This window comes from Onychomys torridus, chromosome 9, assembly GCF_903995425.1.
Source record: "Onychomys torridus chromosome 9, mOncTor1.1, whole genome shotgun sequence".
Classification (NCBI taxonomy): Eukaryota; Metazoa; Chordata; class Mammalia; order Rodentia; family Cricetidae; genus Onychomys; species Onychomys torridus.
Genome location: NC_050451.1, coordinates 97,851,638 through 97,923,726, shown reverse-complemented (window position 1 = coordinate 97,923,726; position 72,089 = coordinate 97,851,638). Strand labels below are relative to the sequence as shown.

The window sequence follows — 72,089 nt, the reverse complement described above, 5'->3', positions numbered from 1 at the left end:
TTCTTTAATGTGGAAAACTAAATAATGGTTTTCTGAATTAAATCACGAGCATTCTGGTAGCACACATAGGACTGAGACTAACGATAGTAAATTAAGTACTAATTAAGTAATTAATTAATTAAGTAATATTTCAAATAATTAGAGGTCATGAGCTCTGTAACGAATCTGAGCTTTTTACAAAATTGGGAGAACTAGACTTGCTAAATAAAAACCAGGTCAAAAGCATGGAATCGGCATCTATGTCTTTTTCCTTCTCTTTTCTCTCTGTTACTGCCCTTCTGTGTCTCTCTCCCTCTCCCTCTCTCTCGCTCTGTCTTGCTCTCTCTCTCTCTCTCTCTGACATGCTATTACTTTGAAGATGGCTTTTCAATCTAGACAATCCTTCTCACTCAGTCTCCCAAGTATTTAGATTTACCTGGAGCATGAATTTTTTGGTCAAGCTAATATTTCTGGAAAAACAGGAAAGCATGTAAAAGTTCATTGGCTGTCACTTTCAGCCATGAGTTTGATAATTATATGTTGGGAGATTATTACTAAGGAAATATGTACAGAAATTTAAAAAGAATGAACTATGGCCTCAAGAAAACTTTCTAGGAGATTTGCCAAAATAAAAGGAAACTTTTAATAACAAAGAAAAGCTTGGGTACCTTGTCATAGAAACGGTATTGTCCCTCTGTCTCCTGTTACTCTGGGATGGTAGCTACTTTCATTAACTTAATGATCCCTTTTTAACTTCATACTTTTTGGGAGATTCAATGTATCATTAAACCAATTATACTAATAAATTGAACAAATATGTCACTATTGTAATCAAATGTCTAGATTTATTTACATATTCCTCTATATTGAGTATATTTCACTAAATTTTTGTGATTAGTTTGCTTCATAATTATAGCAAAGTAAAAAAAAAAAATTCTGCAGTGTTTAAGAGGACGTTAGGTCAGTGGTAAGCCTTGTACTCGATATGTGGGTGGCCTCGAGTGATGGAACCTGAGTTCAGTTCATACCACTGTTGAAAAAGAAAATGGAGTAGGAAAGAGGATGAAAGAAAAGTTACTTACAATATAGAACGTCTAATTGCTTAGCACCATACTAAAAATTGATTTTGGTTAATAACTACTTGGGGCATATAAAATCTTTACTGAAATTTGAAGAGTGATTCAATTTTACAAGCATGTAAATGTTCATTTTTACACAGGTCAAATAGTGTTGTGCTTTTCACTTAACACATTTTCCAGTTGATGATTATAAATTAAGTTTCTCAGCTGGTGTGAACACTGGGATCTCTCTTCTCTGAAAGTGTGTTTTTCCTGTGCATTAGCAAGTAACATCTTGGTGGTGGACCCAATGCCATATGAATAACTTATCATCTACACTTTGATACAGTTGAATGTGTTCATAGCTATTCTTATTTAAATTGATTATATTATATGCTAATGAAATGACAATTAAAATGTTTATATTGTTTGTGGGGTAAGTATAGAGGGGATAAGCATACATTTCTACATGTGGTTGCTTGTAGTTTTCTCCAATAATTTCTTTTATTTGTCTTATGTTTCTTCTTAATAGTCATTATGTTACTAATATCTTAATTCAGTGTAGAACATGTCAACATTCATAATTATCATAATTTTTAAACATACAAATAGAGTCAACATTGTTCATAGTTAACTTTTTCTACCACCGTCTTGTCACTTCTGACTGGAGCTACTTCCTGTGTTTTTGAATTAAGGTATTTCCAATGAACAATTCATCTCAATTCACATGAGGAATTTTTGAGACTTTATCTAAGATTATCTATGTTTCTCTTAATACAAACAAAACATTTCAAATCAGCACTACTTAGTAACTAAATAACATATGTAGACTTCCTTAGCAAACTTCAATTTTAACATTATAGCTGGCATTAATCATTAATGATAGATTACGAAGTCAGAACTCTGTCTTAAAACTGAATTTAGACAAATATGAAGATATTCAAAGATATTCCCCATTCCAGGTTCAAACAGAACTTCCATAATTGTTGTGGCTTTGTGTTGTAGTTGTTGTTGTTGGCTTTTTTGTTTTCATGGCTTCCTACAAATCTGAAACATTCCCTCCTCTTTGATAAACAATATAGTGACAGACAAGCACAGAAGCAAACCCACTGACATAGAAACACATGCATTCTTTAAAATTTACTGTAAAATACAAATAATTAAGTGAATGCCATTGACAATGTGTATGATTCATTAACTTTATGCAAGATGTTATACTGTATATCGGTCTCTCATTCTGCCTCTAAGTGTTTGCATAAAAAGACTTAAACATTGAATTAAAAGGAATGTTCATAAACAAAAATATCAATATAGGAAAACTGAATGGCAATTGTGTTTCTGCAAAGTTACAGAAACTCATTTGCCAAATATGTTCTGTTTATTTTCCACGAGACATCTGGAAAATGTTTTCATAGCTCACCTTATAAATGCTTTTGAAAAACAAATGACTTTCTATTGCTTTGCATAAAATTTGAACGAATTGGCATGAAAATCAGGTTTCAAGGTCTCAGCACTTAAATTATATTTTCATTAATGTTTTCTCATTTTCTTAGGGCATTTGTTTATTTTCCAGTAAGAGGGTATACTTTGTTTTGATCTGTTTCAGGACTTACTATATTTACCTAATACCTACTTTAACTTGAGTGACTTTGATTTCAACATGCATCAATTTGTCAAATATTTATATCACATAATATTATGGGTGCTTACATTAAATTTTATAAATAATTGCATATGTTGTACTTCCTCTAGTTATAAATTTATAGATATTAATGAAATGTTGCTGATTTAATATTAGTTGCTAAGAATACATATGGGCCATCTCATATTTTAAAGTTACATCCTCAATAATATTATACATAAGCCTCTCTTTTTAAGAATGTAGCTGTAACAGAAATGTACCATTTGTCCTAATATTCTCATTTTAACTTGGTTTCTAACATTGAACTTGTCTATCCTGAGACCTCTCCAGGCCATAACTTCCTCCCTCACTTTCCTAAGATAATTAGACCGATGGTGCTATGTAATTTTTCAAATACTTCTATGATTTTTTATTTTATATTTAGAATAAAATTATCTAATAGTAAAAATGTAAGGGAATAATTTGTTAAAATCAGAAAATACAAAGATTCCTCATATTTTCATTCACTACCCAAAGGTTAAATAGAAGCAGAATCATTTTTTAAGATTAGGTTGTATGAAAATGGGGCCCAGCAAAATCACTCATATTTAAATGTTTAATGTTTCAAGAAAGGTACAAGCATAGCGAAAAGCACACTAAAGAACATTTTGAAAACATGAGGAATGCTGGAGGCAGGTGAGTTTCACCTACTATGTAGCACTAAAATGTAGCTGACACAGCCTGTGTTTAAAAACCAAAATGAGCCAGGCAGTGGTGGCACACACCTCTCTTTGTGTTTGAGGCCACAAAGCAAGTTCCAGGACAGCCTCCAAAGCTACAGAGAAATCCTGTTTCAAAAAACAAAACAAAAAAAACCAAAACAACAACAACAAAAAAAAACCTGAATTCCAAGGAGAAATGTGTATTGCACACAAATAGTGTCGAGTGGCAAATGAGATCAAACTTCAGTGCAGTATAAGGAAGTTAAACTTGGCATAATTAGAAGTTATTTTGCAATCACAGGTACTAGGAAATGCAGGTAAAATGTAGTTTAAACTCACATGAAAACTTCGAGAATTATACTCAGGAGGATTCTAATGGAACCCTCTCATTTATAAGCGATAGGTTTTATTTTTTTTTCTGACTCACATGAATTTAAATCTAGAACTGTTAAATTTGGGGAACTATACATAAAGGTACATTACTTAGATCAGCTTCACTTAGGAGTATTAAAAATTAAAAAAATAAAAAATCACTTGCAAGAAGGTTGCAGCATTTGCAGTTCAGAATGCAACGTGTCTACAGCTGCAGGGTGGGATTGGACCCTGTGAGTCCCAGTCCCTCCTAAGTAAAAGGAGAGGAGGTTGGGTTTGCCGTTTCTGTTTTGCTGTTCCGGAAAGCTCTGGTTTGGGGCTTTTGTTCACACAAAGTCCAATCTGTTGGGATATTGAGATGGGGACCTAGCTGGTTCCAGAGCAGAAGTCAACTCCGGAAATGTCTGAATGAAGTACTCAATAAAAAATATTTTTCATAAAACAAACAAAGAATAACAACAAAACCCCCTTGTGTATTTGACTCAGGATGGGAATAAACTGTATAGACTGTGCTCATTTCCTTATAAATCATGACTATTTTTAACGGGGTACACAACTACAGTTATTAATCATCAATTCAAGCAGCTTGATTCTAATTTCCTTGTATTTTGGCTTGTTTGTTTTTTTTGCTTTGGATGATTAATCATTTTATTTTAATTAAAATTTCAGGAATATCATTGCTATTTGTGTTCACTGTATTGTTGTGAACTATCATGGTGTTTCAATCAAGCATTATCTTTTATCAAAGGCTAACTGATTGCTTCTCATTCGTTTTTTTCAGTGTTGGAGCTTGAACCCAGGGCATTGCACATACTAAGAAAGCACTCTGTCATTGAAATATATCTGAAACCCAGAGAACAATTGTTGACCCAATTTACATGTGACTTTCTTTCTTTCAGAAAATATCGTATTTTTTAAATTATTTTTTAATTTAATTTACATCTCTCTCTTCCTCTGTCTCTGTTCAGAAAAGAGCAGGCCTCCCATGGGCAGAAGGCCTGGCATATCATGTTGAGGTAGGATGGAGCTCCTCCCCCTGCATCAAGGCTGGCCAAGGCAACCCAGCATGGGGAATATGCTCTGAAAAGCCAGATAAAGCACCATGGACAGGTCCTACTCTCCCTGATAGGACCCCCACGAACAGACCAAGCTACACAGCTGTCACACACAGAGGGCCTAGGTCGGTCCCATGCAGACTCACTGACTGTTGGTTCAGAGTCCATGAGCTTCCATAAGTTCAGGTCAGCTGTCTCTGTGGGTTCCCCCAACATGACCTCATCCCCCTGGCTCATATAATCCCGTCTCCCTTTTTTTAGGAGGACATCCCAGTGCTTGACTATGGATCACTGTATCTGCTTTCATCTGTTGCTGGATGAAGGCTCTCTGACAGCAATTAGGGTAGTAACCAATCTGATCACAAGAGAAGGCCAATTCAGGCATCCTCTCCACTATTGCTGGGAGTCTTAGCAGGGGTCATCCTTGTGGATTACAGGGAGTTTCTCTGGAACCAGTTTTATCCCTAACCCTGAAATGTCTGCCCTCCACTAGACATCACTTTATTTACTCTCCTCCTTACTGGCCCCAACCCACCCAACCCATCGCTCATGTTCCCATCCCCTAATTCCAGCCCCCACCTGCCCCAGTTTACCCAGGAGATTTCTTCTATATCCCTTTCCCAGGGAAATCCATGCATCTCTCTTTGAGCCCTTCTTGTTAACTAGCTCTCTGTGGTTGTGAATTGTAGTGTGGTTATCCTTTACTCTCCACCTAATATCCACTTATGAGTGAGTAGATATTGTGTTTTTCTTTCTGGATCTGAGTCACCTCACTCAGGATGATGTTTTTCTATTTCTATTGGTTTACATGGAAATTTCATGATGTCATTTTGTGTGTGTGTGTGTGTGTGTGTGTGTGTGTGTGTGTGTGTGTGCTCAGGATTGAACCTAGGGCATTGTGCTTGCTAGGCAAGCTCTCTACCACTGACCTAAATCCCCAACCCAATGTCATTGTTTTATATAGCTGAGTAATACTCCATTGTATAAATGTACTGTAAGCCATCTTATATCTATCAGATCAAAGACACTAGTAATAGCTTATGTTGGTGAGGATGTGGAATAAGGGGAACACTTCTTCACTGCTGGTGGGAGTGAAAACTTGTACAGCCACTTTTGAAAATCAATATGATGGTTTCTCAGAAAATTGTCAGTCGATATACCTCAAAATCCAGCTATACCAATCTTAGACATAAATTCAAAAGATACTCAATCTTACCACAATGACACTTGATCAACTATGTTCATAACAGTGTCATTCATAATAGCCAGGAAATACGGTATATTTTTATTGTTAATGGTATTTCAAGAGTGAGTTAATTTTTTTAGACATATTCCATTCTTTACAATATAATAGCCATTGCTTCAGGAAATGATAATGGCTTACTAAAAAAAAATCTAAAAGGCATTTCTAAGCCCTGAAATCTGACAATCTATTTTCTGTTAGTGATTAGCACTTGAATTAGTTATTTTATTGTGAGAACAAGCTTTAAGTTCTCATGATACACAAATTTAAGTTGGATGCAGTGGTAATGGGTGATATTATGATGGCAGTGTATGTTTGAGTCCTCTAAAAATAAAATAAAATTAATATTGAACTTATACTTATTGCACTTAGAAGACATAATACCGGACCAATGATACCCTGGCTTTGTGGGCTATGTAATTGAAATACAGAAAGCAGAGCAGATATAAAACTGGAGACATAAAATAGTAAGAAGACCAGGAATCCACCTCTTATGGGAGTTTGATTGCAATAGGCATGATAAGTGATTTTGATAACATGAAGTATGACTGTTTTGCTATTGACATTCTCTCATATCTAACTAGAATGTATACCAGAATCATATGTTAGAAGAGATTTTTAAAGATGCTTAGGTTTGTCTTAAAGGATTTCCTAAAGAAGTATGATAATATGAGAAATCCACAGAGTCTATTTAATGAGCAAAAAATTTATTAGGTGGTGAACTCATAACAGCTCAGAAGATTTAGCGTAGGGTCCATGAAAGCCAAGCTATGTCCTATGCTGATAGTCTTCCAAGATGAACCTGGTTCATCCCAGCATCCAAACCACGAGGGAGCAAATGGAGCACAGTGTGCATGCATCCCAGGTTTTAAGGGTCCTGAGTAGCCACACTCAAGCAGCATGTATTTCCAGGTCATAAGCAGATATAACAGTTACCTACTGCCTCTCTAGGGGCAGTGCTTCAAGGTCATAGCTAGAACAGCTACCCACTACATTATATTTTTAAGCCCGACAGGTAAAGGCCATTTAATCTTACTTTTACATATTCAGTTGTACATAACACAAAAGTTTGGCCCATCTAATGGAAAAATCAGGCAATCTTGGTGCACTAAATTTCCCCTCCTATAACTCTTAAGATCCCGAATGAGGTAACAGTAAAGAGCTTGAATAGATGGCAAGGTCATGTTTGGAGAAGTTAGACGTTTGATGTCCAGCACAGAACATTGCCAGAACTGTGATTGCCACCACTTTTCTCTGTTTATGACATCTGCTTCCTGTGGCATCGAAAGTGGAGACAGGCAGCAAGAAAGCGCAGGACAAATATTAATCATGACAATCAGTGTTCCTGACGGCCTGAGACAACACACTTTTAAGAACTCTGTGTTCTGGTCTGTAACTGAGCAGGTTACAGCTTAGCTGATATGTAAAAACTACCAGCACACACAGAATTGCAAATGAATGCTAATGAATCATGAAAATGTAATGAGAATATTCTATTTTTTTCCTTTTCATTTCTTGTAAATTTTTACATGCACACATACTCCATGATCATATTTAGCCCTGCCCACCCTCTTGTACCCTATGCCACTTGAGTGGACTAACTTTCACTCCCCAGACAGTTTCCTTCTGCTATCATGGTGTGTGTGTGTGTGTGTGTGTGTGTGTGTGTGTGTGTGTGTGTGTGTGTGAAGGTAACCAGAGCTACTATATTTTCATCTATACTGCGTGCAGCAGATAGTGTTACACAGGACTCCTTCCATCCTCTGTATTTAACAAGTTTTCCACCCCTACTTTTCTGGGCCTTGGTGAGATTTAGCTATAATTCATGAAATACTTTGTTTTTAAATGATCAAATGGCAAAATAGAATATATTGAGAGTCTTTTGAAAAGACTCTTTGTTTCAGGAATCTAATAATTATCAAATGACAAAGATTTACCTTAATTTTGCCTGATTTTTTTTAACATAGTCTCCCAAGGCATTACTTGATTTCCCATTACACATATTGATATCATTATCAATATTGTCATTTTATCAATGATTGGGAAGTGGATAAGAAAATCACAAAATGTTTAACTAATAGAGTTCTTTAACCTAGGATCCTTTATTTTAGATACATATCATATTACCAAAACCAAATACTTTAAAATATAAATCCTTTTTCTCAAACTCCCTTTCCCTACTATCACACTGATTGCAAGCCACCATAATGTGGATTATTACTAGTTAATCCTGTGTCTACTGTTCTAAATTGCTCCCTTCTTTCCAGCTATCATTCAGACATGCTCATGTTACTTCTTTGTGTAAATCCTTTTGGGATTCCCCATTGTGTGACAGTGAAGCAAAGGCTACTTTGCATGATTCACTAATCCCTCTTTGAGTTACCTGCCCCACTCTGCTTCTCTCATGGAGTTCCTCCCTCTGGAACCTGATGCTGCATCCTCACAAACCCATTTGCAGTTTTCTATCTAATTATGCACCATCATATCTCTCAGTATTTGTTCCTCAGGATGGATTTCTCAGGCTTGTATGCCAAGGTTCCAGGAAAGAATTGCCTCCCCTGAGCAATGTACCAGATGCAGTCCTTTCTGGTTTGTTGCTAACACAGGAACACAGGAACATATTGATAATAATATAACACACTTTAAATGTCCTGAAAAAATATTTTTTATAGTACAGGACACATTTCTTATATAATATAATTAATCAAAATCCTGTGTCCCAAGTATGTAGTATCTTCATCAAGAGTTTTATGACCTCAAGTTCTAGGAAATGATGAAACTAAATGGTAAGGGTCTATATGGTGTTGGGATTTTTGGACTTTACACAAATCACAACTTAAGGAGAGATTTCCCTTTCCAGGCACGAGGGTAAGGGATATTTATTATTTACTATTTCTTCAATTAATACCTCAGAACCAGACAAATCATTTTTTAAACAGCACATAGACATGATCTTAGGTGATTTTATAGTTAATTTTTACAGGACTTTAAATAAAAAGACAAATTATTTTATGATACATCAATAGCTTTCCATTTAGGACAGCATAAGTGCTGGGACTGGATGATAACTAAACTGGCAGAATCAAAGATAACTTTTGAAAGCTCATTGAAGTATTATGCAGGCCAAACATTTGCCTCCTGAGTGACTGGGGGTGGGGTAAAGCAAGTGACAGAAACAGAGCTTCCAATTTAACAGCTTGAGGTCAAACATCCAGTGATAGTATCACACGGGGTTTTTCAAAAGCTGTGCTTCAGAGAACAGACAGAAGGAAAGATGATGTGTTTTAGGAAGCTCTGTTAGATGACTCATGAAGAGGCTGCTGTGATGGCTAGACAGCGATGTCTGGGGTTCACATAAAAGATTTAAGAAAGTCTTTTCATAAAATGTGAGCAGGAAATGGCCACCACTTTAAATTTACATGTTGTTTTTATATAACAATCTTTTAAATGGGCTTCGTGCAACAAGTGGATTAATTCTGTATTAAAATAAACTTTATTTACTATTTTATTGAGTGCAAGTAACATAGTCTTGTTTCTTTTTCTTATCTAAAGTAATGAATTACCTTACAAATAGCTTATTTTTCTAGATGAATAGTCCACTTTTAGTGTTTCATTTTAACTATGAATTTGCTTTTATCTTGTTTATATTAATATTTGCCAAGTCCTTAATAAAGAGAGCATGAAAGCAAAACAACTCATCAACACTGTCATGAGTGGTCTGAGCTCAGTGCCCATATATAATTCTAGAAGGAACCACTAACTCGTTCTTTCTGTCCATTACTTAGTGTTTTATTTTTAATTTAATAGACGTTTTTTCTCTTCAAGTAGAATTCACTTTCCTGCTGGAGAATGAATTTCCCACAGTGGCTACACAAAGAAAACTATAGACAAGCGCATGTGTTTTCTACTCACTACTCAGCATTTCCACCGCTTCTGAGGAAAACTGAAAATAGGTAGGGCATTTCATCTTTGAACAGCAGAGGTCACTTCATGTGGAAACTATGTTTAAGTAGAATCTTTCACAATACCTTTAAGTAGCCTATTTGCATAAAAATTTTACTTACAAACATTAGGTCATTAATTCTTGATAGAGAGTTCACTCCTACCAGAAAATACTACTCTTCAGGTGGAATTGATATTAAAAGCTTGAGGCTGAGTTATTTCTATTTCTTCTCCCAGGCACTGAACTCACTAGAAAGGCTTTAGCTCCTAGATAGCCAGAATAAAAGGTCTTTATGTAAAGACTTCATCAAAGCATCCATTTTCTTCAACTACTCTTTCTATAGCCTCACCAGCCAGACAAGTAAATTGCTGACACCAAAAACACTGACCCAGCCCTCTTCTATCCCTTTGGAAATAGGATGCCCTGATTAGAGTCACGTATCCAGTGTCAACTCTATTAAGGCTTGCAGTGGTCTGTATCCAGTCTATTTGATTCTGAGAACTAAATAACCCAAACTAAACCTTTTGTATAGTACAGACAGTGAAAAGAAAGGACTTTGCTGAATCATTATATTAAACCTTGAATGCCATTGAGGAAAATCTAATCATTGTTTCTTATGAGAGCTTTATACTCATAATGCTCTACTTTTTTATAATGTGTCCATAGATCCACAGATTTTGTTTCACTGTGGCTTCTTTGAAGTTGAAAACTATAAAGATGTCTCCTTCCTTTGGATTCGTAACACCAAGCCTCCATGCCTCTTTATATAATAATATAATACCAAACTATTTATCTTTCATTGTTTTACAGTTAACTTCACATTATTTCTAATTACAAGATGGAATAAGGATTACACTCATTTAATTACTTTCCCTTTGACTGAAGGTTGGTTTAAGTAATTCCTCATTTAAATCAATAGATTTTGTCATGTTTTCTAAAATATTTCATTTGGCTGGAAGCTTGGCATAATACTTGAATACACATTCAGTTTATGTACTTATTTTTACTCTGACTCTATTAGAGAGACTGGGTGTGTTTTTGTTCCTACCATATGCTATCTCTTGAGGTTTGCTGAATATTACCAAAATGCCTATGCCTAGGATGGCTCCCATTCACTTTGGCTTACTTGGAATGATGAAAATCTTGTTCCAGATTTTCTGGTTCTTCAGAAACATCTGTTAATAAATACATGGGTTTCCAGGAATTATGGTTTAAATTTCTTTATGCATCTGCAGAAAACTTTATTATATAAATTATACAATTAGTAAATAAATGTTAGTTTTCTTTATTTTATTTTCTACAATTATTTTTTTTCTTTAACATTCTTTACAAATATAGACACATACCCTCTTCTCTTAGAGACAAGGAGATTCCTGCTGACTTCATTCAAGTCTAGGCTCTATGGTTACATAAAGTCTGTTCTAGAGTTTCCTGGTGTATATAAAACTATTGACAAATATAAGTTTGCACATGGTTACAGAACAAGAGATTAACATTGCCATTGTTCTCAAAGAATATATGGAAGGCCTAGAATTATGTTCTGAAGCAATTAGAAACTCCTAAGAACAGGAGAAAATCCTTCATGACCTAAGGTCTCAACTCACTATCCAGACTACTTTTAATTGTCTATGTGGACATATTGGTTGTATTCATATGTAAGACTTCATTTCAGATCCTCTGAATATCATCTTCAATTGCTTTTAGAAACATATGGCTTTTAAACTTCATATTTGATACAAGGAATAGAGACATGCCTAAAATCTCAGAATCAGAAGGCCAAGGCAGGAGGATTGGGAATGTAAGTCACTCTGTCTTAGAAAAAGAGGAAAAGAAAAGGATGCATGCCATTTTTGAGAAGTTTTTGTCTCCTTTATAAATGGTATGGAAGTTACTGTTTCTGAACTTGGAAATTATCTGTGGTACTATGCCTGTATCTGTAATTATAGTTGTTGATATCTTGGTCACATTTAGATTCTGCTGTATACATAGCTAAGACTATGTAATAAATAACATTGGACTGTGAACTAATGTGCTAAAATCAATTAAAGCTTACACACTTGATAATTTTACATGCAAGGATATACTCTCTCTTTATTTTTCTCCAATATTAGGGATTGAAGCCATGCCTTTCAAACAACATCTTATGCAAGAATTGTAGTGAAGAGTTACTTCTGCACTCTTTTATGTTTTCCTTGTTTTTTTTCTGCCTTCTGTAGGTTATGAGTCTAGTTCATATGAGTATAGGTGTATATGTGTATATAGGTATGGTGAAGCCAAAGTTTAACATCACTTGTCTTCCTTCACTGATCCTGGCTTTATTGACTAAGCAGATTTTCTGGCTGAATCCAAAGCTCACAATTCAGCTACTCTAGATATCCAGGCTTTGCTCTCACTTGCTGGAGAATTCCTCTTTGTTTTTGCCTCTTGACTTCTGAAATACAAGTCTGACACCCATTCCTCATACCCTCATTTTCCCAGCATGTGGGTGCTGGGGACCTTTTATCCAATCTGTGCAAAATACTTCATCTGCTAAGATACATCCCCAATCTTCTTTTCACTCTTTTAAATACTGAGACAAGTTCTCAGTAAGTTTCATAGGATAGCATGGGATGTGTGGACTCCCTTTTCAACTTTCAACACAGCTGGAATTTTAAAGGAAAATCATTACACCATCCATGTTCATTTTTTATGGCTTTGTGAAGAGAATAATAATGTTAATATCCTATTTTCAGACATAAAATAATATCACTAATAGTTTGAAATATTTTTTAGCCCATTAGGGGAGAAACAAAATTCATAGGATTCTGATATTATAGTTAACCTAATATTTTGATATAGCTGCACAAATATCAAAGTCATTAAGTAAAGCTAACTTGTACAACAACCACAGGAGACAAATGGTTGTCTTTCACAAATGTAATCAAATAAATTCATGTTCCATAATAAACATTACATTAAGACACCTTAAATAACAATAAACATTTGCCATGGTTTTGAAAATATAAAGTGTCTTTGCATGGCTCTATAAAAGATTTCAGGGGAAAACTATTACAATCACAATGCATTTATATATAAAAATATGAGGGTTTTACTAAGTGGTTACTTAGGGGTAGACTATGAGTAATGGAGATAAAAATTTCTCCTGAATATTTATTTCACAGGAAAGCCTGTCAAACTAATACCATTAACAGGTTTACTGGGTCAGCTTGACTCAAGAGCTCTTTGCACTGTGTGAGGACTCAAAATAAGCCACAGTTATATTTGAACTTCGACCCACATTATCTTAACGCAGAAAATTAAGAAGTGCTGAATTAGAAATTCGTAAGAATGTTGATTCAGACAATTTAAAGATATGTGGGCATGAACAAAATTAATTTTCTGAATAACTGTCTTCAACTGTATGTGTGAGATAAATGGGCCTGTTAGTGTAGCATGTAGGAATATTTGCTGGGCAAAACAGATGATCTCTGTCTGTTACCCAGAACCCACAGTAGAAAGAGATAATAAAACATCTAATTTTGCCCTATAACATCCACATACATGCTGTCTCATATATGCATCCTCAAAGACACGTTGTACATAACAACAATGGTTAAATAAATTTAGATACTGTAGTCAGAAGATATCCTGTGTCCTGCCTGAACCACAGTAGGGACAAATTTCTCACCTACTGTCCTGCAGCCCTTATAAAATAATCACTCAGAAGCTTATATTAATTATAACTGCTTGGCCATTAGTTCAGACTTATTACTGATTAATTCTTACACTTAAATTAACTCATGATTCTTATCTATGTTTAGCCACATGAATTGGTTCCTTTTCTCAGTTCTGCCTTGACCTCTTGCTTCCTCTGTGTCTAGCTGGTGACTCCTGACCTAGCCCTTCCTCTTCCCAGAATTCTATTCATCTGTTACAGAGTTTTAAGATTTATCTAGTTTAATGATTTATTGATTTTGTTATATGTGTATGTTTTCTCTGGGCACATCTATATTTTTCCACATGCATGTATTATACTAATACACATACACACACAAATATACATATATACACACAAACACATACACACAGATACATACACACATAAATACATGCACACACAAACACACACATACACACATACACACACACACACATGAATGCTGTGGGATGTTCTGTATGTCATATGTGTTGCTCTGATTGGTTAAGAAATAAAACACTGATTGGCCAGTAGCCAGGCAGGAAGTATAGGCAGGACAAGCAGAGAGGAGAATTCAGGGAAGTGGAAGGCTGAAGCAGAGAGACTCTGCCCATCACTGCCATGACAAGCAACATGTGAAAATGCTGGTGAGCCCCAAGCCACATGGCAAGGTATAGATTAATAGAAATGGATTGATTTAAGATATAAGAACTAGATAGCTAAAAGCCTGAGCCATTAGGCCAAACAGTTTAAATAATATAAGCGTCTGTGTGTTAGTAGGCTGTCGGACTGCCAGGGTTTGGCAGGAACCAGAGAGAAAACATGAACATATACACATATACACACAAAGGTACACACATACACACACACACAAAGCACACATACATACACACGTTCATGCATACACACATAGATATGCATCCAGAAGAAGTCATCAGATTCCCTAGAACTAGAGGCAAAAGTGGATGGGAGCCACCAAAAGTGGACTCTGGAAACGAAATGTGGATTCCTTTCAAGAGCTTTATGAGATGTTACCAACTGAGCTGTCACTCCAGGCTCACAAACATTTCAATCTTCAATAAATTAAAGTTTGGGGATACATAATTTATTTTTTAGTAAAATTATTTTTTCTTTCTTCATTTTTAATTAAACTTTGGACCTCTAATTATACTATTAATTTAATATAGCTTTGAAAAGTAAAATAATGTCCATAGAAATATTCATTACTTTGGACAGAACAGCTTCAAACATTATAAAACTTAGAGCATATTTGGTATCAATTTCCACTGTCAAGTTCCCTGACTCTTACTCTAGGACCTGTCTTGCTATCCTTCATTTCAACATGATTTGAGATAAATCACAAAGCACTAGAAATATAATAATATGCATTTGTGTAAAATTGAGATGATTTATTATTTTGAAGGAGTAACTTCAACCTTAGGCATTCCAATATGTGAGAACCACTTAAGTGGAAATATTAATGGAAGAGAATTTAAATTGATTTTATTATTATAGTTTATATACTTGGTGTGTGTGTGTGTGTGTGTGTGTGTGTGTGTGTGTGTGTCTGTATGCATGTGGACCTGTGAGCCTTTGTGTGTGTGTATATGTGCCTCTGTGTATTTCTGTGTTTGTCTGTGTGGATGTGCATGAGGGCCTCGGCTTGCATGTACCTGTGTTGGTTATAGGTACACACATGCCAAAATGTTCCTTAGACATCAGAGGACAATCTGCATGAATTACTTTCTCCATTTATCATGGGGGGCCTGTGGAGGACACTTGGGTAAGTATTTCTACCCACTGAGTTTTGAATTATCTTGACTTCCCAGTTTTGTTTATCTTTTTAAATAATAAAAATATTCTAATATACAAGATTCTGAAAAATATAAAGCATTAAGACCAGTTCAAATGTTCAAACTGTCTCAAGTACCAATATCAAGAGAATAATGAGAAAAAGTTTGGGGAAAATAGTGGGTTTTTTCAGAGGAGTAACTAGTTCAAAGGTTTATATAAAACTATTTAAATAAAAATCTCAAATGTTCATGCTATGTGGTATTCACTGACAAGAGATAATGATATAATATCTTATTTTCTAACATGCTTTTACTATACTTAACGGGTCATACATTTACAAATATAAATAAACTTCTAAGTAGTAAATAAGTTTTATTTTGATTTTATTTTCACATGATTTTAGCAGGAAATAATAGCTTTTGCACTCTAATTAGGAATAATTTAAATGATAGGAGCAAAAACTATTAATAAAATTGAGAGCATAAAAATAAAGAAAATTGAATTCAAAATATCTTAGACTATTTTGCTATTAAAAAATACCATTGACTTTTTTTAACCAGATGAAATTTATTTCTCATGGTTCTGAAGGAAGGGTAATCCCAAAACAAAGATCCAGCCATCATCATCTGGTGAGGATACCTTACCTAGTTCATAGACCAAAGATCCTTCCTGGGCCTTTTAGATGGTAGAAGGGACTTCCTCTGTTGGATAACCTGTCTCATCCTGTAAACTATTGACCCCTCACAAGCCCTATGTAAAATATCAAAACATAGGTTTTGGTGATGTATTGTGTCCCTCAATATACTGTGTACCCCAATAAAATTTACCTGAGAAATCAGGGAAATAGGAAAATCCACAGAATAACCTTACCTCACTGATACCTCAGTCTCCAAAGAGAACTACTTCCTATATATCCATACCTATATGCCTTTCTGTTCTGCTATCTCATTTGCTCTCTGTCTACCTACATCACTTCCTCTTCTTGCCTAGCTCTGTCACTTCCTGTCTGTCTGTACAGACCTGCAGACCTCTATGGTTAGTGCTGGGATTAAAGGCATGTGTCACCATGCCTGGCTCTGTTCCCAGTGTGGCCTTGAACACGCAGAGATCCAGAGAGATCTCTGCCTCCCAAGTGATAGGATTAAAGGTGTGTGCTACTATTGTCTGACTTCTATGTTTATTATAGTGGCTGGCTTTTTCCTCTGATCCTCAGATAAATTTTATTGGGGGGACACAGTGTATTGGGGGACACAATACATCACCTAAGTATGTGTCTCCTCCAAACATAATAACTGGGAAACACATTACTCATCCCAAAAGAAATAAATTTTAAATTGTGTAAGGAATGCTGCTAGTTGGGCTGGACTTCTTCCTTCAAGATCTTTGTATATATCAGTGTTGAAAACAGAAAATGTGATTTTCATGTTGAAGATAATATCTTAAATCTAAATTTATATCAGTTTAAACACTATCTTATCTTAAAGTGAGAATTTGTCACATAAAGTATTTATCATAAAAACGAAAATAAGTGAGCAGCCTGAACAAACCAAAATGTCAAATAAGAAGCAGAAAATGTAGTTGAGCAGACACAGATTTGCAATACCAGTTATTTAATATGCTAACATACTCAGAAAATAAAATATTATATATATTTTGGTAAATATAAATTGAAATAAAATTTAATGAAAAACAGAAGCCATGAATTTGAAGGACATCAGAGCAGCGTTTAATGGAGAGTTTGGAAGTAGGAAAGACAAGGGTAAAACATTGTAATTAAATTGCAATCTTAAAAAATAGTGATTCCTCCCAAAAATAAAAAAAAAATGAAAATGGAATCAAGGAAAGGAAGATGCAAACAAGGAAAGAATAAAAGTGTCACTGAATGTGAAATTAAAGTAGAATTAAACTAGAAACTTGCAGATGTATCTAATCATGGAGTAGACAAATTTAAAGAGAGAATTTTGAGCTTTAAAAAGGGACATAGAAAATGAAGTTATGGTGAATACATATAAATAGGCATGATAAGTTGCAGCTATGATTAAAATTTAGTATAATCATGTGATTGAATTTAGAAGAATAAAAGTGACAAAGTCTAGATGGCTGGGTAATGGCTGGATTTTGTTTTGTAATACAGTGACTTAAAGACACAAAGCCGCAGTTCCTCCAGCTGGTTAAACTTACACAGTAAATAGCAAACAATCACACCAATGTGCTAAAGTATAGTGGATGAAGCAAGAACAGGTCCCAATGTTGAAGGAACATCAGTACGATGATACATTCTCAGAAGTATAAAAACAAAGCATGTGAATAAAATTGGAATAGCAAATGATGTTTTCAGAGATCACTCAGTCAGAATAGTGCTTTCAGCTCAAGTACAACGACCTGAGTGTGGATCCTGAGCAACAGTGTGACAGATAAGTGCAACCAGAAGCCTCAGTAATCCCAGCACTTCTAGTCAAGCAGGAGGATTCCTGGGGCTTGCTGGCCAGGTAGACTCTCTGCAACCAGTGAGCACCAAGTTCAATAATAAAACTTCTGTAAAGACTAAATGGGATAGAGATTGAGAGAGACACCTGACACTAACCTCTGGCTCACTTTCATGTACAAGCATATAGCAAGTATACCACACATGTGCTTGTGCGCATGCACGTGCACACACACACACACACACACACACACACACACACACACACCACACATACAAAGCTGAGTGAAAATGACTACCTCCACCCACAACCTGTCCTGCCTGCCAGCAAGATGTGCTGGGGCAATGATAGCTCAGAACTTGTGGGAGTAGCCAACCAATGACTAGTCTAATTTGAGGCCAAAGCTTCTAGAGGGAGCCAATGCCCAACACTGTCTGGATGGTCAGGAACCAGAAGCTGGATGGTACAGAGACCTAAAGTACAACCAAGAACTACTGATAAAAAAAAAAAGTCAATGAAATTATTCCTGATGATATTCTGCTATATACATAGATTGGTGCCTATCCCAGACCTCATCAGAGAGGCTTCCTTTGACAGCTCATGGGACCAGATGCAGAGACCACACATAAACACTTAGGCAAAGCTCAGGGAATGTCACAGAATTTTGAGAGGAATGCTGGTAGGAACCAGAAGACTCAAGGACTCCAGGAGAACACGGCCCACAGAAGCAACTAAGCAGGGCTAAGAGACTCACAAAAACTGAAGAGGCAATCTTGGAGCCCTCATGCATCTGTGCTAGGCACTGTGCATACCTGCTGTGGTGGTTTAGCTTGTGGTTCGTGTGGGACTACTAACAAGGGGAATATCACGGAGTCTTTCACCTGTTCTTCAGACCCTTTCCCTCCTCCTGGTTTGTCCTGTCCTGCCTTGACAGGAAGGACCGTGCTTAGTCTTATTGTATCATGTTATGCTGAGTTTGGTTGGTATCACTTGGAGGCCTGCTCTTTTCTAAAGGGAAATGGAGGGGAAGTGGATCTGGGGAAGAACAGAGGTGTGAGGAGTGCAAGGAGGGGGCGGGTATTTGGAATGTGTTGTATGAGAATTAAAATGGTGAGCAGTGGGTTACTTACAGGCGACAGCTGACGCTGATCAAAGCCCTGTAGGAAATCCTCTGTTAAAGTCTTTTCAGTAATGTATATTTGAATTACTTGACAGGAACTAGTTCAGCAATGAACAGCCCCTTCATTTTGATAAAAATTGTACTTATCAGTTAAGATAAATCAACACTTTGCTTTAATCAATACCATGGTTTCTCTTATTCTGTGTGCTTATTCTATATATCATATATGCCAAGATGATTGCAAAGCTAATAAAAAGTCACAGAAAAAAGTCTTTTCACAGTTTATTACTTGTAGACTGAGAACTATTCCCTTTGAAACAGCACTCAGCACAATATGAAATTTGAAGTTCAACTAGGTACATACATCTTCTACCAGACTTAAAGGACTTATAAAACTGCAAAATTTGCTGATGTATCCTGAAAGGCTTTTTCTGCATATGATATCAATTTTAATTTGTATAAGCAAGGATTAACTTATAGAGGCAATCTATAGAAATATGCAAAATGCTCCAAGATTCAGAATAGGCTTAACATCTTAAAAAGGAAACCTAGGGCTGGAGAGATGGCTCATCCATTAAAGGCTAGGCTCACAACCAAAAATACAAAAGGAAACCCATTCCTGGTAGTTGGAATTGTTTCTCCCTAACTAAGCCAACAAGCCTTGGCTTGATGACAGTTTCAAAGAAGATGGAATGATGTTCAGCATTTAATACATTTTCAGCTTCTAATTGTCTTGGAACATAAACGCAGTTTTAAGAAATAAAATTGGTTTGACGGGGAAAAGTTCTTGAATCAGCAAGTCAGTTCAGACAGCAGAAAGTATTTTTTTTTCACTAATAAATAGTTCTCTGAAGTCTTTGAAATATGAAAAGCTTAGCTCAATATTCCTTGGATTTCATGTTTTGTTTTTATGCTTCACTGATTCCTTAATACACAATGGTCCCCTCTTAAATATTCTTAAGTTGATACTTCAAGAGAATAAGCATTGTCTGTTCAAATATATACTATTATTATTTTACAGACAAAGTGACTTACAGACAAAGTGACTAATAATTGGAGATGTTAAACCATTTTTTTCTACAAACAGTACAGTGAGTGACAGATAGATCTAAAAGATGAGATCATTCAACATACTCTACTATCCTTCAGCAAAGTGCCAAATTCTTCCTTGATTCATGCATGCTATCTATGGCCATCCCTTAATATACATCATGATTCCACATGGAGACCCTAACATGTAAGCAAACCATGATTTCTTGAAATGATCCATGCTAGGAAGAGGATTACATAAAAGTACCTATACTAATCAAAATATTTTGTTAGAATGGGTAGTTATATTTGACAAGTTCCTTTTGATTAGCTACCAATCTCCCCGAGTCACAACATAGACATCAGTTATAAGGCTGATCTTACCTTGCAGTCTCAGAGAGAATAAAAGTGCTGTTAAACCTTGTTATCAGAAATAGGATGAAACTATAATTATTCCTAATAAAATAGATATTTCATTAAAGGGGAATGGCTACTTTTAAAAGTTTCAATTGAAGTGGATTCTGTTTTTTTATTTCTATGATGTTGACTGAAGTGGTCATTCCAACTGTGTGATGACCATGCTATCAGAAGCAGTTCAAACCCTCTTCATATTCGGCTTATTGTTACTCATAGATTACCCCTGAATCTTTTCTGCTGTAAGTGAGAGCCACCAGTTTTCTTCCAACTATTGTCATACACATTTGTATATACAATGGATATAAAATACTAGTGACAGAGACATCTTCAATTAATGTATTAATTCATAAAATTGATAAAATCACAAGTCATCATACAGTACATTTTACAAGTTTACTAACACAAAGGTGATGACTTCACCTTGACTTTCACATTGGTTGGATTATGTTTTGATATTCTATGCTCTAAAAATGGAGAAATTGATTAGAGAAATGAGAGTGTGCACCAAGGCAACATGATAATTCTTGTTGTTATGAGAACTATTTTGAATTTAATATTGTATTGCAATTTTATGTGATTTAGATATATTCTATATTACAACAAGTGATAAATGTATGCTCAGTTATTTCAAATTAAAATATAGTGGGTAAGTGGACATCCACTTATTGCAGAGAATCAGAAATAGTACAAGTGCTGGGGATTAGGAGTTGTTGTATACTCAGCTATAAATGGGTCATATTTGTCATTCACATCAGCCTCCAGGGAGGATTTTGCAAGGCCAGATGGAAATAACATCAATGCTCAATGAAGGGAGGGGAATCTACGGGGCATGGCATGGCTTTTAAACAGTAAATTCATAGCAGAGTTAGCTTTCTGTACAAAAGTGTCACAAGGCTAGGCTTATCAACACTCCCATCATGGATGAAGGACTGGCCTACAAGGCCAAGTCATCTCTTAGGAGCTTTAGGCAAAAATACATTACTGTTTGTGGGACAGTCATATTCCTCAGTATGGAATACTTCACATGCTCAAATAAATAACACCTATGTATATTCAAACAGGCAACACTATTTCAATGAAGTTGGCCATACAAACACACATACATACACACCACATTAAAGAAGGATTTATTGGAAAAAAAGATGAGAAATGGGATATTATATGAAATCACAGGGGGATATGCTAGAAGTAAACTATGTATACAAAGTATGTATATGTGGAATAATGGAAAAAAATAAACTAATAAAAAAGTACAAGTGAGCAATCTTTGAATTTCCTAAAATGAATTACTCCCAAAAGAAAACTAGTACCATGAAATATTTTAAATCAAATAAAAACAACATTCTTTGTGGAATACTTGCCAGTGCCAATATTTTGCTCAGAAAAGTTGTTTTTCAGGTACTAGAATTTCGGGAAAGAATTTAGAAGCGGCAGTTCACCACTGAAGGGAGCCAAAGCAGACACCCAAGGCAGGGGCCTAGATGCCAATACTAAAAGCAGAAGCTATGGAAGGATGCTGCCTAATGGTTAGTGTACATAGTTACTTTTGTTTCATTATTATTATTATTATTATTATTATTATTATTATTATTATCATCACTGTTTTGTTTTTGTCTTTGTTTTATTTTTTTGAGACAGGGTTTCTCTGTGTAACAGCCCTGTCTGTCTTGGAACTCCCTTTTTAGACCAGGCTGCCCTCAAACTCAGAGATCTACCTGCCTCTGCTTCTTGAGTGCTGGAGTTAAAGGTGTGTACCCCACACCCGGCTTAGTAGTAGTAGTAGTAGTAGTAGTAGTAGTAGTAGTAGTAGTCATCTGTCGTACATGACATCCCAACTGCAGTTTCCCCTCACTTCATTCCTTCCAGGTCCCCATCACCTCCTCTCTCCAGATCAACTCATCCTCATGTTTGGCTTGGGAAAAGAGCAGGCCTCCTACAGATATCCAGGACAGACACCCAGGGCTATCACCACCCCACCCCCCCAGATATCTTGGAAATCCTACATCAACCATTAATCAAGAAACAGTTCTGGAGACTTGGGTACAGACAATTTGAGGGAGACATTTTCTTAATTGAGGTTGTTCTTTCCAGATAACTCTAGCTTGTGTCAAGTTTACAAAATAGTGTCACGTACAAGAAGTTTCTACACTGTCAAGACTGGAGTACAAGGTAGACACAAAACCATATATAAAAACCATGCACAAAGAGGGAAATAAATTAAGGGGTGGTTGCAGACATCATGGAAGAATATGTGAAGGGGTATATTAATAAAGTATGTTTTTCAAATGTATTAGCAGGAATGTCCTCTAAATATTGACTTATTTTGACCTACATGGTGTGTATGGTTATGCACCTGGTCAATTTGTGTTTGCCACATCCAAGGAGGTGCTGGTGATGGGAAGAACAGGGCATCAGATGCTCTGACTTAGAGCTACAGGTACTTGTGAGCATAATGTGGCAGCTTGGAAACAAACCCAGGTCCTAGGCACAAGCAACCTGTGCTGTTAACAACTAAGGCATCTCTTCATCTATCCCCAGAACAATGCTTTTAAATTTTTTAGACAGTTATTTTAATCAAAAGTGACTTTAATCTAGTGGTCATAGAGGCCAGGAAAGAATGAAAAAAATTCCCACCGGAAACCAATAGTATGGGATTATACATTTGATTTGCCACTGATCTAATGTAATATATAGGCTTCATATTTATTTTTCACAAACAGATGATTACTTCTTGAAAACTTGGCAAAAAATGACAAATAGGAGGAAGTAGAAGACTTAGGCAAAGAACCTTTTCAGTAGTTTTTACTTTTAGAACTCAAGGCATCTCAATACATACAGAAAGATACTCACATAATTCAAATACCCATCTCAAGATGTTATCAAATATTGTGTGAGGAACATTTGTTAAATAATTTGCTCTTTAAGACAAATACTTTGAGAGATATTAATCAAGTCAGTGAAAAAAATAGAAGACTGCAGTCAGAAATTTGGATGTGAAATGCCATCCTTTGGTATCAGACATAACAAGAATGCCTATCACTATCAAAGTGAGAAGATTACTGAGATGTAGGTAATTGAAGTACACATCAAAGGAGCTAAGCATGTTATAGAACTAAACCATACATATGTCTTTAAATTATTAACACACCCAATTTAATTCAAAAACTATATGATTTTTGGCCTCCAAAACTTAAATAATGAACAGTGCTCTAAATATTGGTCATTTAAAAAGAATCTTTTTATTGAGATTTATAATTTCTCTTTTAAAAAATAGCCAAATCTTTAAGAAAGAGATATTTTGTCCCCAAACCCCTAGAATGATAGAAGAATGTGGACAGTGACCACCATTCTAGCCAAATGATAGTATTTTACCTATTAAAAAAAAAGAATAAGAAATATTTAGATGGATTAAGTGGACTGTACTTCACCTCTCCTGGATCCTGTAACCAACCTATTTACTGGCTGTAAGTTACCCCAAATAAACCTCCCTTTAACTACATGGAGTTGCCTTGTTAAATCCCCACATTAGACATCTTTATATCTGTTTTGTTGTTCCTTGCCTTATTTATTTCATTTTATTTTATTAAGTGTTGCTGTTTCCTGTAGTTGTCCTTTATTCTTTCATCTTACTTATTTCTGAAAGTCTACAAGACACATGGAGAGTACCAAAGAGAGATTCTATCCTGGAGGTCAACGCAAAATATCTACATCACCCTTCTCTTAGGATTAACTATTGCCATTTGAACAGTGAGAAAAGAAATGTCTTTTCAAATACAACTTCCATATTCATCTTCAGAAATTAGAGGACACAGCAGAGACTCTTTCCTGAATAAAGAACTGAAGCCCCTCTACATCTGATACCCTCAGATATCATTCTTAATGTCCTTAGGTCTGGAAATCAGAAGGACCACTTCTTCTGTACCAATACTAACTTGATTCTTAATTCTCAATTGCTTTTTCTTAATTTTATCCATTTTTTTGGTAAATATTCTCTTATTTACCTATATTCCAACAAGTGGGTATAGCTATCATCCCTAACCGAAGAGTATTCTTTTTGTATCAGATGGGGACAATTAATAAAATGTACAGCTGGTCAAAATTCACAGAACAGCTGTCCATAGGTTGCCCAATACGACTTGATATATCTATGACACAACTGTTACACTCAGGGACTGTAGCTCTTAATGTAGAGGTGAAACTTCCCCATCCGTGTTTGCATGTTAATTAGTGGTGTCGGTTTCAGATCCAGTTTAACAAACATAACGTTGAGATTTCATGGGTACAGCTTCTTCGTCACAGCTAGAAAGCATAATCTTACAGCAGACTTCCCAGTCCTCTAGTTCTTACAATCTTTCTCCCTCTACTGTGATGTTCCCTGAGTACACTTTATATCTGTTTTGTTTTTCCTTGCCTTTTTATTTCATTTTATTTTATTTAGTATTGCTGTTTCTTAATGACTATTGAGAAAGAAAGATTCAGTTTGCGCTAGACAAGGCATCTGGTAGGTGACCAAATCTATATCAGTCATCCTTAAACTTGTATACATAGAAAGAACACTAAATGAACTCAAATGGTTTCATTTGTTAATTTATGACTGTTTATAAATATATATGTTAAATAATAATAATTAAAGAATAGGAGGCCATAAATTTGAGGCACAGAAGGAAATGAAAGGAATTCATGTATATACTGCACTCATGTATACAATTCTCAAAAAAACTACGTAAAAATCTCAATTGCTTTTTTAACTTAGGTATGTATTTCTTGTCAATAATGTTATCACAAATGACAAATTATAATGTGCATGCATACGTACATCTCTGAGGCTAAAAATATAAATAGTTAATTTTAAAAGAAATCACTAAAGGAAGAATAATTGTTTTAATAAAATATTGTGAAATAAATTTATTAAAAAATATCATGACCAGTTCAAATGCTTCTTACATTAATCACTTCAATGGCTTTGACACTTTTATGGGCCAGTTTCATGTGGAACTAATCCAAGTGCTAAAGTTAAAGTGATTTGTTACTTCAAACTCCTTGATAAGTATACTTGAGGCAACAACTGTCAAAAATCTGAAGAATACAGCCATAGATTCTTACATGTGAAAATTCAGGATGACATTTTAAAGATATACTTGAGTGTTCTTTTATAATTCAACAGAAGGCAGAGAAATGGTTGAAAGTTTCCCCTGCTTCTTCTCAATCTCACATAACCATAAGAGACAGCTACCTCATATTCCTTATGAACTTAGTAATATCAAGCATTGATGACTTTTAGAAATGTAGAATAAAGTCACATACATATGGATATTATATGTCAGTTTTTAAAATCTACTTGTAATTTTAATCAATGTTACTTTCTGTCAGTAATAGAATTTTATCAGCTATGTTCAGTGATTTTGTATCTATTAAATTGTTAAGCAGATTAACTTGTACTCATTTTAATTCATAAGATTGTCCCTATTTATTTATGTATTTTTTTACCAGTTTATATATATTTCCCCAGTTGCCTTTTAACTCATTATACCCTAGTTTGCCACTCATAATCATATTGTAATCATTGTTGTCACATCAATAACTATGTTTTGTCAGTAACATCATTTATCTATTATCCAATCATACATTTGTGTCCATTTATTTTTTTTACTATGCAATGTTACCCTTCTTGGCAACATATGACACAGTAAACATATCAAAAACAAACTGTCCTTCTGTTATGTGCATGCCTTGTATATCACAGATTAAACACCAATTAAACAAATATCTCCACATGCTGTTAATTTATCTTTTTAAGAATAGATAAAATTAACTTCTAAGATGGACAAGGAGCCAGAGGCTCTGGAAATATGCCTGAATTCATTTTCCTGTGCCCTCATTGGATGACTCCATAACTACATGTATCTCCACTTATGAGGAATATTGTGGTGGTATTATGTTCCCTGAAATATTGTGTGTTCCCTGAAATAAACATATCTGGGGTCAGAGAACAGATAGCCACTAGAACAAAGCCAAAAATGGTGGCTAGAAAATGGGAAGAGTAAGCCATAACAGAAGTGGGCGGTGGTGGTGCACGCCTTTAATCAGCACTTGGGAGGCAGAGCTAGCCGGATCTCTGAGTTCAAGGCCACTTTAGAAACAGCTAAATATGGTGACCCACGCCTTTAATCCCAGAAACCCAACCTTTAATCCCAGGGAATGGGGGCAGAAAAAGAAAGGTATATAAGGCGTGAGGACCAGGAACTACTAAAGTAAAGCATGTAGTTAGTTAAGCATTTGGTTGGTTAAGCGTTCAGGCTTTGGAGCAACACAGTTCAGCTGAGATTCATGTGGAGGAGGACTCAGAAGCTTCCAGCCTGAGGAAAAAGGATCACCTGAGGAACTAGCATGGTGAGATAGCTGTGGCTTGTTCTGTGTCTCTGATCTTCCAGCAATCACCCCAATAATTAGCCTCGGGTTTGATTTCATTAATAGAAACTTTTAAGTTCCCTGCTACAGAATATGACAAGCTCTGGCCTTTGTGAGCACCACCTTGTATCTTGAGTATAGAAACTCATGCAGAAGCACACTTAAATACATACCTTTTTTTGAAATATAATATCTCTATATAGTCCTGAATATTATGGAAATTGTCCAGTAGACCAGTTGGGCCTCAAACTCAGAAATTAGTCTTTGCCTCCCAACTGCTGGGCTTAAAGTTATATGCTACCATACATACATTTGTACACATAGATTTTTTTAAAAGGAATATATAATAAATCACAGTCTGTTTTCCAATGAGTCACAATGACTCTATCAAGCTAAATAACTGTTACTGTTAGATAATATTATAAAAATCATAATTCTAAATATTTCTTTTCAAATACTGTTCAATTTCTTTGTTCCTCACTTAAAAAATCCCCCCATTTATTGAAAAAAGATTCTTTTGTCATACAATACATCCTGATTAAAGTTTCCTCTATCTCTCCTTCTCCCAGTTCTACCCTATCTCACCCATCTGGATCTACTCCTTTTTTTGTCTCTCAGTAGGAAAAAAAACAGGCTTTTAAGAGATAACAAAACATAACAGACTATAACAAGATAAAGCGAAAAACATCATATCACAAGCCAAATCTACAGGTGTAAAAGAGCCCAAGAGAATGTACCAGAATCAGATTCCCAATCATTCAAACACTCAGGAGTCCCCTAAAAATGCTTAACTTAAAGCTATAATATATACACAGAGGATCTGGAGTAGACTCATGCAGATCCTATGGTTACTGCTACAGTCTTTTCAAGTTCATGTGAGCTTGATTCAGTTGACTTAGAGGGCCTTGTTTTCCTGGTATCTTCCATCTGCTCTGCTTCTTGCAGTCTTTTTGCCTCCAATTCCACAAAATACCCTGACCTCTTAGAGGAGGGATTTGATGGAGATATCACATGTAGGGTTATGTCTCCCTCCCAACGCCCTGCTCTTGTGTGTGTGTGTGTGTGTGTGTGTGTGTGTGTGTGTGTGTGTGTGTGTGTGTGTGTGTGATTGCTGTCTGTAGGCCTCTGTGTTTATTTCTATTGGTTGCAGGAGGAAGCTTCTCTGACAATGCCAGAATAAGGCATTGATCTATTAGGATAGCAGAATATCATTGAGTCATTTTAACACTATCTCTTTGTTTCTAAGACCAGTAGTATTTCATTTTACCCTATGTTTTGGGGCTATCTATCTGGCACTTGGTCACAGAAGCAATATTGGGTGTGAGTTCCATCTTGTGCAATGGCCCTTAAGTCAAATCAGACATTGTTTGGTTACTACCACAAGCTTTTTATAAACATTGATCTAGCATATTTTGAAGTAATTGTACATGAAAAGTTTTGTGGCTAAGTTGAGTTTTTCATTCCAATTTTGGTAGCCTGCATAATCCCTTCCTGTACCAAAGACACTAGGATGTAGTGGTGGAGGTTGCATGTAGGCACCAGGTTGACCTTCCCATGTTCAAGGAGTTATGTGGTATTTGTTTTCAGCAATGGGACCTTGTTATCAGTTTGCAGATAGCAAACTATTGTCTTGACAATGTTCTGGTTTGTTCAGAGATTTCCATGGGACCCTTTTGGCCAATAACTCAATTGGATATAACCCAGTCCTGCTACTAGAAGCTTGCTTTATTAACAAGAGATGGCTAATTTGTGCTCCACCTTCCCCAATATTTGCAGACTTCATTAGGATTACCTTCAAATATTTTAAGAGATTTCCAATGAACTAGGTTTCTATACCTTAAATGCCCTTCAATTCATAAAATTTCCTAGTTTGCTTCTCAGTAGCTGTGATAAAACACTGATCAAATCAACCTGGGAAATAATAGATTTATTTCATTTGCATTTACAAATAATAATATATCACTAAGTGAACAAACACATGGTAGTAACTCAAGGAAGGAACTTGGAGACATGAACAGAATCAGATATCATGGTAGAATGCTGCTCCCTTGCTTGTTCCTTGTGATTTTTTTCACCTTGCTTTTTTATACAACCCAAGACAACTTCCTTAGGAGGACACTGTTTACAGTGTGCAGGGCATTCCCCAAACAGTCATTAGTGAAGGAAATGCATATAGATATATACACCCCCACGGCCAACCTGATGTTGACACTTTCTCAATTGAGATTCCATCTTCCCATATATGCCTGGTTACATCAAGTTCACAAAAATGAAATAGCACATAAGAAATATACTCTGAAATCATTTATTTAAATACATTTTAGTAGGTATTCATATTTAAATCAATACTGAAAAGACTTTTTGTTTAGGTTAAGTATTCTTGGAAGACTTGCTAAAATATTTCATTATGGTCAAACTGGAAGTGAGCTATAAAGATCAGTCAGTAAAGCTTACTCATCTTTATATGATTTCATATGACAAATTGATGCTTTGATTTATTGTACGGTTTCTTAATGGCAATGAAACTAGGCAATATGGTAAGAGGTGAGTCACTTGTGCTGCATTATGTTACAGGAATGAGATAAGGCATTTTAGATTAGCAAGATTTTACTAAATAAAATGATGTAGGAAATTACTATTTACTAATTACTTTTTTAAACTGGAGAGTGTAAGGTTTCCTGACTCAAACAGTCTGTTTGCTCTGTTAAGAAATAGTAAAGTATGATGTTATTTAAAAGATCAATCCATTAGACTTATATATGGCCAGTGATAGAACTATAATTCACATTGACATGAATAATTCCCTTCAAAAAGGATAATTGCAGGAGAAATTCATCATTGTAGTCCTGCTATTGGCAGTGGCAAGACCTTGAAGCATATAGTCATATCATATCCATAGTCAGGAGCAGAAGAAATTAAATGTGGGAATACTTCTTTCCTTATTTTTTTGTGTTCAACACTAGGTAGATATGGGCCTCCTGATTCATGAATGATGCAATCATTAGTGTACAAGAGCACTTCCCATCAATTAATTTAATTATGTCAACCCCCTAAGGACATACCTGCTGCTCAACCCATAAGATACTCCCTCATTAAGACTTCATTCTACTGATTCTAGATAGTGTTAACTTGATGCAGCCAACTATCACAACTATTAAAGTACATTTTAAATTTAATTTTGAAATGTGTTTCCTATGTACTGGTTGACAATGAAGAAGAAGCAAGCAGAAATCACAAATTTCCATGGCCTTACTCCACCAAGGTCTGCATGATGCCAGTGGTTCTTATTACCACTGAAGGCTGTGTATGGGACAGTACTTGAGGCCATATCAGTGCCTGAGGACCATGCTGCCAACCAGTGCCATACAAATCAGGGTGGACAACACTGTGACCCATGAAGGTGTCTGGGCCTGGGCTGCAGTTGAGGGCCATGTGGGAGTCCATGACCTTTCCTCAGTCAGGGACTGTGTCGATGTCCATGGCTCCTGTTACCATAAAGGCAGTATAGAAACCCGGGTTCTGGATTAAAACCTGAAGCCATGTTCCTGTCCAAAATCTTGTGACCCTTGTGTCCTTGCATATTTGAGAACCCTGTGCAACAACTCAGGCTATGATGACACACACAGACCTGAACTACAGCCTGGGGCCATTTCCAGGTCTGTGGTCTTGCTGCATCCATGGTCTGTGTTCACTTTCATGGCTCTTGGTATCATTGAAGGCTGGGCACATGCTGGAGATCTGGGCTGCCACCTGGAGTCATGCTGATGTCAAATGGCCACAGTGAAATTCTGGCAATGCCAATCTGAGTTACAAGTCCAGCCCTCTGAGACAGTGACAACATCCAGAACAAAAGAAGCCACAAAGAATCGACTAGATCAGTGGTTCTGCAGTACCCTGGCTCTGTGGTGATGTCCACGGCCCATGTTGCTACCAAAGGCCATAATAAGAGCATCCTGCCTCTTGGTCGCCACTTGTGACCATGCTGGAATATGAAGCCCAAGTCGCTGCTGGGACTACGCCAATGTGAGTGGCCTGCACTGCCCTCTATGGCCATGTTGTTATCAGACAGAAATGCTGCCTAGGGCCATGTCTGGGTCCCTGGGGACACCACAGTTAGAATTTGCCTTAATGTCCGAGGCTGTGGTGACCCCCAAAGGCAACCAAAGATGCCTGGAGTCTGGATCCCACATGGGAAAGCTAGTGCCACCCTTAATAGGAGAGCTGTCACCCACACACTTGGGAAAGCTTACCCCACCTCTTACCATGTTCCTGCAAGAGCAAGTTCCACCCTTTCTTCATGAACAATGGGCAATGGCAACAGCAGGACATTGGAGAGGAATGTTGGTGGGGTCCAGTTTTGATGGTGTGCCAAAGCCAGAGGCCTTGAACCAGACTAACAACACTTTACACAATGAACATTTGCAAGTGATGCTGGTTGGACAAAAGAGTATACTGCATGACACACAGCAGCTCCCAATGTCACAAAGACAAATGAAAAGGCAATGGGGAGGCTGGAAAGATGGAGAAGTAGAGTGCTTTCATATATATATATATAAAGTTTTATTTTATTTTATTTACATTATTTTGTAACTTTCCTTGAGGGAACATTACAAGAGTGAGGTGCACTGGGAGATGAGTGGTACTGGGGTGCATGATGTAAAACTCCCAAAGAATAAATTAAAAAAAAAAAAAAAAAGAAATCACAAGTTGTGAATTTGCAACAAAAAGTAGAAGGCAGCATTATATGGAACACAAAAAGAAAGATTTTTAATAGACCATTTTAGGTCTTTTTTCTCGTTTTTCCATAAAAAGCCAGTGAAAGAGAAAAATGCAGCAAGATTTTATTGATGCTTTTACTGGAAAAGTCATGTTACTTTCCAGGTAGTAATGTTGGTTACTAAATTCTCCATTAATGGCTCAGATAATTTGATCAAATACAAACACTTTACTTTAGTTTCCAGTTATGAGGAAAAGTTGAAAAGACATACTCTCCCTGGAGGTCTATAAACTTAGGGTGTTATTATTGTTTCAATGATTCTTGGATGTGGTAATGTGGTAATAAGTCAGTCTCTCTCTGTGTCTACCTCTGTGTCTCCCTCTGTCTCTGTCTCTGTCTCTCTCTGTCTCTGTCTCTCTCTCTCTCCCTCTCTGTCTTTGGGGGAGGGTAGTGTCAAATCCATACTTTGAAAAAGGAATATGTTTCCTTCTAAAAGTCAAACGGGAAAATGTAAATAACTGTGGCTCTTATTGTGCCTCAGTGACAGATGGTAAGAATTTCTGCTTGATATAAATAGCATAATAAACATAAGGTAAATCAAAAGAATGAACACAAATTTCTGAAACCTGACCCAGTAAATGAACAATCTGGAGTATAAAAACAAGAAACTGAACAATTTATGTTTGATGAAAACAAAATAATTTATAGCTAGTACCCTCAAACATCCCAGCAAAAGTGACATTCTAAATTCTTGATTCATTTGCTTCTGTGTTTAAGTCAATAATAAATATCATTAACATGAAAAAATCAATAAACTTCCTATCATAGTATATTATAGAGACATATACCTCAAAATGCATGAATCATTTTTCTGATTGAAGTATGCAATACATCTAGACTACATATGCAGTTTAAATATCCATGTACAAATATTAAGAGAGTAAATATATGTCAATAGATATTGCTTCTGAAATCTGTTTTTATGTTGGATGAGATAGCTTAGTCTACAGAAAACCTGGACTTAGACTTAAAAATTAGGGTGAAGTACAGACAAAAATGAACTATTTTCAGAGAAAGATGGGGACATAAAAAAGTGGAGGTACAAAGAATTAGAAGACAGAACCAGAGAAACACTTTAGGTGTAAATTTTTAAAATTATTATTTAAATTTCAAGTATGAAAAAGGAGAATTTCAAGTATGTATATAGCATTTATATCATTTACCTCTTCTTTCCCTCCCTCAAAATCCTCTTATAAACCATTCTTGCTCTCTTTCAAATTGATGATTAAGGCCTCTTTTAAAAATATTTTTGCTACTTTTTATATATACATTTATAAAAGTGAATGAATATATAACTACACTATAAACTACTTGCAGTTTAAAATTGTTACTTTTATACATATATAATAAGTATGTAACCTGCTGAGTTCATTTACTGCTCTTATATGTATATGTTTATACACATATATGTATATATATGTTTATGTGTGTTTCCATATGCTTTTATGGCAGAATATTTGGTATAGGGCTGACAACAAGGGACTGCATAATAAATTTGGAAATTCATATCTAGAAAAAACTAACTTTCCCTCTCTGAGAAATTTGTTGAGACTTCATGGATATCTAGAAGACAAAATCTCACAAGAGACTTCCTGTTCAGTCTTGATGAAAGACAAAGTTCAGAAGGACAAGATGTTCAAGTCCAAAGAACTTGTCATTTTTTCTGGTTTATGAACAAAAATTCTGAGTTGTCAGTAGTGAAAGGAAAATTGACCTAATTTTAGTAGGCTTGCATTCCAGCTTTAGTGAAAAGTTGATCAGTAGAACATGTTGCTGTGATATCATAAACATTATTACCATACAGAAAAGTGACCACAGAACCAAGGACCAAGTAAAATAGACAAAAAAATATCTGGCCATTGTTGTACTTACTAGAATTGATTTAAAATGTTTCAAAGAATATTTCTAAAATCAAGTTATCTCATAAGTATGATGGTCCTGAAATATAATATTGATAAGGGAATTGAAATCTACATAAATACTTTCTGTCAAATGATATTAAATAGAGTATTTTCTGAAATAAATGGGAAATTAGTTAAGACTGAAAAAACTATCAATTAATAGTGAAATCACAAATTCTTTAGAAGTTTAATATTAATATCTAGATTAAATCTATACCAATATGACTGTAGAGCCTGATCTCCTATAATATTTAGCATACAGAATGCCAAGACAGTAGTGGCAGGATGGTATCTATTTTCCAAACGATAAAGAGGATTGATTTTAGGCAATACAAATGAAACTAACACCAATGTTAACAAGTTTCAATAAATGTTAGCATAGGCAATTGCAATAATGTTTTATGACCAAATAAGCCTTAAAAAAAAAAAAAAGAAAAAAGAAAAGAAAACTTGGCCAAAGATTCTCATGTTAGAGCCCGTTATCCAACCACTGACCTAAATTTCTGGACTCCTACAATCATAACAACTTTAATGATTTCTTTACTTTTTTCACATTATTTATTTTTCCCCTTGAATTACTGAATTGTGAAATCTGCATTGTAGTACAAAACCTATTAATTTGTTTCCATGGATTTTTGAAAATAATATTTACATTTAAAATATGGATGATTATTAAGATTTAAGATTAGCTTCAGATAATAATGACAATCTGGGTCAGTCTAAAATATTTTCTAGCCTTTACTTGCAGGCAGAGTTTTTTGTTGGGACCACAATCATCTTTTTTCTACCAGCCACTTCCCATTAACCACTTAGAGACTTATTATTAATAGCAAATGCTTGGCCAATAGCTCAGGCTTATTACTTACTAGATTTAACAACTTAAACTGACCCATTCCTATTGATTTATGCACTGCCCTGAGGCTATGGCTTTTACCTCTCTTACATGTCTTGCGTTCTTTCCTCCTGACAGACAACTCCTCTGACTCCACCATTCCCAGCGTTCTCTCCACCTCAAAAATCCTGCCTAACCATTGGTTGATCAGCTTTTTATTAACAATGAGAGCAATTCATATCCAGAACGTACAAAGATTGTTCCTCAGCACTTACTAGTTAAGCTAATAGTGTTTGCACTGAAGATGGACTAGGGTTCTACACATAAAATCTGAAGAATGTGCAAACGAAACTGAGGCAAGTAAGAGAAAAAATCACGTCTATTGTTAATTTTAAAAAGGTGACTTGACGTTATTTTGCAAAAGGAAAAGTTACACATAGTAATAAATGTAGTGGTTTGGAAGAAGCCTCAGCAGTTAACAAGGCTATCTATTCTTCCAGATGACCTGAGTTCTATTCCTGGAGCTCACAACTATATGGAACTCTGCCACAGTGGTTCTCAACTGTGGTTCACTAACCCTTTGGGCATCACATATCAGATATCCTACATATCAGATATTTACGTCATGATTCATAACAGTACAAATATAACAGTTATGATTTTGTAATGAATTTTATGGTTGGGGATCACCACAACATGAGGAATTATACTAAACATTCCTAGCACTAGGGAGGTTGAGAACCAATGCCCTAGCAGCAAGTACCTAGGACATATAGGTAACTAAAAAACCTTTCTGATGTGTAGAACCTCCAAAATTAATAAATTGAATTTGTTCCAGGATGAAGAAATATCAAAAGACTTTATGATAAAGTGTGAGTACTATCAATAAGCATAAACAACAAGAACAAAAATCTGAACTCATTAAAGCTGTTGTAACATATATTTTCCTTAATCAATATAAATACTGAAAGAAATGTTTTTTTAAGTTCTGATTTTCCAACAATAAAATAAAATCCTATAATGAATAAGAAATTTGTATATTGATATCACAATCACAAAAACATAGCATAGGCATTTAATTGATAAATAGCCCTTGTTAGATTATATAATTTCATGGAATCATTTAAACATATTAGCAATACAAACTTGTTTGCCTCTGTATCAGTTTCCTTATTTCTTATGGGACTTGAGAGGTTTGAGAAACATTTTGATTAACTTTTTTTGGAGTGTGGATTGACACTAATAAGTATATGGCCATTATATAAAATATCTTATCTTGAGAAAGTATTAGCACCATTAATTAAATTATTTCTTTTGTATTTTAATGTCAGCCTCTGATTTTGTCTCATCAATTAATGTTACTCTCTCTTCTCTAAATTTTCATATGTCTCCTAAGCTGTACTGACTTGAACCAACTGCTAATTACACTTTCTAACACACATCTCATTTTTCAGAATTAATATTTATATTAAAGTATGTTTAAAGACAACCAGTATCCCCAGATTCTTAAATATCAAAATTGAAGTATAGGATAATGAATTTCTTTCCAAATCACACCACTAATTGATCAATGACTTCATTGTAAAATTCTTATAAAATAAAGTAGGTTTTCTGTGTTTCTATTTTTTTCATCCTTTCTTTTATTTAGCTAAATACTCAAAGAAAAATCAAATAAAAGTATTTCTTTTTAAATTTTTAAATGGTGTTCACATTGTTGAGCTCCCAAAATTTGATACATTTAGATTGATTGATAATGGATTATAATTTAACTTTTTAAAAAATATGTTCTGGGCATTGGTGGCACACACCTTTAATCCCAGCACTTGGGAGGCAGAGGCAGGCAGATCTCTGTGAGTTTGAGGCCAGCCTGGGCTACCAAGTGAGTTCCAGGAAAGGCGCAAAGCTACACAGAGAAACCCTGTCTCAAAAAACCAAAAAAAAAAAAAAAAAAAAGCAAATTTAAAGTGGGGTTGAATTTTCTCTGAAAATAATATTATTAAATGTTTTTAAAATGAAAACTTTTTTTTGTGGGGGGGGGTTAGAGACAGGGTTTCTCTGTGTAGCTTTTCGCCTTTCCTAGAACTCACTTGGTAGCCCAGGCTGGCCTTGTAACTCACAGAGATCCACCTGCCAAACTTTTGACAGAAAGAAGGAAAAAAAAAACTTTTGAAATTTTTCAACAAAAGAAAGACCTTGCTTGGAACTGGAAACCTACCTAGCTACTCAAACTCGAAGTCATTGTTTTTGGGGGAGAGCTTTCAACTACTAATTTACTTAAGCACCATAATCACTAACAACAATCTACAAATATTTGACCTTATACCCACACAAATTTTGGTCTTCATCCCTCTTCAAGGAAACTACGCTTTTTAACAGATGGATACCATTACAGAAAACCACAACCAATCAAAATGTGGGCTCTGGGGACACTATGGAAGAATGGACAAAAACCTGTAAAAGGCAGAGTATAACACAGGGTTTGCTGTGAGATTGTGTCTCCTAGGAATGGAGAAATCACATCCACAAAAGTCTCACCAACATGCTATCCCAAACATGAGTGACACCTTAAAAGAATTTGATTTGTGATTACTTACATTATAATTATTTTAATTATCTTGTGGAAAATCTGTCACAGAAAATTTTTCTGCTACAGTCTTCATAGATGGTTCTAAGAGACCTACATGAAGAAAATGGAGGCCCATGGAATCCCTTTTAGTGACAATAATTAAGAGGATAGTGATTATCTCTAGGAAGCCTCATAGAAGCATTGTGTGAGAAGTAATACATTCCTTAAATTTAAAAAAAAAAAAAATCATGCATTTGGGCTCCACCAGGGCAGATGTAGAATCAAACCTATGCAGCAAGAAAGGTTGGACAACTAGAAGGTAGGAAGAATTAATGGTTGCTACAGCCACAGCCCAGTGAGAAAATAAACAGATAGTCCAAATTTTTAATGTTGTAAGTGCAAATCAACTCTATATTTTTTCAAGTAAGAATCAAGAATCTTTAGTTTTTGCTCTGATACAAAATGAGAATATTCACAAATTCTGAGTCTCCAAGCTTATACTGGACAGATCGATGTCAAATTATTCTTGCTAGAAGTCATGTTTTCTCTGAAAACAAAACAAAACGAAACAAAACATATGCCTATCATATACAAGTGGACATGCAAACACAACTTGGTTTTGTAGTTTTGTATGTGTGTGTGTGTGTGTGTGTGTGTGTGCGCGTGCACGCGCACGTGGTATATTTCTGCTTCCAATTTCTCTAGTAATTTGTATTTCAAAATGCATCCATTTATCATTACTGTAGCTGAAAGTTTTCCTGTGCCCACCCAGCTCCTGTATCCTCATGGTCCCATAGCTGCTCAGACTCAAGTGAACACATAGAGGCATATATTAAGTATGGCCAGTAGCTCAGGCTTACCACTAACTAGCTCTTACACTTAAACTCAGCCCATCTCTGTTAATCTATATGTTGCAACATGTTCTGTGGCTTTACCTGTGTGCCATTACATGCTGCTCACAAGACAGTGGACCTGTGTATCCTGACTCAGCCTTCCTCTTCCCAGAGTTCTCCTTGTCTGTTTATCCTGCCTATACTTCCTGCCTGGCTACTGACCAATCAGGGTTTTATTTATCAACCAATCAGAGCAACACATTCACAGCATTCAGGGTTATATCCACGGGACTTCCCCCTTTCTTTTTGTTTTCAAAAAAGAAGGCTTCAACTCCAACATAGCAAAATTACATATAACAAAACAGTTATCAAGCAAGAATTACAGTTACAATATCCAGTCTATTTCTATTTTGCAAATTCAAAGAAAATATTATATTTATCCTATATTCATGCGTCTAAAGTTTCAATCTGATTTATCTTTTATCATAACCAATGAAAATTATAACTAGCTAGTCTTCAACTACATCAAAGAAGGATACAATACTACCTAAGTAAACAGGAAGAGCATTGTAAGCAACATCCAAAAATCCCAAGTGACAGAGACAGCTGCCTGCCTGGACAGTTATACAAAGTCCTTCTGTAATATTAAGACATCCATTCTTCAGCCAACAGGCCTAGAGTCTCTCAGTTGCTTCTCTCTGTGTACTGTAGAATATATGGCAGTTTCTTCTCTCGAAATGAAGAACCATCTCATCTTGCAAATTCAGTGGTTACCTTCCTATGCCTCTTGCATGTTCAGTCAATATAACATTTTGTCAAGCAGTCCAGGCAAGAACAGTTTCTTGCCCAAATGTCTATTTTTGCCAAGAAGAAAATAAACTCCATGTGGAGTGTTGTCAACGCCCATTTTTCCCTTTGAAGTAAATCAGTGCTGCCAGAAGCAGACATGTCTCATTGTCCAGGAAGTATAAGTTTTTAAAACATTTTAAATGCCATGTTCTGTAGGTCTTTGAAGTGTTTGAATGTTGCCTACCTAATTGAATTATATCAATGTATACTGAGAAAACTTAACATGTCTCTAAAGTTTGATGATCATAGAAGGCTAATTATTAATTTGTATTACTTAATTATCCATTACAATATAAATGAGTTACATAAACACAACACCTTAAACAAGAGTAGAAATACACATACATTATAACAAAATTAACTTTAACTTTGTATCAATAAACTAAAATCGATACCAATGTAAAACATTTTATGACCAATAACAATTTGTAACCAACAACCTAAATGAAGACAAACATCCATGCTAAACTAATGACAAGTAGAAGATGCAGTGGTTGGTTTTGGGAAGGTACCTAAACAATCTGACCACGTCTCATAAAAATGTATTTTAATGGAGTGTTAAATAATATATGTGAAAAGTTTTAATAAACATTGACAGAAGTATTTGCCTACTATCAACAAAGCATCTGGTTTAATGCTTAGAAACCTACAAACTGGTTATAGCTGCAAAACCCTGCAGTCCTAGCACTCAAGAAGCAGAAGTGAGAGGAAGACCAGAACTTCAAGTTCATTGTCAACTATGTAGCTAGTTAGAGGTCAGCCTAGGACACAGGTGACCCTGTCTCATGAAAAAAATGCCAGCTAAAATTACTGGTAAAGTGTTTGTGATAGTACACATAAATCAAATGTGGGATACTGAATTCATACACAATAAAGACAGTAAAAATTCTGTGATCAGAAACAATTCAGGCATTTGCCAATATTTATTCCCCAAATGCTGGAAATTACTAAAAACTAAGTTATAAAAAAAAATCTGTTTTCCTCTTCATGTTAATGTTTTACTTAAAGGCAGAATTTTAACAGGACATTTTCCAAATTTGTATATCGTTTGATCCACAAATATAAGAAATAAAAAAACGGCTTTGTAGAAAATGTAATAGAACTGAAAATAAAAATAACTAATTTAATAACAAATTTATTTTGCTGTCTTGAATTAGAACTGACATGGTGAAACACAAATAAAAACAAAGGAAGGAAAGCAGGATGAAAAAGAGAAGGTAAAGAGAAAAGGAGGGATTATCTCAATTTTATCATGTGCTTTTTTTCAAAAATGTGTAGCACACTCAAGTTGTAGGCTACTTCCAATTTTTATATAAAAAGAAATTCTGAAGAAACACAATATAATAAAACAACACAGTGTTTCATATTAGATCATAAAAAAAATCACAGAGCAGGCTAGTGTGCAAGAGGAGGCTTCTAGACAATGTTTACATTTTCAAATGACTACTGTTCTTGAAACAAAGATATCTAAATCAGAAGACAGGCTGATTGGAGTATTTATATCTCTCCATCGCCCATTAGTATCATCAGGAGTTTGGTTAAAGGCAGTTTTGTACTAAACAGAAAGAAGATTTATCTCTCAGTTGAATGAGCTACTGTACCTTGCCTAGAAAAGCAATGCACATAGATACTGCTCAGAACATCTGCATTTGTTACAAACAGGATTCATGGTATCATGCCTAGGAATCACAAACAATGTGACTTTCACCATGACAGACCATTAATCAAGAGATAAAACATTATTCCAAAGTCCAGTTAGAAAGGAATAGAATTGTGAAACCTACTATCCATCAGGCAATCAATTTATGATCCACCCTGTGATTGACAATGGAAAATTGGAAATGCACCTCTAGGATGTCACAAGTAATAGCCATGATACATTCATTATAAAAAATTCTGAGCAATTTTGTGATTTTCTGAGATAAATAGTATAGAACTAAGCCTTAAGGTAGTAGCTTTCATTGTTTGTAAATTATTTCAGGTACATCAAATTTAAGAATGACTTTCTTCCTTTACCTGAGTAAAACCAAGGCTTTTAATATAATATCATTTTGGTACATAACAAGTTTTCTTGGAGGATGTCAATGGGAACTTTTCCTTCCTGGAAATTGGATTCTCACACAATCTTCTGTATCTATATCTTCCTCATAGTAATTCCCTCACTGAGATTCTTTATTCTTTCATGAATTTTTTATGTGATGACATTGGTTGTGTGTAGGTTAGCTACAGAACTAATGTATTCCCTCAGAGTAGGCAGGGATTATTATAAAGCTGGGCTTTGTGGGCAAAAACAAACTATGTAGTGGAGCAAAACTAACATACAGAAACATAAATGAGAACACTGGGGGGAAGGCTGGTGAAGAGGAGAGGGAAAAGGAGAGATTATGTCAAAGTATAACATTTCTATTGTTCTTTAAGATTAAATCCACAATTCCTATGTTATTCCACTATGTTTCAAAATACACTGTTTTCTTTTAGGATATGTTAATTTCTGCCAAAATAATCATGACCTAGGTTTTGGCTGACTAACCTTGGTCCTCTGCAATAGCCGTATTCACTGTGTACTGCTGGACCATCTCTGCAGTACTAATGTTATTCCTTAAGGTTTGAGTTTCCAAAGGCTTCAAAGAAAGGGACTTCCCGTTCTTAAGATGAATACAATGTATACAATGTATAGTAAATCAACATAGGATAAAATGAGGAGGATAAGAGAACATAGTCAACCTCAGGAAATCAAACCCAGCATTGACAAAGAGTATTTTCTTTATTGTCATTATGACTCATGTGATACTCCCAACAGAGTTTTGACAGAAGGATATTTACATATTACTAACATTAAAGGAAATGTTTTCTGTGAAATTCATGGTTAAGTACCCATGAAGGTTCTCTCTTCCTTTTTCTTCAACATGATGCAAGATCAAAGCAAAACGAGAATCCCTTGCAGGCACTTCACATCTGCAAGCTGTGCCTTAATATCTGTGTTGGGGAGAGCAGAGACAAACTGACTCGAGTTTCCAAAGTGTTGGAGCAGCTCACAGACCGAGACCTGTATTTTCCAAAGCCAAATACTCCAGGTCCTTTGGCATCTGTAGAAATGAAAAGAGTGCTGTTTACTGCACTGTCTGTGGGGTGAGCCAAGGCAGAAGAGAATCTGGAGGAAGGCCTGAAGGTGTGGGAATATGAGTTATGAAAAAAAAAATAACTTCCCAGGTACTGGAAATTTTGGCCTTTGGATTTAAAAGAACACATTGATCTGGGCATCAAATATGCAAATATGACCCAAGTGTGGTGATATTGTGCACCCCAATAAACTTATCTGAGGTCAGAGAACAGAACAGCCACTAGATATAGAGGCCAGAAAAGGGTGGCACTCACACCTTTAATCCTATCACTTGGGAGTCAGAGATCCTCTGGATCTCTATGAGTTCAAGGTGACACTAAAAACAGCCAGGCATGGTGACACACGCCTTTAATCCCTGGAAGTGATGGCAGAAAGCAGAGGTATATAAGGCATGAAAAACAGAAACTAGAGCTGGTTAAGCTTTTAGGCTTTTATCAGATGTTCAGCTGAAATCCATTTGGATGAGGACTCAGAGGCTTCCAGTCTGAGGAAACAAGATCAGCTGAGGAACTGGCAAGGTGAGGTGGCTGTGGCTTGTTCTGCTTCTCTGATCTTCCAGTGGTCACCCCAATACCTGGCTCTGGGTTTGATTTCATTAATAAGACTCTTTAAGTTTCATGCTACACTCAAGCATTGGGATCTATGGCCTAGACTTCTATGTGGTGCCAGGTAGACCACATTTCAGCATCATAGACAAGAAGTACAGGACAGTATTCATTAGGGCCAAGCACAGAATCAGCAAAGAGGAAGCTTTGCACTGGTTCTGGAAAATGTATGATCAAATCATCCATCCTCCAAATAAATTTTATCCAAAAGGCCAATAAAATTATTTTCCTGGGGTGGAGATTTAGCTCAGTGGTAGAGAACTTGCCTAGTAAGCACAAGTCCCTGGGTTTGATTCTCAACTAAAAAAAAAAAGAAAAAGAAAGAAAGAAATAACAAAAGAAACAAAAAACATGAAGATGCTAAAGTCTTAGAGGCTAGGGGGGATAGGGGGAGTAGTTGGAGTTTTCTCCAGTCCCCCCAGGGCCTGCAGTCACTCAGACCCAAGTAAACACACAGAAACTTATATTACTTTTAAAGTGTATGGTCGTGGTAGTCTTCTTGCTAATTAAACCATTTCTATTAATCTATAAATTGCCACATGGCTTATAGCTTACCTTGTACTTTACATATTACTTCTCACAGCAGAGGCAGCTGGCAGCATCTCCTGACTCAGCCTTCCACTTCCCAGAGTTCTCCTCTCTGCTTATCCCACCTATACTGTACTTCCTACCTGTCTACTGTCCAATCAGCATTTTATTTATTTATCAATCAATCGGAGCAACACATTCACAGAATACAGAAAGACATGCCCAGAACTTCCCTTTTTCTTTTTTCAAAAAGGAAGGTTTTAACTTTAATATAGTAAAATTACATATAACAAAACAATGATCAAGAAAGAATTATAGTTGATATATATATATATATATATATATATGTATAGTTACAATATCTAGTCTATTTGTATTTGGCAAAATTAAAGAAGATATCCTATCTAGTCTATATTTCTGAGTCTAAGTTCTCATATCTAACTTATCTTTTATCATACTTAAGGAAATTATAACTATCTAATCTTCAACTACATCAAAGACCTTAGTAGGATATAATATTACTTGAGAAACAGGAGAAGGACATAAGCAACTATTGGGAGTCTTGCAAGAGTAGAAAGAGACAGCTGGAAGCCTGAATAGTCATTCAAATTTCCTCTGTAAAGTTGGGGCATCTGTTTTCAGCCCACAAATCTAGAGTTTCTTAGTCACTTCTCTCTGTGTCCTGTAGAATTTCTGGTATTTTTCTCTGTAAAGTAGGAACTTAAACAACCATTTTGCCAAGCAAATTTCAGTCATCACTTTCCTATGGGTCCTGCATGTCCAGTTGATCAAGCAGTCCAGTCAAGAACAGTTTCTTGCCCAAATGTCTGTTTTTGCCAAGAAGAAGATAAACTCTATCTAAGTGTCTTTGATGCCATTCTCCTCTCTGAAGTAAATCAGTGCTGCCAGGAGCAGGCATGTCTCACTGTCCAGAAAGTCTAAATTTTTAAAACATTTTAAATGCCATATCCTGTAGGTCTTTGAAGTGTTTGAAGATTACCTACCTAATTAAAATATGTCTTTGTATACCTAGAAAGCTTAACATGACTATAAATTTGATGATCATAGAAGACAAATTATTAATCTTTATTTCTTAATTATCCATTACAATTTAAAGTAGTTTCAAAAACATAATACCTTAAACAATAATAGAAATATACATGCAGTATAAAAAATTAACTTTAAATTTATATCAATAAACTAAAATCTATACCAATGTAAAAAAAATTAAACAACTAGCTCTTTAAAAGTAGGTTCAATAATTTAACCTTTTATCCTCTAGTATCTATATCTTATATTTCTATATCATATCCCCCTTTCTTCTTTTAGAAAGATATTGACTATGACCAATAATAGTTTGTAACCAACAACCTAAACAAAGACAAACATCTATAATCCATATTTGGGAATGTGGGCCTAGTTTTCAAAGCTACTTCCTGCTGATAGACTGTGCTGTATTCTTATGGGAATCCTGACAAAATTAAGAATTATGGTCAAGTCCTGATTGTAATAGTCTGTGAGGCAGCATTGTCTGAGCCAATTGCCTTTCTTGATGTTGGATCATCTGGACCATGGTGCCATCAGAGACCTTTCAAAGGGTCTTCCTTGGTAAAACCATATTAGCCTAAAGATGAGGCCCCAATGTTGCAGAGAAAACTCAGGTGACTGTCCAGGCAGCTGGCTATTTCTGTCAACTCACATTTTTTTTTTTTTTTTGTACTCCCTACTTTATTAGGTAATATTCTTTCCCTCTTGGGTCTCTGAGGGAGTTGAAGATTTGATAGTTGTAGTTACAGCTTTACTTGTTAATAAATTCAAAAAAGAAACTCATTAAGGATGTGTAAAGTATATAGATTTCAAAGACATTATAAGATAGTTTTCTGTTTGTAATATAAATTAAGATAGAAAGTGAATAAGGTACATTTTGGACTTACCAAAGTAGGGATAGACAATGGAATATTTTCTCTGAATTTGTCAAGTGCAAATGGACTAGATATTGTTGATGTGTTTATTGCTTATATATATTGTATATAGTTATTGTACTTATTGTATATAGTTTTTCTTATATTAGTTGTAACTATTTTATTATTTTGTATTTTTATTAGCCATAAGAGGGGAAATGTGGAGATATTTTATTTGTACTGAAATGTGGTAATATATTATTTGTATGTTAATAAAGTTTGCCTGGAGATCAGAGCAAGCCATTAACACAAAAGTCAGGCAGTGGCAGCACATGCCCTTAATCTGATCACTTGGCAGGCAGGATTTCTGTGTGTTTGAGGACAAACTAGGGAACAGCCAAGCATGGTGACACATGCCTTTAATCTCAGTACCCACCATAGAGACCTGGAGGTGCAGCATGAATCTTGAAGAGTCTTATTAATAAAAACAAACCTGGAGCCAGGTATTGGGGTGAATGCTAGAAGATCAGAGAAGCAGAACAAGCCATAGCCACCTTACCTTGCCAATCCCTCAGGTGATCCTGTTTCTTCAGCTGAACTGTGCTGCTCTAGTTCCTGGTCCTCACGCCTTATATATCTTCCTGCTGCTATCACTTCCTGGGATTAAAGGCTCACTTCCTGGGATTAAAAGTGTGAGTCACCATGCCTGGCTGTTTCCAGTGTGGCTTTAAACTCACAGAGATCTGGATGGATCTCTACCTCCAGAAGGATAGGATTAAAGGTGTTAATGCCACCATTTTCTGGCCTCTATGTCTGTCTAGTGGCTGTTCTGTCCTCTGACATCCAAATAACTTTATTAGAATGCACAATATATTGGGGAACACAAAATCACCACAATTCCCCTTTTTTGTCTCAAATTAAAAAGCTTATAACTAACACATGAAAAACTATATCCAATAAGTACAATAACTATACCTAACATATACAAGCAGTAAATACTTAAACAATGTCTAGTCCATTAATATTTGACAGATTCAGAAAAAATTCCATTATGTATATTAACAATGTCTAGTCCAGTAACATTTGATAGACTCAGACAAAAATTTTCATTGCTTATCATATTTAAAACAAGTAGTTCCCAAGAAGCAGCAGTCTAATCTCTTCTCTTTTCCTTCATTGCTGACAGCTCAAAGAGAAGTCATTGTCACAAAACTGCAGTCACCATTTATTCAGGAATTAACACACCACCTGACCAGAACTGCTTAGGTAGATGAATTGCTGCCTCTTTGCCCCAAACTTCCTCTACCTTAATCCAAAGCTATTACCAGGACTACAAAGATGGACTTGAATCATTAAAATCTTTTTGTTTGTTCATCTTTCTGAAGAGGTTACAAAGAATAAATACCTTTCTGCCCTTTACAATAGCTTGTCCCTTTAATTAATATACTTACTTCCCTATCTAATTAACTAACAGTTGATGATCTACAATTTTCCTGACAATATTTTACCACCATATTGTTCTATTCAGATCTGTACTCTTCTTCTTCAATCTGTTCATTTTTTCTTTTTGAACGTTTTTTCAGTTGTTAAGAACAATTTTAGAAGGACCTATAGTCATGCATTTTAGTGACACAATTATTTCACATCATTTGGCCTGTCCTGCTAATTCCTCCTTATGTCCATAGACTTCCCTTTCTGCACATGAAATTTCCTGAGATGTCATTTCACAGCACTCCAAGTCTTAAATTCCTTTCTTACCTAACAGAAAAACAAGAATCTAATAAACTCTAATTGATTGTTATGAAATCACCATATACATCTCAGAAGGCATAAGCAATCTTTCTCTTCATATTCAGTACAACTGAAATGAGATCTTGAATATCAAGTTCTATTCCTGAAATATGACTGCCACCCATTTTCCAGAGCATGTTTAATATACAGAAAATAAAATGACACAGTCATCTACCATTATAATACTATTAACCTTTAATTCTCCACAGCTTCTATATATCATCTATTTATGTTTATCTGTCTTGGACAAAAGAAAAAAATCAAGAAATACATTTTTGTACATTTTGTTTTCCTGGAGACATTCACCATTCCAGATTTGAAATTCCTTAATCACTATCACTATTTGTAAAAACAGTTTCATTCTACTTTCACAATTCATATTTTTATGTATTTCTCAACATATGAAATCTGATTTCATTAGTTTAAATTTCTCCAGGAATCGCTGGGAAAATATTTTAAAAGTTTATTTAGTTTATTTAGCATATTCAGTATATTTATTTAGTATATTTGGTATATATTTTTAGTATATTTGGTATTTTTATTTAGTATATTTGGGACACTTGTTTAGTATATTCATTATATTTATTTAGTATTTTTGGTATTTTTATTTAGTATGTCTGATATATTTATTTAGTATGTTTGGTATATTTATTTAGTATATTTGGGACATTTATTTAGTATATTTGGTATATTTATTTAGTTTACTTGGTATATTTATTTAGTATATTTGTTATATTTATTTAGTATATTTGGGATATTTATTTAGTATATTTGGGATATTTATTTAGTATACTTAACATATTTAGTATATTTGGTATATTTATTTAGTATATTTAGTATATTTATTTAGTATATTTATGAAACAGAGCTCTCCACCACAGTGCAGCTTTGTTTTTTGTTGAAATGAGAACTATCGGTTTCTGAATATATTTGTATTTTCCTTAAAAAGTGCTGATGTCTACTTTCTTCACATTTTATTCTATATTAATGGCCCTTCCTTTATATTTTCTAACTTCTTTCTGTTTTTGCACAATAAATCATTCTATTAATATTATTGCTCACACATTTTGAAATTGTGGATTGTTTGGTCTCCATTTTACAAATGAATATTCTGTAATTTCATTAATTCCATGGATTTACTTTCCACTTAAATTTACATTTTTGTAATATTAGTTTTTCATGGTTTACAAGAGGCTGAATTTAATCTCATTGTTATTTTACTGTTAATAAATACTTTCATGAACTCTCAATAAGTTCTTAAAATATGTGAGGTCAGGAAAGATGTTTTTTGCAGTACTACCTAAACTTTCAATATCAATATCAGAAGACAAAAATACCATAAAAATTGAAGAATGTGAGAGAAAGAAATGTACTGATTTTCCCTATTATTGATAGTATCACGATAAAGGAAAAGGAAGGGGAAAGAATATGGGCTTTTTTTTTTTTCTTTTCTTTTTTTCCAGAGCTGAGGAGCCAACCCAGGGCCTTGCGCTTGCTAGGCAAACGCTCCACCACTGAGCTAAATGCCCAAACCCTGAATACAGGGATTCTCAACCACAGTGAAAAAGTAGACAGCGACTCTGGTTAAGGCATGCTACCTTTCTCTTTAAAAGAAGACAGGAACAAATGCACCCCGGATACCCTCATTCAATAAATATTTCACTCAAGTAGACGTACCACTTTTCCCAGCAGAAGTACCCCTGTTTCCTTACTGGGTCTTTGTGGTCTCAAACCTCTGCAAGGTTTCTAAGAGGTTTCCAAGACCTGGAACACACACACATACATATATACAGGCTCAAGCCACAGAGCCACCTGATCTCATGGGCTTATTTCGAACTTCAAGTTAGTCACCAAAATTTAATTATCGTCCCCAGTGCTGTTAGGTCTCTCTGTCTATTTGTGATCATTTGCATGATTAAATCCTCATTCCTGACAGTCTGAAAAGCGTTATTCTATTCCATCATTCAGGTCTAAGGTATAAACACATGCAGTCTTCTAAATTCAGACTCAAATTGCCATGATATAATTCTATCACAAATGTGTAAATATCTTATCAAATTCATAGTTTTGACAAAATTCAAAGAAATACGAAACGGAAATATTCAGGCACAAATTGCCATCAAATTTTGAAATATACATTTTATTTGATTTAGTTCATTTTTAAGCATTTTTTCTCAGGTAGAAGAGTTTCAGAGGCATAAGACTCTTAGATGGGATTATCATTAAAAACATCTTCACACTTACAATACACTTTAATTTTTTCAAGTTTCTGAAGTGTTTTGAATCAGCACATATCAAAGGAACATCTTGAACTCAGTATTGAAATAATTTGTCTGAAAGCAGGCCACCTTGCCCCAAAAGCCAGGTTAAATCACCTGCCAGTCTACTTTAATTCTTGTTCTTCTCAATCTTATTTCTTTAGCATCTGTAACCTGACTCCATTTCGGGAATCCATTAAACATTTTATATCACATTTACAAGCACCTGCTTCTTTTCTTATGACCCAAATTAACTGCACTCCACTTGACAATCGAGAGTCTAAGGAAAAGCTCAGTTTATTAGTATAGAGTTGACCCAAAGGAGTGGGAAAAGTGGGTTCTATATCATAAAATACTTTATTCTGGCAATAAAAACTGTTATTAACTGGCATACCCTAAAGAGACTAAGTTAACATTTTTGGAGAAATTGATTTCTTTGTGTAATATTACTAGATTCCAAAAGTAAAATCCTTCACTGAATAATAAGTAGAAATAGACCAAAAATGGTGAAATGTAATGCATTGCTATATATGTTTGAGTCAAGTACATAAAGTATTTAAATATGAAATTTACAAATGACATTTTGCATGTCAACACAATATATTTGTACACAGTCATAAAAGTGTTTGCAAGATGTTTTCTTTAGTAAGTTTTCTCATTGATGTATTGCTGAACAAGTAATACAAAAGTACTTTGTATATTTTCACTTTTAATTTACTGCTTCAGTCTCTCTTGGTACTATCATATGCTATTTTAGACTTACTGAGTTGATAAATTTAAATGTATTTTTAATTTTTATTATTACTTCCAAGTCCTTTATTTTGGGTATTTGAATGTTTTACAAATACCACAAGAATTTGGGGTGCATTATCTCAAGCATTTAGCGTGAAAATTCTTATACGACACTAATAAATTGACTATAGAAGCCTGATGACATCAATTCAATCCCTGGACACAATATAAGGAGAAAGTAGAGAACCAATCACAGAAAACTATTCATAGATCTTCACATGCTTCTGGTGGATCCAATGCAGAGCCCTCCATAAACATAAATCATATAAACACACAGATACAGTCTCTGTCTCTCTGTCTCCCTCTCATGCACACACATGTATGAACACATGCATATATATATATATATATATATATATATATATATATATATATATGTATACATAAACTAATATATACATATAATAAAAAATAAGTGAAATTAAGTTTATGTCTTAGAAAATTCTGCTAAGGTTAGAAACATGGACTGAATTTTTGTCACCAATTTTAAAAGATAAAAGAATTATAATGTATAATTAGCAAGGAGAATACACATAGAGGGATATTTAATTTCTAAGATCCATTATTAGTTTTCCTACTTAGGAAACAATGTTATTATCTGTCAGCAAATGCAATATTTATAAAATACTCCTTTGTAGGAAGAAGTTGATGAAAAATGCAATAAGATTTTTAACTCTTTTGCTATTTTAAAATATCTTTTGAATACAGAATTAAAAACCAGTTTCTGGATAATTGTATAAATGATAATTCAGTGTTAACATATTAATATATTTGCACAGTTTCAAAACTCTTGTCATTTTCAGTTATGCAAAAGAAAAAATTGGTAATAATTTTATTGAGCTAATTGAACAAATTTTAGTTTTCAGTAACAAAATATTTGAAACTAAATTACTATTAATCTAATTAATTATATTGAAGTTAACAGATTTTATATTGCTTAAAAGAAATTCAACTTGATACTATAAAAGATCCTAGTTTGTCAGGTGCATCTTATAAATCTTGGAGGAATAGAGTAGTTACCTATTATTCCCCCAAATTATAATAGGATGTTGTCACAAATATTGATTTGATTAAATGCTAGATTTTCAGACTTTTGTCCTTTATTCTATGACTACATTGTTGTATTGCAAGTTCTGAAATGATAAATAAAAATTAGTAAAAACCTGAACTTCAAAACACATGAAAAATGTGTTGAATGAATGAAACCATAACATTTATGAAAAATTCAGAATCCTTATTAGTTCCTAAGACTTTATAAATGTCAGTTGCTTATTATTTTAAGTGTCCCTTGAAGTGTATGCCACACAATAGACATTTCATACTTTTTTGATAGCTAATCATAGATGCTATATCATTTTTGGAATGAAGAGAGTTACATATTAAGTCTCTGTACTATAAGAAAAAGTAATATCAGAAAAATCTGTGGCATAATGCACATATTATATTCTCTGAAGGATATTAGCATAACTAAAATATTTCTCTAAATAGCAGTCTTAACTTCTTTTCCTCTAGTTGGCACAAAAAACAAACAGAACAATTTTAAGGGAGGAAACGTTTATTGTGATTCTTAGTTCGAAAGTACACCTATTATGGCTCATGGTAGTCATGGAACTATGAAAGAGTGAAAATACCCAATGCTGCTCAGTCTCCTTTTTGTTTATAGAATCTCTAGGATTCCAGCCAAAGAGTAGTACCACCTCTATTGGATGCGTCTTCACACCTCAGTTAACCTAATGAGAGTAATCCCCCATTGGAATGCACGGAGCTGTTTTTTCCAAGTGAATCTAGATCTAGAAGTTCTCCACTGGGATTTTCCATCACAGTAGGCTCTATGTTTTGTTAGAAAGCTGTTGTTGAAATATGCTAGAGAGTAGCCAAAAAGTAATAACTGCTCATTTCATCTCATTGTTTTAGACTATTTCACTCCATTGATTCTTGGCACATTTCTCTGCAGAATCTCATAAAAGAGAGCATATGACAGAAGGTCCTTATTTTATGGTCAACTGGAATCCAAAAACGAAAGAACCAAAGCAAAATATAGGTTCTTGTGCATGAACTTTCTTCAACTAGGTCCTACATTTTTCAGATGAGGCCACATCCTCCTGCAACAAGTCCCATCTTCCAAAGTTTTCCCACATCCTAACTCCTGTTTGACTTTGTCTTTTTAAGGAGATTATTCTACGTTTCGGGGTAGAGACCACATTATTCAGACTCTTTTCAAAGTCTGTCAGCAGGCAATCAACCTCTTAGTACATGACTGGTTAGGGCATTTCTTTTTGTAAATGCTAATGTTTGTTATACACAATGTTTTTAAAACATTTATACTGTAAACAACAAGAATAAGTTGGAGTCTGTATATTGTAACCATAGTAACAAGCATTAGGAAACTGGCAGCTCTGAGTGCATGATCTTCAAATAGTCACTGAGGACTTGGGTTGGAGTATAAACCTAGGGTATATATCCTACATCAAGTGAAATTCTGTGCTTTGGATTAATCATCTATAAAACACATATCTGTCTACAAGTTGGATTTTTTATGTTCTCAATAGCAACAATTCTATTAATCAAGTAGGTAAGTTTATTACTTTATGCTATCAAATCTTTTTGCCACATATTGAGTGAGTTAGTAATGATTGATGAAGATGCCAATGCCAGATTTCTATGAGAGTATTTTAGAATTAAACACTGTTGTACCATATTGCAACATTGACTGTTATAACTTGGATTTGACTGCTTTTAGATTCTGAATATCTATATAAACACTTGATGGAAAACCATAAAGGAAATATTTTTTTGTTACATAAAGGAAAAGATACATTGGGAAAAAACCTAAACACCTTATGGTCTCTGCGAATATTTAATATTATCTCTGGACCAAAATTATTCTTGTCAGTAATGATCCTCTGAAAATTTCCTATTCCAAGCACTCCTATTTATTTCCTGGAATGAAAGTGGAGTTATTTGAACAAGAATGGCACCGATAGGCTCATATATTTGCATGTGTGGTCACCAGTTGTTGGAACTATTTGGGAAGGAATAGAACATGTAGTCCTCTTGGAGGAATAGAATGTGTGCAACAGGAGGCTGGCTTGGAGGTTTCAAGAGCCTACTTCATTCCCAGGTAAATTTCTCTCCCTTTGTCTAGTGATTATTATTTCAACATGTAATCTCTCAGCTCCTTCTCCAGCCCTAGTGCTAAAAGCCTGTCTGGTCCCATACTCCCCACTGTGGTGATCATGAATTCTAGCCAGCTCTGTGGAACTGTGGCTCCCTAATTAAAAGGCTTTTTTAAATCTATAAGTGCCCTTTGTCATGGTGTTTTGTTACATAAGCAGAAGAATAAATGAGACAGTGAGAATACAAATAATTGAAGAAACATTAATATCTTCCTTGGTCTTCACTTACATACTTTTCCACTTTCCTTCTCTATTAAATTTCAAAATTAACAGCCTAATTTTGTCTACAAATGAAGACTCAAAACAATTTTCTTCAATAGTTGAGTATAATTCACAAATAATTTGTTTATCACAAGTTTCTCTACCTGGCTATGGATGGACAAGAATATTGTGACCCACATCTCATCTTTCTTGGTGCTTCATTTCAAGTGAATGAGACGATGCAATTGATTTTAAACAAAGATATGCTTATAATAATGTGTATAGCATTTTGGTATGTTGTCCTTTAAAACTGGATTAAAATTAAGCACAATAGGCTAGGTTGTAGTGCTGCAAACTTAATCCCAGCAATCAGAGGCAGAGGCAGGCAGATCTCTGAGTTTGAGCCTAGTCTTATATACAAAGCAGACACCAGGACAGCCAGGACTGTTACACAAAGAAACCTTCTCTCAAAAAAACCCATAGAAAAATTAAGCAGATAACCATTATATATATATATGTGTATGTGTGTGTGTGTGTGTGTGTGTGTGTGTGTGTGTGTGTATACACATACATATAGGGATAATGCAGTTTTACAGAGTGGCAAATGACAATAAATCAAATCCATGAATATTGTAGTAAAAGAAATACAATACCCAAGACCATCTGCAGTATGTATGTTCCAGTATTCATAGTAAACTCAGTATGCCAGACTAGAAATAAACAAGGCTTAAATTTGTTAGTAAAAGAAGCCAGATCAGCAAAGAGATAATGGATCAGGTAGACAGTTTGATAAATAAATGACATAATAATTTAGTGTAATTCTTGGCTCAATGAAATAAACACATATGTTATTCACACAGGAAAGGGAGAATTTTATATGAAAGCAACATAAATTATCTCTTTTGTGTAGTAGATAAAACACACTTGGCATTTTTTTCCATTGAGAGGGCTTTTGCTATCTAGAACAGTGACTAGATATGTCAGTACCAATTTCTTATGCTTAAAATTTTAGTGGCCAGACATAAACTATGCCTAACTTAGTAATTTGCCAAGAACAGTTAGCTTAGTGGATGTTTATTCATTTGGTGATCATAGTCAATCAAAATATCATGAGTCTTGCTCTCCCATGTCAAACTAACTGCTACTAAATCTTGAAACACTACTGTGATTAAGCAGGTTCCAAATATTGCAATTGGTGTATCATCAGATAACCAATAATATTTAGGTCTTCTTATACACATTTTTCCATTGAATAGGTGAAAAGTTACTGCTACCTAATGATAAATTTGCCAAGATTATGCAAGAATTTTATATATTTAAATAAATTTAAATAAAAACAATTCTAAAGTTGATTTTATATACTAAGAGATTTCAGAAAATATTTGTATATTCCACTAAATTTGACAAATGAAATAAGAACATTTACTAATTTATTCTCTGTTTTCATGGAAATGAAAAAGGAAAGAAACTTCAAAGTATTAATTCTTCATTCACTCCTTGGAAATAGCAATTGAGTAAATGTCAAAATAATGCTAATGAAACTTGCATATGTATGCTCCAAAATATATGAGTATACTGTATAGATAAAGCTGTTTTTTGAGAACAAATAAATAACAGCTGTTGTTATTGGCTGAGTGCACAACATAAAGAATTCCAGTTCTTGAAACTGTCAATCATCCTGTGGCTCATAAGCTAAGCGAAAAGTGATTTCACAATACAGTATGCTAAGGAGAAATGGAACCATTGGTTCTATTTTCTGGTCTGAGAGAAGTAAAGACATTTTCCTTTAAGACTGGGTGTGGTAGATTTTCTTGCTATATCATTACCCTTGCAGAAATTGTGGCTTTATCTAATCACTCTGGTGTTTTATAAAAAATCCTCTTTCATTACTCTCCCACTCCGTCCCTGCTCCAGCTCAACCATCCAGTACCCTCATGTTCTCAAATCCCATCCCCTGCCCTCCATTGTCCCCCTCACATGCATTCCTCTTGGAGTCCTCCTTGTCACCTAGCTTTTCTGGAGCTGTGGGTTGTAGTCTGGTTATCCTTTGCTTTACATCTAACACTCACTTATGAGTGCGTACATACCATGTTTGTCCTTCTGAGTCTGGGTTAGCTCACTCAGTATGAGCTTCTCTAGTTCCATCCATTTGGCTGCAAATTGCATGATTTCATTGTTTTTCACTGCTAAGTAGTACTTCATTGTGTAAATGTACCACATTTTCTTTACCTATTCTTTAGTAGAGGAGCATCTAGAGTGTTTCCAGTTTCTAGCTATTACAAATAAGGCTGCTATGAACATAGCTGAGCATGTGTCCTTGTAGTATGTTTGAACTTTCCTTGTTTATATGACCAAGATTGGTATTGGTGGGTCTTGAGGTTGATTGAGCAATGAAAGATAAACTAGAGGGAGACATCATGGGGATACAGAGAAACCAGGAGCTATGGAAGTTCCTAGAAATCCACAAGGATGACCCCACCTTAGACTACTAGCAATAGTGGAGAGGGTGCCTGAACTAGCCTACCCCGGTAATCAAATTGGTGAATACCCTGTCATCATAGAGCCTTCATCCAGTAACTGATGGAAGCAGATGCAGAGATCCAGAGCAAAGCACCAGGCCAAGCTCCAGGAGTCCATTTGAAGAGAGTGAAGATGGATTCTATGAGGAAGGCTTATCAAGATCATGAAGGGGAAATGTGCAGAGACAACCAAACCCAACTAGTAGGAACTCATGAGCTGAGACTAATAGCTGTGGATCCTCCATGGGACTGGACTAGGCCTCTGCATAGGCAATACAGTTGTGTAGTTTGATCTGCTTAAGGGGCCCCCTGGAGTGGGATCAGGATCTATTCCTCCTATATGAGTGGGCTTTTTGGAGCCCACTGCCTATGATGGGACACCTTACACAGCCTTAGTACAGGGGAGGGGCTTGGACCTGCCTCAGCTGAGTGTATCAGATTCTGCTAAATCCCCATGGAAGGCCTTGCCTAGAGGAGGTAGAAATGGGGGGTGGTGGTTTGTGGGTGGAAGGCTGCGGGTAGGAGGAGGGAGGGGAGGGATATCTGTGGTTGGTATGTAAAATGAATAGAAAATTTCTTAATGATAATAATAATAAATAATCCTCAATGGTTATCGGCCAAGGAAGTTCTTTCCACTTTTCTAGTTGATTGGCGTGACTCCTCAAAAAAGACTTCTGTCAGTGTACTATATAGATGAAATTGCTGTACTGAATGATATTTTTTTTTTCAGTTTATGTTTTCCTGATGGGCCCAGCATTTTCATTGATAAAGCATAATTTAAAGCACTGCTTTGTAGAAGAAATAAAAAGCAGCACATCAAAGGATTTGGTGAATCAAAATTCATTTTCTCATCTAAGGAGAAATTGCTTTGAAACAAATGCAATATAGCCAAAAGCCATTCAAGAAATAAACATAAAGACAACCTTCAGAAACACAGAATTATGTTATAGACATCTATTTTGATAGAGAGTGACTCTTAACAAACCTCAGTTTACAGCTCATTATTGGGTCTTGGAATGAATAGTAGTATTTCAAATTTTACTAACGCCTATGACATCCTTGTATTCTGTGCAAAAATAGCATAATATATACCAAAATTATTTGATATTTAGTATATATATGCTTAGATAAACTTTCCTTTTATCTATTTCTTTTCTAAAGACTGATTAAATAAACAACATAGCAATCATTGTGATTAAGCCCATTTCCCATTTTCTGTTTATTCACTAATTTATATTTATATTTATATTTCAGGAAACAAATATAAACCAAGGTTACAATGTTGCATGGGCAGAGTTATAGAGTATTAGAAAGGTTTCTACCTTCTTAAAATTAGTACTATCACATATCATCTTTCTCCCATGGTGATGATTATTTTTACTAAGTAAACATCAGAATTATTAAATTCTAGTTGTTATGTTTGCAACTACATTATTTGATTATTTATGGAGCTATTAGACAAACTGAGAAGAAATTAAGCTGCACACTCATAGGTTAAAGAAAATGTAAAACATGCCTCTGCACACATAGCCATAAGACAGAAACTAATTTGTAGATATTAAAGATTCAAGAAGCAATGTTTTCTTTGTTAACTTCTTATGTTTAAAATAAGATTATGGGAGCTATAGCTAGAGGTACAACTGATAAAGCAGATGCCTAATATGATTGAAGTTCTTGTTTAATTTCAAGAACCAAATCTGGCTGATCACATCCAAAATCACATCACTCAGGAGACACAGAGAATAGGATCAGAAATTTGATGCTTTCCTTGATTATAAAACAAATTCAAGGCATACCTGCAATACTTGAGATCTTGTCTGAAAATCAAACAAAACAAACAGAAAAACTAATCCATGTGATAGTAGAATCAGAAGTGATATCTTTAAAATCTCATCAATATGATTGTCCAAATACGAAGAGAGCAAGGTTGACATCAATGATGGGGCCTCAACCCTACACAAAGAAGTATAGACAACTGAGTAAAGTTGGGAGCAAGAAAAATGGTCCCACCAAGAAAGAGCACGGAAATTGTTTGCCCAGTGACAAACAGTCAACCCTGTAAACATACATGTAAGTAACATTACATACTCAACATGTTGTATTTAGGAATGTATACTTATAAAGAAACACATATATGCATATAAAATTATTGTAACAAGAGACTATGAATTTCAAGAGAAAAGGAAATAGATGGGAAGGTTTGGAGGGAAGAAATAAAATGGGAAATTTTAACTACAATTGCCAATAATTTTCAGATAGTGCAAAAAGAACTAACAACAAACAAACAAACTGAAACATGTTATAAATTATGCATGGTGTTTTGTAACTTTAATTCTAGTACTTTTTAGGTAGAGGCAAGAGGATTGTCATGAATTCTACAACAATCTCTCCTAAGGTAAGATTTATGCTCAAAAATAGTAATAAATTAATGGAATGATGGGATTTAGATAGTTGAGGTTTTATATAGAAATTCTAGTATTTATCTAGAGTAAATTCAAATAAATATGCAAGAGTTAAATTATCACTTTGTAGTGGTAGATGACTGCTCAAATGTCAAGTTAGAAAGCCTCTGAGTCCTCACCCAAATGGATCTCAGCTGAACTGCTGCTGAAAGCCTAAAAGCTTAAAATCCTCTAGTTCCTCGTCCTCACACCTTATACCCCTTTCTGTTTCCTGCCATCACTTCCTGGAATTAAAGGTGTCTGTCACCATGCCTGGCTGTTTCCAATGTGGCCTTGAACTCACAAATTTCCAGATGGATCTCTGCCTCCAGAATGCTAGGATTAAAAGCGTGTAGTACCAATGCCTAACCTCTATGTTTAACATAGTGGCTGTTCTGTTCTCTGACCCCCAGATAAGTTTGTTGGTGTGCACAATATATTAAGCACAGTTGTACAAGTAAAGCTTAACATGCATGATAGAAGTATTTGTAAACCTACATCTCAATATATATATTGACTAATTATAATCTCATGAAATATAAATGTGATAGAACATATGCCTTTTATTGGATGAAATTTTAGAGTGAACATAGGAAATTACTCACTTGGAAAACATGAGATTCTTTATGTTTTCATCATATTAAATATGCTCTTTAAAATCTTTCGATATTTAATTCTTAAAATATTTTACCTAAAATTTTCCTCCATTATTTTTTCAAACAGCAAAACAAGGAAAATGATAGGTGATTTTAAAGTACATGACAAAACCCTCATATTTTATGACTTTCATGCTGTCAAGCTGTAAAGTCAAGCTTGAAATCTCTTTGTGTTTCTGGTCTTCATTAGTAATCGTGAAATATTTAAAATACTGAATCTTGCCTATCCAATAGTTAACATTTACCCTGATCTCAGTAACATTTTTCCCGTTTTCAATGCCATTTTCGGTGATCCATAAAATCTCCATTCATCATAAATTGTTTGGGCATTACATTTGTTTATACTTTTCATTCAGGCAAGAAAAGAACACCACGGAGAATTTCCCTAGGTGTTATAATGCAAAGAAAGATTGAAAGTTTATGTACTATACAACTTATTTTTAGAATGCACTTATTTATCAGTTCAAACTGCTTATGCACTTATTACATAGAGGCATGACTAGAGATGGGTAATGTATGAAGGGTGGATGCTAGATTTTCCTGTTACCTACATTCCAACATAATTTGATAAACTGAACTAAAACAAAACTGAACCAAACATTTTCCCAGGGCAAGCTAAACATATTAGCATTAAAGCTTCAAGAGTATAAAAATCCTTTATGTCCTTGGGGCATTTTATGTTTCCTATTGAAACTAATAAATAAAGTTAACATTGAAGATATATTCAGCACCCTTTATAATGTTATGTTTTAAGAAAAATAAATTACACAAAGCTCCATGAGATTAAGGCCATGAAGCACAAACTTTAAAAAAAAGTGATGGATTTAAGTTGTAATACTTTTAAATGTCAAAATATGTTGTTTTATTCCCTAACATTTGACTTGATATTAAAAATCCTCTCCATCTTAAATTGCAATATTTTAAGATATGTATGGTGGTAGTCTTGTTAAATTTTTTTTCCATTTTCTTGTTTCTACATACTTGAATAACTGTAAATAATTTTATTGTGGAAGTTACTTTGTATATAGTTTGAAAAGCCACAGTTAATTGTATAAGATGTCCTTAAGCCTCTTGGGGTGATGATTTCTAGGTAGGCTGACTTTCTTTACATGATCAGACGTAGTGTCTGCATGAGAGAGGTCAGTGACAGGGCGTCGTATTTCCATCTTCTGAACTGCTCAAATAAACTCATAGTTGATGAGTATTTCTTGACATTGTTTGCATAATCTATTTCTTCACTAATGGAGATTCCCTTCATCTCATCTTCAGAGATATAATTAGCTACATAAATCAAACCTACTTCTCTTTCTCTTAGTGTTTTATGAAATCACAGTGCCTGGAAATTGTCAGGGGTACAATTTTCCTTATGCTACCAAATAGCTAAATATTAAAATTTCACTGGCATTCATTCAGTTGGAATTAAACTTATAACATTCATTCTTCTCAAAATTTTTCTTTACTAGAAATCACACTCTACAAATTCGTATCACCTCTACTTTCTTAACTGCTACATTTAGAAAAATGGTTCATTCTGTTTCTTCAAAATGGCACTACAGTCAAAGTTTCATTGAGTACCCCATGACTGAATGATGTTGTTTGGGGATAGACATTTCAAAATTATTGCCCTTAATCTAAGACCCATGTTGCTTATTATATCTACCCAGGACTCTATCTCTCAAAGTTCATTTTTAGAAAATTGAGTGTGTGTGTGTGTGTATGAAAATTCCAGACACATATAATTTATTACTCATTAATCTCAATTCTGGGAAAAAAGCAAGCATTCACAATATGAGAGGCAAAGACAACATTTTTAATTTTACTTTTTTATATTTTATGTTCTTTTCATTTCCTTTTTATGAAACATGATATTCTGATTAAAGTTTTCACTCCTCCAACTCCTCCAAAACCGCCCACCCACCAAATCTATACCTTCCCTTCTATCTCCAGTTAGAATACATACAGTCATCTAAAAATAATAATTAAATGAAATGAGATAAAATAAACACAAACAAAACAGAAAAGCAAAAAAACAAAGGAACAGTGGGAAAAGAGCCAGAGAAAAAACACAACAAATACATGTAGAAACAGAGACATGCAGGTTTACATGCAGAAGTCCTATAAAAACATGACATCAGAAACCGTAATATATATATACACACACACAAAATACCAGGAAGGGAAAATTTTACTACCCAGACAAAGCATTGTTAGATAAAGTAATTCCAAAATCACCATTGGGTTTGTTTTTTGTTGGCTGTATACTGCTAGGTAGGCAATTATTTTTCCTTGCAATCTGAATTTTCCTAGAGCATAATTTTTTTTAATAAATATTTTTTTCTTTATTATTATGTGTTTTAAATTTTATACATCAGCCATGGGTTCCCTAGAGCATAATTATAAAAGAGAAGCTTCAGGAATTAAAAACTGTAGTGGGTTGTCGAAAAGGCTCCTATAATAGCTATGATTTTTAAAAATGAATCTAAATTTGAAAGTTCAAAGCAGCTCTGATGAAAATGGGCCCAACACATTATGGACATGGTTAAATTTCAGGAAATATGAAAGGTACATTCATCTAGAAACCACTTTGAAGGAGCTTTTTTTTATTTTCTAAAGACATTATTGAGCAAAATTGTGTAATATTTACTTTTTAGTTACAAATAAAACTACTTCCATGCAAGCCTAACCCTTTTTCCGATGGTACTTTTAGCCTAATTAATTCAGAAACTCAGGGAACCTCTGTAAATATACAATTTTTTTTCATTTGTTGAAAAAAAAGAACTGAAATATAAAGATGTATTCTTGTAAATGGACTTCTAGAAGTTTCAATGACACAAAAAAAACCTTTTATTCTATTATGGAAACTTACAGTCACAAAAGTAAGAATGTGGTGAAGGGCACTATAGTTTTAAATGGCTGTCCAGTCCCTCTGCTCTCTAACCCTTCATAAACTTCAAAATCTACTGATAGTGCAATGCAAGAAAGTGACATGCAGCTAGTTTATGCCTCCTGTGAGGCATGAACGAACTCTGAGAATGGATCATTGAAGAGATGAAATGCCTAGGAGAGACTTACGTGATGGAGTATGTTTTCAAGATTTGGATTAGGCTGATGTGACCTCTGTGAGTCCTATTACATATGAGATCACGAATCCTAACAAATTCATTATCAACTGTGCTTTGTTATTGGAGGCCACAGGCATACTTTTTCTTTTTCTTTTTCTTTTTTTTTTCTTTTGTTTTGAGTAGGTACAGGATCTTGCTTTATACCCAGACTATACATGATTCACAGTATTCCCTAACAGCCTTCCAAATGCTGTTGCTATGCTCAGCTTACAAACTTACTTAATAATGAGAAAATAAAATGTTACTGAATTCTAGTATTGTGACTCTGTTGAAAAAAAGATAAAATCTTCCATGTCTGACTAACTTTAAAATCAAATATATCAAATTCTGAATTGATAGCTACAAAAGACAATCATATGCAGAGAAAATAATGATTTTTGAATATGTATACAAATTTTTATGTTATGTTTTAGTAATTTCATAGTTTATGGTATACAGATGCAAGATATTTTCTGTATATAAGTAATGACCAAATAAAAATAAATTAGATGACAAATGCACTTTTAGAAGATTAATATTTTATGTTTGTATGTTTTTAATATTACAATTCAAAAATAATTGTGTAATTAAAAATATTTTTTGTATTTAGAAGCACCAATTATTAAACTAGTTGGCAATGTTTTAACAGCATTCAACTACTTCCTTTGCCCAGATGATAACCCAAGCTACACAAATCAAGACAGAAGTTTCTTTTTATGACTCTCTGAAGAGCTGAAGCTAAATAATTAAGAATGCCAGAAAGGCTAAAAATAGCTGGATGCTCCATTTCTATCAGCAGGAATATCCTGAGAAATGATGAAATCACTAATTCCAATTTATTTAACTTTTCAATTATTGTTTGAAAATAAACAGGTCTTGAATCTCAGTACTGATTTTTCTAGTATTTGGTGAGAGATCATGGACAAACAAATACCAAATAATCAATTAATTTACTTTCCTTTAAGGTAACTTATATGTGATGTTTAGGCATGGTCTATGTGAAAAATCTTGCTTGTGCATATACAAATAATGTAGTAAGTAGATTTAATGAATATTGTTCTAAACTTATGCTGCCCTCTTCTATGTGTCAAGATGTGAATGTTTGTTCATAGTAACATTTTTCTAAGTTTTGATAATAATCTGTCCTTCATTGATGGTTCAAAAATAAGTAGATTGATAATTCCCCATTGCACAATCACTATAATGAAATCTGAAGTTTAAACTTCCACGTTTTCATGAGACTTAAAGCACATTTATTTTACTAAATAATTTATGGTACACTTGGTATTTTACATCATACCTCTTGCCTTCCATACAGCAGGATTCAAGGACTTTTTAAAGTGAACCAACTTCTATCTTTTAAAATTCCATTATAATCGTTTCTCCAAATGAAATTCTAAAATCTTCATTAAAACATTTGGAAAGAGAATTCTAGCCAATTCGTTATGAAATTTGACCAGAACCAGAAGCACTATTTTCCCTTCTCACAGTTTATGGGGCCCAAACCTGAAATGCATCAGATAGGAGAATCTTTATATGTCTGGGTAGTTGACTTGAAGAACTTTCTAGAAAAAAATATCTTCCATGTAACAAGAAAGAGTTTCAAGCAGGGGGGATGTAAATGCAGACAATCACCCCCAAAGGATTACTCAGAGACCAAAGTATAGATATGAGAAGACATTTAACAGGTGCTGTTCTTCAAGCTAATCTTTTTACATATATGTGTGTGGGCTAGAAAACAAATGTAAACATGAGTTTATTTGATAATCAAAGTAGATTGGCAAATATCCTGTCTACATATATCTAGAACATCCAGGGAAATGGTAAAGAACATCAATCATCTAAACATTTTCCTTAGCAAAGCCCAAGCATTCAGTTGCTGGAAATTGGTGTCATGGATAAATGAGTTATCTACATTTAATCTATAAGTTTTGGGGTTCAATAGATACGAATTAATTTCTATTGTACCTTCCTGAATAAAATAACCATATGTATGTACTAGTTAGCACTCTTTTTTAATACTCAAAACATATATGAGTTTAACAATTGTGTGTGTGTGTGTGTGTGTGTGTGTGTGTGTGTGTGTGTGTATGTGTATGTGTGTGTCTGGCATTAAATTGAATGATGAAAATTCATATGTGTATCTATAATTTATTCATATGAATTGAATAATGGACTCATAGAGAATATAATTATGAATATATAAGTTGAAAATAAAAGGGTATCCTACTAATGCATAAATGTCTAAAGTCTTGATCTACTGTGGCATATGATAATTTTAAAATTTGCATTTGCAGAATACAGTTTTTGATATTGCCAAGCAGACAAGAAGTCCTTGAGTAGCCTCATTGTAATCTGAATTGACTTTGTTAATTAAAAATAATAAAGGCTTTTCAGCTCATAAGAAATGATAAAAAAATTATTTCAAATGATATGAGAAAGAACTATAATATATATATTCTAGATTGTACACAATCATAATATTTATATATTCTAGAATGGATATATACATACATACACCCTTTTTTGCCTCATGGCCATTCAAATTTATAGACATAAATCTAAGAATTTGAAGCTAAGATTTGCATATGAGAGAGAATAAACTGGACCTGAGTTTTTTTTTTAATAATATTTTAATGATCCATCTGTTTTCCTGAAAATTTCATGTTATTTTTTAGTCACAAACAAAATACACACACATTTCATATATTTATGTATATGATTATGAAAGGAGATATTAGAAAGATATAAAAAACAAGAAATTGAAATCAAAGCCTTACATTTGAAGGTATAGTAAGGTATATAGGTATATTTAGTATAAAACTGGGGGGAATAGTAGGCATTGATAGATTTTAATAGGTCTGGGATCTAGGAAAATGGGGGAATTGTTGGGTGAAGAGAGAGTTAAATTAAAAATGCCAACTGCAACACGTACACATACAAGATCTTGGTGTGAAAACTGTAGTGTGGCCCTGTGAGTCACACAGTATACCCTTTAGTCTATACATGTTTACTTGTAAGTGTTCATTGCAATAAGTCATCCGTGTGGTTCAATGCCTCTGGCTTCTGCTCCACTCTGGATACTGGGGCCCTCACTGGGACTTCTCTTAGATATCCTGTTGTTGCCTTGTGTCATGGAGGTCCTGCAGCTTTGGATTTGCAAGTCCTGTCCTTCCACATTCTCCAGCAGTTCATAGATGACGTGGATGTTGGGCTAACACATAGCATTGGTTCTGGGCCTGGGTGGTAGCTAGGTTGGTAAGCTCAGCATCTTTCCCTCATTGTCACCACCTGGGCAAGCTCAACTGCACTGCCCAGTCTATCTCACCCAATCCAGCATGCAGCATGGAGTGGGGCCAGTTCTTCCTCGCTCATGCCCTCAGTTCTGGCACGCATACCACTAGGGCTAGCTCTACTGTTTTGTCTAGGCGAGTTGCAGGGCCCACTCTCCTGAGTCTTGAAGCTGGTGAGGGACTGGTCCAACCCTATTGCTCTGATGCACCCCCTGCCCTCAGGGCCTGCTCTCCTGTTTACTGCAGGCAGCAAGGGGTGTGGGATGATAGAAGACATCTTTCCCTTACTGCTTTCTGGTTGGATTTGAAGCCCAGATCATGGGAAGGAAAAACATACCTACCACTATAAATCTGGTGTACCTACTGAGGCCACAGGCCCTAAGAAAGAATCTAGTATTGGTATTTGATAAAATGAATACGTATCAAACAACCTTCTAGGCATTGATGTCTATATCCATTAGCTATTACTGTTCACAACCTTGAAAAGAGAAGTTTTATTTGTCAATGGGCAACAGTTAATGCAAAGACTAGTCAAAGTGCTAAGAATAAGAGTCTTGAGTGAATACTGTAACTTAAGCACAATATTGGTATTGTTGTCTCCGAGGTTTAAGGAATATCACAGAAGAGGGCATGGGCAGATTCCAAAAAACAGAGAGGATGAAGAGTGCTCTAAAGCACTGTCTTCTGAATACAACACGGTTGCTCCTGTAATGAACTGAGAGCAGCTGTGGCTACCTGGACAAGACCTACCCACACCAGCACTAAACGTATTAGGTGAATCAGTTGTGAATAAGGTTACAGGGCTGGGAATGGCATAACAAAAGACAACGGGCGAGGAGAGGTGGATACGATGACAAACAACTGAAAATATACATACACATTTGTCAAAATTTTTAAAAAATGAAAAGAAAATACATTCATCTGAACTAGCCTGTTCTGTATTTTTTAAACATGGGCACATTAGAACACATGCATCAAAACTCTTTTACTATTGATTATTATTTCTTCAGTTTTGAGAATCTCAGTGACTTGTGCAGACAAGTGTGTCATATTTGGATAATTTTACAAAGATCCTTGCCATCTCCTCCTGCATAATAAATGAAGAAAAGCAAGGGAATGTCCAATGTGGTTACAGCACAGGACGCATGTCCCTGACGCTGGTAATTTAGTGTAGGCAATTTGTGCCATCATCAAGGATGCTTCAACACAGATAGTTAACTTGCAAGATGGAAATCCGAAGACTAAATAACATATTGTGTGATAACATCTCAACAAGATGTTTCATACAAAACTCAGTCACAGTATATGGAATAGATTGAAGCCTAAAAGGAATTAAGGATATTATAAAACATATGATATATGACAACATCTCACTAACTTAATAAAATCCATATATAATTGAAGTTTGATGTATGTATTTTATGAAACAACACAATTATGATATATTTATTATTAATTTATTGATCTTTTACTATTCATAACTAAAACTGTAGAAATTAATATAATTTTAAAAAATGTGTTCTTATAATTTGTCTACATGAGATTTGAGAGCATGAAACGTGTAGGGGGAAAAGGCTTCCTGGTTTCTACTTCTAAACTGAAGGGATTATTATAAGAATTCTTCACTCATAATGTTGCTGTATAAATTGCACTGGTAATTCCAAGGCAACACTTGGATAGTTCAGGCATCATCATATTGAATATGCTTAGATTTTATGAAAGTTTAAATGTTTTCAAACTCAAATTGATTCCAATCAATGACTTTTCTTCTTCACACTTTTATTGATTATAGTCTTTTCAGAGAATAAATGGAGTACTATAACTCTGATTTCTGCATGTTTCATCCAACAGGAAGTAAAAATTGAAACTTAGGGAATATAAGACATGAGGAAACAGGAACTCACTCACTTTAGGCTGAGGATTTGTAGAGGTAAGAATTGCTTTTCAGATCTTTCAGCTTTCACCCTGATATCTGGCTCTGGGTTTATTTCTATTTTTATTATTATTATTATTATTATTATTATTATTATTATTATTATTAAAAGACCATCTAAGATTCCAACAATAGCTGTCTACTTCCTTTCTCAGAGTGGCCTGCCAGTTCTTAGTGATTGCCTGCAGGATTTGGGAGCTAGGATAAACCAGTGACTGGAGGGAAGGAAGTTTAGAATGGAGGATTATTGTGATCAGCTGGAGTTTGTAGAAGGGATTGGTGGGGAGGTAGGCCACAGCAGGTACTCTGGTATGGAGCTGGCAGTGAGAATTGGAAAATGGAAATGGAGGAACTAAAAGAGAGGTTACTATTGGCAGTTAGTGAACCTTTTTCCCTGGCCAGAGTGGCCTGTGGAAATGCCTGCTGGAGTTGGGAGCTGGAAAAATCCAATGAATGAGGAAAAGGGATGTAGGAGAAGGAAAAAAAAAAAAAGATTTAAGTGATGGAGATAAGGGTATGGAGTAAGCAGAGACCATAGCCAGGGGTCTACTCCAGAGCTGAGTAAGAGACAGGGGGACTGGACTATGAGTAAGAGAGAGAGGCAAAATCTACAGTTAGCTTGCCTGTTTTCCCTCTTGGTGTCTGTTTATGTATTTGACTATCTCCGTGGATCTATCTTTTTCAAAGCATGTTTGAGTAGGTCAAGAGATAACTTGTATGGATAGAGTCTCTCCTACTACAGTGAGGGCTCTGGGATCAATCTCAGGTAATCAACCATCTTATTGGCTCTCATAGTATTTTTTTTTTTTTACCATCATATTTTTTTTTTTTTCAATCTGAGGAACTGGCGAGCTGAGGAAACCGTGGCTTGTTCTGTGTCTCTGATCTTTCTGCATTCACCCCAATAACTGGCCTCAGGTTTGTTCTTATTAATAAATACCTTTAAGATTCCTGCTACAGTTAAGTACTTAGGTACTTTTTTGCCTCAGTCAAGTGTACCTAAAAGTTCCTAGGGCCAAGATTATATTCTTTTTTCCCCATAATTCCCATTTGGGTTTTTCATGTGTCTGGAGACAGAGATCAGGGTCAAACACACACTAGATCCTAGTAAAGAACTAAGCCAAACCTATATCTCAGGCCTGTGGTTTCTTTGCATTTTCCTGAATATATTTTTTAATATCAATTATTTTTAAGTGTCAATCTTTCTTATATTCTGAAAGCAGAAAACTGGATATAAGAGAAATTGTTTTGGATGTGAAATACTCATGGGACATAGATTTTAGAACAACAATTATAAAATGCATCCTTTAATGTTCATACTCTGATATACAATAGAAGCTTCTTGGTCTTCATTTTCATCACTGACAATGATTGCATGGGTTAATTCACCTAATTAGGAAATGCCACATTAATACACACACTCTTTCAGAGCTATTACAACTTGTGAATAACCATGTTGGAGTTTTGATATCATTTAATTAGTTCTTTTACATATTAAATATTTAGAAGTCCAGATGGTGCATGAATAAGAAATGGTATAGAGTAGTTTTGATATTTATATTCACACTCTATATAGTCTAATTATTCATCAAATACCTTTGAACAATAGCAATGCTATGTGAAAGAACCATATTATGCAAAAACATGTAACATTTGTGCTGTGATAAACACAGCACAGTAAAGGAAGCCACTTGGCAATTAGCTGTAATTTGGTAATTATAGTGGATTAACTTGAAATATGTTCTACCAGATGTCTTAGTGTTCTGTTTTCCTTTTCTTAACTTTATTACCTTTGCGATTCTTCTGTCATACCACCATTTTCCTGTAACAGTGAATTTGCAAACATTAGCTATTTTTCAGACTGATTTTGCTTAAATATCTGAAGTTTTCTATTTCCTTAAGGTGGCTAGAACAAAAGACAGCCCTCTGAGAAACGCTCCTGTTTGCCTTACAGAAAAAGTAGACTGTGCTCAGAGCATCACTGCCTCGGTCTCACCTTATGTCAGTGGACACATATCATTATGTCAAATCATGTCATAGTTTGTATTTTTAAAACTCTTATCACAGGACTTTAATTTACTCTGATTTACATGCTCAGGACTTTGAAAAGTACCTGGCCCATTTTCACATTTCATATACCCAGTAAAAGTATGTTGAGTGAAGGCTAAATACTCTGTAACAGCTATGCACAGAAATAACTTACAGTCAGAGCAGAAATAACTTGCAATCTGCTAATGAGAAATAATGTTTGTTAGGAATGCTTTTTTCATTTATAACAAGTCCAATTTCTTAAACCCAAAAATATAATTATTTGATTTCTAAAAATGAAAAAAATTGACTTCAGAGGTTTGAAGCACTATTTTATGCTTCCCAAACATCTTAGTTTAATCTTGGGGGAACATAACTTCATTTTCACTACGATGAAATAACTTGTCCCTTAGAAAAGTTAAATTAACTTCAGTTTTTCTTGCTAATGGAAAGCTGAGCACTACTATAGATCATTGCAGCTTGTAGATTTATAGAGAAAAGCCAGAAATTTCCTCTTTAAATAACTTAGATAATTAAATGAAGAAAGTTCTTGGGAAAATAGATTAGAAAAAAGTCATGTTTCCTTATGACTGTGTAATGCTGGATATTTAAAAATGTTTTCACCTTCCTCCTCTCATTTAAGGAGTTCTGGAGAGACACATTTTTGGTGTTGTTATGTTTGTTTTCCTCTGGCTTTCTCTTTTGTTTTTATTTTAATCATTAAGGCAGAATAAGTGATACACTAACAGCCCTAGATAGGGCCTAAAATTCTATATGAGACAGAACAGGAATGGTGGCTCAAGGCAACCAAGGGCTTCTCCTCTACCTCCACCTTTTTTCTTTCTCTTCCCAAATCTCAAATATTCTTCTTCATTTAGAAAATATCAAATCCCTATTATTATTGCTGGCATATAAAAAATAAGCTTCAAGGAGCCTGCAAGCTAATGAGAGAAACCTGTATGCCACATTGTGATCAAGCAGGATTTTAAAAACTGCTATCAGGAGAGATCTATGTCCTTCTGTTTCATCCTGCTCCTTCCTCATGTTTGCTTCCTTCCTGGTATGTGCTTCATATACGTTGATTTTATATCCCAGCAGCTTTTATTTTCAATTCCACTCTGTGATGGTCTGAAACCTTAACTACCACTTTATGTCTTTCTTTTGCTTTTTTGCACCCTCCTCCAATTTGAGTATTCTAAGGTCCTAGCTGCAGTGGGGTAATGACCTTCATTTACTGTCCCAAGACAGCTAACCAACCTCTTCTGCTTCCTGGCCTTTTTCACCCTGGAAGCTCCTCTCTGCATAAATGGAAATTCGCTGAGGTCAATTATTCACTCCCTCCTGCAGGACCAATACCCTGGGAAGCTGAGATAGCCTGTAACATTTCAGGCAATTATTGTTTTGCCCTAACAGATAACTGATACTCCTGGAATTAACAAAGATAGTCTTGGTTTGTCTCTGAATCTTTCCCCTTGACCTCTAAATCTACCAGTACATTTGTAAAATCAAATGATTGCATACAGATATGAGAAAAACTGTTTTTCTCCAAGGATTTTTTTTTGTTATTGTATAGATGGTATAGCAATGCTTCTATGTAAACAAGTTATTTTTGATCCCAAAGAAAAAGTCAGTTAAATACAGGAAATAGTATATTCAATACATCATGATTAAATCAGATCAAATGGGAGAGCTCCACTTTAGTGCATATTAGATTCCTAGCAAAGTTGTATTTAAATCTATGCAGTGTAATTATAAAATCATTTTAATATACACATTTAAATTATAACATATTTTGACTTGTGGGATGCAAGATATTTTATTAAACTTACAGTTACATTAAGGTTGTTACTCTATGTTACAAGTTAGAATAAAAGAGAATTTTAGAGTGGATGTGTGTGAACATACAAGATGTGACATGGTCTAATAATCTGAATAATGAGATGTACAACTGACTGTGATTTCACCAATTCTTCTATGTATGGGGGCAACTTACTCTAGAAATTAAATGGACTCCATGTCCTCTTGTCTAGAAAATATCCTTACATGGGTTATCACAGCTGAAAGCAACAGATATCTGTTAAGGAAACACATGTTGATTCAACTCAAATAAATTTAAACAACTCAAGAAAATTCTACATTAAACTACAGTATGTTATTTTTTTTTCATGACAAACCAAATATATGACTTAGGAAGTGGTTTGTTTGACACTATTATAATAGCAGTGCTTAATCTGTAACTAATTTACTATGAAATAAAAACACTAACAAAAATAAGATGTACCAATTCAAAGCAGAGCTGAAATACAAAAATCTGTTTTATATTGTTGCAGCTTTGTACACATGTAAGCAAAAATATTAGCTTGCTGATGTCACTGAGAAAGAATAAACAAAGGACTTAAAAAAAAGAGCAGTGGTTAACTATTGTTACATAGAATGAATTGTGAGCTCCAAATGAAAACCATTTTCCAGATATTTGAAACTCAAATTATCTCAACATGGTAAAAGTTAGCAAATTAATTTTTTTATGATTAAAATAGATGACACAGTAAAACTATAGAAGTAGAGGAGGAAACAGAATTCAGTTGGTAAGTGAAATATAGTATTTAGAGCTCATCTTGTAAATTACTGTCACAACTCTCCTGATGACTTAATATTTGTCATAATCATGGTCAAGTCGGAAATAAAATGTCCCAGGACGACTATTAGATAAAGCATTAATGAAATGTAGTAGTCAGATGAAGCTTGTTCAACACAGAAATCCTTATTAAAGAATAATGGTTTATATTAATCGGGTAACAGATTGTTTTTAGTTCAAAGATTTTGTGATATATCACAAAGAGGTAGAACCTGAGAAGGATTAGTCTTGTACCAATCCTTTCCAGTAAAAGACCAGCAGTTATACAACTTTCTTTGAATACCATATATAAAGAGCAGAACATATGTTACTTGTAATCAGAGATTTTAAGTAGAAGGTTTTCTTGAAAGAAGTATAGAATATTGCTTAGCATTCTGGGACCCCATCTGTCTTGGCTATATCCTACCTCACTGCTGACTAGGAAATTGGAAGCCTAGCTCCTTTATCTTAATATTGTGTGTGCGTGTGTGTGTGCGCGCGTGTGTGTGC

At 34.7% G+C, this 72,089-nt stretch overlaps 1 pseudogene; it reads left to right on the top strand.

The window, feature by feature from the left end:
- Nucleotides 1-30,949: 30,949 nt before the first annotated feature.
- LOC118590799 lies at nucleotides 30,950-42,566 on the top strand (annotated as a pseudogene).
- Nucleotides 42,567-72,089: the final 29,523 nt, after the last annotated feature.